General features: G+C 32.5%; 1 non-coding gene across 1 annotated transcript; it reads left to right on the plus strand.

Annotated features, from left to right (window-relative positions):
* Window positions 1-34,918: 34,918 nt before the first annotated feature.
* LOC139860810 (small nucleolar RNA R71) lies at window positions 34,919-35,025 on the plus strand. The gene has a single exon (XR_011763426.1). It is a non-coding gene; the product is annotated as a small nucleolar RNA R71 (small nucleolar RNA).
* The last annotated feature ends 37,064 nt before the right edge of the window (window positions 35,026-72,089 follow it).

Here is a 72,089-nt window from a genome sequence, read left to right on the forward strand (position 1 = left end):
AAGTTCGTTGTTGACGATACCTCATATGTGGGTTTAAAGTTCGGTGTTGACGATACCACATTAATATAGGCAAATGGGATTTAAGTTCGATGTTGACGATACCATTCGTTGGGCTAGCCTTGGGATCTTGAGTACTATGGATGTTGTGAACATCATCGTTATACTTGTGTTTTAGCATATTGTATTGTTGTGTTATATGCTATTATTATACTAGCCTTGTTATCGTGGTACTTAGCGTTATACATGTGAAAGGTATGCTAATTATGTAACTAGTATGGATGCGGATTTGGTAAGTGTTTGCAAGTAAGTAGGTTATATATATGTATGTATAATTGTTGCACTCACTAAGCCTTGCTTACCCTCTCGTTGTTTACCATTTTATAGGTTCCGGCTTGGACAAGGGTAAGGGCATACGTTTGAACTAGTGGTCTCCCGCTTATGTTGTCTGGGGGGTGCTTTTGGTGTTAGCTCCTCGAAGTTGGCCTAACGTTTTGGGTAGTTTAGCCTCAAACCATGCTCGAGTGTCGTTTGGATTATAAACTATCATTTGTAGTAGGTCAAACTTGTATAAAACTTAATCAATGGCCTTCGTGCCTTTTGTAAACATTTAAATTGATGTACGTTTAAATGGAACTTGTGGAATGGTTTACATATTTAATTGGCGCGTAAATATGTATTATAAAAAAAAAATTATCGTACGAAATACGGGTTGGGTTGTTTCAAGTGGTATCAGAGCATGGTCTAAGGGATTTAGGCGACTCGAGATAGGTGCCTAGACTTAGACTTTATTGTGTGAGCACTTTATGCGGGACTTGTAGGATTTTGGGTCTAATCGGGAATTGTTAGTGCTTTGGTTTATGTGAGCTAACCTTGTGCTAATTGTTTTGTGTTGTGTTTAGCAATCATCAAGCAAGACGGACGTTGTACTAGCGAGTTAATGCGACGTGCTCGCGTAACAACTATTAGCTACAGTTGTTACGGGTGCAAATCATGTCAAACGAGTAATGTACGACGATTGTTGAGCAAGATGGGGTTGTGTGGTACGCATGTATGTACTTACGTGTTATGCTTTTCGTTCATGGTTTAACCCTTTCCGTTTTATAGAATGAAGACGAGAAACGGACACGATAATGATATCGGTGGTACAAGCGAGGACCCCGAATTTTCGTCCAAGGTTGAGGCCGTCTTTAAAAAGTTAAAAGCGGATTTCCTTACGGACGTCCGAAAGGTCTTCCAAGATTCGGTCGATGGACAAGTGACCGATTTGATAAATGAACGAATGAAGGCCACTATCGAAGAGGCTTTTGAAGCTAGAAACATTTATCCTCGTGGTGAAGGAGGTGAAGGAAGACGGGACTTCCACTACAAAAATTTCAAGGATACTCAACCTCCGATGTTTAATGGGGTGAGGGATCCATTGAAAAGCCCTTGTTGGATTTCCGATATCGAGGGGGCGTTCCGTACCACGGAGTGTCCTCCTGAGAAGAAGATGAGGTATGGGTCTAGCATGTTACGTGAAGAAGGAAATTTGTGGTGGGACGATAAAATCAATTTATATGGCGAAGAGCAATGCATGAGCTTGACATGGGAGGAGTTTAAGAAGGAATTCTTCCAAGAATACCGAACTTCTTCCGACCTTGATAGAATCCGGGACGAGTTGCATCATTTGCAACAAGGTTCGATGGACTTGGTTACTCTCAAGTCTACCTTTTTGGCAAAGACTCGCTTTTGCCCGGAATATGTTGGTGACGATCACAAGCTAATGAAAGATTTCTACCGTACCTTGAACGACGAGTTCAAGGGTAAGATTTGTCGGGGAATGGCTAAGACTTTTGAAGAGCTATTCGAGTTGGCTCGGGGTTTTGAGCCGGAGGTTCCAAGAAAAAGCGATTTCACTTTTTCAAAAAGAAAGTTTGAAGGTTCGAGTTATTCGAATTTTTCAAATAAAAAGAACAAGAACAAAAAGGGTTCCGAAAGTGTCAATAGTGTGAAGAAGGGCGCTACCGGTGATTTTGGGAACTTTGTCCCTACTTGCTACAATTGTGGGGTACGTGGACATATGGCTCGAGATTGTCCGAAGCCAAATTCAACAAACAAGCTCACTTGTTTTAATTGCAACAAAGAAGGACACCGAAAGTCAGAGTGTCCCGATTTGAACAACGATAATGTTAAAAGGCTAGAGAAGGCGGCGGGTACGGCTCGAGGTCGAAACTATTTGATGACTAACGACGAAGCCAAGCAATCAAACGAAGTTGTCTCAGGTACCTTCTTGGTTAATTCTAATCCGGCAAGGATTCTTTTTGATAGCGGTGCAAATTTGTCGTTTGTGTCTCCAAAATTTGTGCCTAAACTTGATAGACCGTTAGCTAAGTTAAGTCGTCCGGTAGAAGTCAAAATAGCGGACAGCAAGACGGTGCTAGTGGTTGATGTGTGTAAGAATTGTGATGTCGTTTTTGGTGCCGAAAACTTTAAAATTGATCTCATCCCTTTGACTTTGGGCGATTTTGATATCGTTGTTGGTATGGATTGGCTCGATCGAAATAGAGCCGATATTGTATGTCATGAAAAGTTTATACGTGTGAAGACCCCAAGTGGGGGAGAGTTGATTATTCATGGCGATAGACGAAGAAGACTTGTGCCGATATGTTCTTTTGCACGGGCACGTCGTTTTCTTGTTAGTGGTGGCTTGGCTTTTCTTGCCCATGTTGTTGATACTCGTGATGAGCCACCACCTATTCATGAAATTCCGGTGGTTAGGGAATTCGAAGACCTTTTTCAGACGAGTTACCGGGTGTTCCGGCGGAAAGACAAGTTGAATTTCCTATTGAGTTGGTTCCGGGAGCTACTCCCATTGCTAAAACTCCTTATCATTTAGCACCGACGGAAATGCAAGAGTTGTTAAATCAAACCCAAGAGTTGCTCGAGAAGGGTTTTATTCGACCGAGTGCTTCGCCATGGGGCGCTCCGGTTTTATTCGTGAAAAAGAAGGATGGTAGTATGCGGATGTGCATCGATTATCGGGAGTTAAATAAGGTGACAATCAAAAATCGTTATCCATTACCTCGGATTGACGATTTGTTTGACCAACTCCAAGGTGCGACATATTTCTCTAAGATCGACCTACGGTCCGGTTATCACCAAATGCGGGTCCGTGAGGAGAATATTGAGAAAACGGCTTTTCGAACACGTTATGGGCATTTTGAGTTCGTAGTTATGCCTTTTGGTCTTACGAATGCACCGGCGGCATTCATGGATCTTATGAACCGAGTGTGCCAACCTATGTTAGACAAGTCGGTGATCGTGTTCATTGACGACATACTAGTCTACTCGAAAAGTATGAACGAACATGAACGCCATTTGCGTGAGGTTTTGAAGACATTACGAAGGGAGAAGTTGTATGCTAAGTTCTCCAAATGTGAATTTTGGCTAAGGGAAGTTCAATTCCTTGGCCACATTGTGAACAAAGATGGCATTCAAGTAGATCCGGGGAAGATAAAGACGGTGAAGAGTTGGAGACAACCGACTACGCCTACGGAGGTCCGAAGTTTTCTCGGATTGGCCGGTTATTATCGTCGGTTTATCCAAGACTTTCCTAAGATTGCTTCTTCGTTGACAAAATTAACAAGGAAGAACGCGAGGTTTAATTGGGAGAACGAGCAAGAAATTTCTTTTAAATTGTTAAAAGAGAAGTTGTGTCAAGCTCCGGTGTTAGTGTTGCCGGAAGGAGTGGAAGACATGACGGTTTATTGTAATGCTTCGTTAAATGGACTCGGGTGTGTTCTAATGCAAAGAGGTAAAGTCATCGCTTATGCCTCTCGACAATTAAAGGAACACGAGACGAGATATCCGACTCATGATCTTGAGTTGGCAGCGGTTGTGCATGCGTTGAAAATTTGGCGCCATTACTTGTATGGTGTCAAGTGTACGATTTATTCAGATCATAAGAGTTTGAAACACCTCTTTAATCAACGAGATTTGAATTATCGTCAACGTAGGTGGATGGATGTGGTGAAAGATTATGATTGTGAAATACTTTATCATCCGGGCAAGGAGAATGTGGTCGCGGATGCGTTAAGTCGAAAGAGTCATCACCCGGCGTTACGATTTGGATTGTTACGTATGATTATTACTAACGATTTTCTTGAAAAACTCGGTGTGATTCAAATAGAGGCTTACGTTCACAACAAGCATGCGGAGCGACTTGTGGGACAATCAGAGTTCATTACTATGGGCTCGCGTGGTTTGTTGTCTTTTCAAGGAAGAGTGTGGGTGCCTAAGATGGGTGATTACCGACAAGTGCTACTCGATGAAGCACATAAGTCAAAATATTCCATTCATCCGGGCGTGACGAAAATGTATCTTGATTTAAGGAAAGATTATTGGTGGCCGGGCATGAAACATGATGTTGTGAAGTATGTTGAGCAATGCGTCACGTGTTTGCAAGTTAAGGCAGAGCACCAAAAGCCGTATGGTAAGTTACAACCGTTAGAAATCCCGAAATGGAAATGGGAGCACATTACCATGGATTTCATCACGAAGTTACCTAAAACGGCGAGAACCCAATTTGATTCGATTTGGGTTATAGTTGATCGATTGACGAAGAGTGCTTTGTTTCTTCCCATTAAGGAAGCGATATCGTCGGAGACTTTGGCTAAGTTGTTTATCAAGGAAGTCATCTCTCGACACAGTGTTCCTATATCTATTATTTCGGATCGAGATACTCGTTTTACATCTCGGTTTTGGGAAAAGTTTCATGAAGATATGGGTACGCAATTGAAGTTGAGCGCGGCGTATCATCCTCAAACGGACGGTCAAACCAAACGTACGAATCAAACTTTGGAGGATATGTTACGGGCATGTATTATCGATTTTGGTGGTAGTTGGGACGAGTACTTGCCTTTGGTGGAATTCTCGTACAATAATAGTTATCATACTAGTATCGGGATGCCACCTTACGAGATGCTTTATGGGCGTAGGTGTCGAACCCCGATTTGTTGGGGTGAAGTAAGACAAAAGGAAATCGGGAGTACCGATTTGGTTTTAGAGACGAATAGTAAGATTGATATGATTCCAGAGCATTTGAAGAAGGCTCAAGATAGGCAGAAGTCGTATGCCGACAAACGTAGACGAACGATCGAATTTCAAGAAGGTGACATGGTGAAGCTTAAGGTTTCGCCATGGAAAGGTATTATTCGATTCCGAAAACGAGGAAAGTTAGCTCCTCGGTTTATTGGGCCGTTTAAGGTTTTAGCTCTTGTTGGTGAAGTCGCGTATCATTTGGAATTACCTGAAGAGCTTGCGGGGATCCATAATACATTTCATGTTTCCCACCTCCGTAAGTGTCTTGCGGATGAATCATCTTGGGTGCCATTAGACGAGATTGAGCTAAATAATAAGTTAGAGTATATCGAGGAACCTTAATCTCAATACGATTATTGACGGGGAAATGGATCTTCTTGGATTCATGATTAGCAAGTGAATCTGCAAAGCTTTTATCCTTATATTTAAAAAAGTTAGTCTGACCTCGGTTCCAAGGAACCGGAGGAAAGTCCTTGAAACCATCAATATTCGGGATGGTTTCACGATCTTTGCAAGGAGGATGATCTGCAACTTTCTTCTCCAAAGCCTTATAAGCTCGAATCCATCTCCCATTAACTTGTATGGAATTCAAGACTTTGGAAAAAGAGTCGATCTCAGTAATTCCTTCAAATCGAACATAACCAAAATGTTGACCACTCGACAATCTCTTCCGTGCAAAATACATATCTTTAAGAGCGCCGTAGTTCTCGAAAACTCTCCGAAAATCAACACGAGACCATGAGTCCGGGAAGTTGAAAATCATAAACGAAGTTACACGATTATCACACGACTTTGTAGACGAAAAGCCATTTGTTCGTGGTTTCGACATGTGGATCAGACCATCGTCAGCCAGAAGCCTGGCCGAAGAAGATGTGGTAAACCAGAGAGATTGAGAGTTACCAGAAGCTGTGTACTGGGTGGTTGGGTGGTGGAATACGGTGGGACAGGGTGATAATTCTAAAAGTGGAAAAAGTATTCAAATTAAAGTGATGGTGTTTGAGTTTACATTGGGAGTCGAGTTGAGAGAGAAATTTGGGTCATGCAGAGTCGATTATTAAAATTGTAAGACCGTGACAACCATAATCAAATTATAAATTCGGGTGGAATTAGTTTCTTATATTTTAATTAAATTATATATTTACACTTTTGACCCCTTAAAAAGTGTAAAATTGAGGGACTATTGTGGAAATATAGGGCAATGTTGAGAGACCGGTTGTAATGTGAACGCAAAGTCAAAACTACAGTTAAAAATAACTAAATCTACACCCTTTGCCACCACTTTTAGTATATAAGGTTAATTAATATCAATATTTATTTATATTTACTGATAACATTAATATAATTTGACATTATGATTGTTAAATTCAAAATGATTAAAATATAAATGTATAATATAATTACAATAAAAAACACTTTATTATCAATAATATTTGTATCGAATGCATTATTCTTGAATACAAACACATAAATTGTAAGCCCGTAAAGACTTATTTTAACATACAAGGTCATAAACATATCATTATACGTTCTATTACTGTTGCTGTTAAAGTATTGTTTTTTCTGTTGTTATTAAGTTATTTGATGTTGCTGGTGTTGGATATTTAAAGTTACATCTATTAGGCTAAGTTGTTCCAACTATATTATAACATTAAAATAGTGTTAGTGCCTAGTGGTATTAAAAATGGGAATTGATATTTCCAAACTTGTTTTTGATAAATCCACACAAAGTTACTAAACTGCCCTTAATGATGTGTTATATAAAATTTTCATTTCAAAATATTGGAGAGCATAACTGGAAAGTAACAACAAAAATGTGTGGATTTATCAAAAATATGTTTGGAAATATCACCTCCCATTAAAAATATGAGAAGTCTAGTAGGGATTTGTAAGATATCAGTGTTCAAGAACTTGTTCGACATTAAATGTGAACAATTGATTGTTGCATTGTAATTGTATTCAATATTAACATTTATAATAGGGTTAAAGCCAAAAATAGGCTACAAACTTACACAAATGTACCGATATCGCCTACAAACTCATTTCCGTCCTACTGTCGCCTACAAACTTTCAAAAAGTGTACCAATGCAAACAAAAACTTTCAAAAATTGTACCAATGTAAACAAAAATGACTTGCTACCGGCTAAACTGGTTAAAATCAACACATGTAGTTCGTGGATTGGATCTTAATTCTTAAAAAAAAAAATAAAAAAAAATAAAGACAAAATTTCATTCCTCGTCCCTGAACTTTACATCAAATTTGACTCCTCGTCCTTTTTCTTTTTCTTTTTATTTGTGCATCCCTCGTCTTTAATGTATTACAATTATACATCCCTCGTCCTCCCATCTAGTTTTTGTCAATTTGGCCGTTAACTTATGTCACATGACAAGCACATGAGGGTATTTTAGTCATTTCCTTGTTTTCAACCCAGTTTTGTTTTATCTTCTACAGGCACAAAATGTACTACTAGTGCAACACATAGTAAAGTACTCTATTACTCCCTCCGTCCCAATTTAATAGTCCACAGACAAAAGGCACACAGTTTTAGGAAATCCCACTAACTTCATTTCTCTACCAATGAAATATCTTCTCTCTCCAGATCCACCAATCAAATATCTTCTTTCCTTTCTATTTATGGAAGTGGACTATTAATTTGGGACACCCCAAAATGTCTATTTATGGAAGTGGACTATTAATTTGGGACACCCCAAAATGGAAAAACATGACTATCTAATTGGGACGGATGTAGTATTAAAAAATCAAATAGATGTTTATCATTCATCTTCAACCTTCATGCATCTTCAACATCTAAAACCTACGAATTATGTGTTTATCATTGAGAGGTGATAACTTTTAACAGAGTTTAAATCTGTGATTAGCAACAAAAACCGAACCTTCATGATCTATTAAATCAGATTAACAGGCACGAATTAATAGGATTTGATCTCGTGTTCATCTTCGTATGAATATTCAAGCTCATTTTGATCTCCGGCACAAATCAGCAACTTTAAGATCAAATTGAGCAGAGATTCTGAATCATAATCATTCACTTTAACTTGGTGATACCTCAATTTGGAGTGAATAACATCACGAATTCCTAAATCGAAGAGTCAACAATTTAAAATAAAAAGTCAACCGATTTTTTGGGCACAAATTCATGAGATTCGTGATTTTACAGGTGTTAAATCGATTTGCTGAGCACTCGGTAATGATTTTACAACATGTTTTGTGTTGAACTCAATAGCTGAATCACATCAATACCGAAAATCAAAATTTTCAAGTGTCCACTACGTTTTTAAACCAAATCAAAATCTTAACAAATTCTTTATCTTTTTTCTTTATATAATACATAAACTAAGAATAAACTAAGAAGTTAAAAATAAAATAAAAAACTTACTGTACGAACAAGAAACATAAAGAAACAAAACTTTTTATCATTGTTGTTGTAGAACTAAATCAAGCAATCAGGCTGTGATTACCATTAATATGAGAGAAAAATAATTAACATCTTCAATTACCGAATCCTTAATCGAAAGCCTTTTGTAGATCTAGATCCGTGGCATCCGTCGGAGGTCCAAACGCCGCCAGATCAGGAAATACAAACCGTTCGTTTCGAATTCGTATTTTGAAAATACACCGTCAAGAGCAACGAATTTGAAAAGCAGATCTGGGTATGTGTTTGAAATCGTTATTAGGGGTTGAATTTGGACATGGAAGGAAGTGTCGATTTAGGATTATGTGTCTGTGTACTATTCCAGATAAAAGAAACATAAAATATCTTCAACAAACCCCAACTGCAGGTCTCAATGACAAAAATACCCCCACATGATATGCACGTGATAAGAGGTAACGACCGGTTTTGACAGAAACTAGACGGGAGGACGAGGGATGTAGATTTTTGATACAATAGGGACGAGGAATGCACAAAAAAAGGACATGGAGTCAAATTTGATGTAAAGTTCAGGGACAAGGTATGAAATTTTGTCTAAAATAAAATAAAATTATCAGGTCAAAATTAGTATGCAACATGTCAAAACTCTAAAATGTTGATATTAGCACATTTTTTGAAAGTTTGTAGGCGACAGTAGGACAAAAATGGGTTTGTGGGTGACATCGGTACATTTGTGTAAGTTTGTAGCCTATTTTGGCTTTAACCCTTTATAATATTAATGTTTTCATTAATAAAGGGTTCTTTTATTGTAATTGAATTATACATTTAATCAATATCAATATTAACGTTATCGAAAACTAATTATAAAACTATCGTGCACGGGCTCATAAAACTAATTGGTGTATATATCTAAAATAGGTCATAAATTTTAAATTTGTACATTTGAAGTTTAATAATTTATTATTTTTGTTAGGGAAACTTTAGTTTTTTCAATATTAGTAAGATTTATTTTATTAATTATTTTCACTTTAAATGGAACTACACATAATAATTTACTAGGAAACAAAGTCTGTGCACGTTTTGTCCCAAGTTTATTAAATGGAGTTTAAAATTACGAATTAAGGTTAGGTACTATTGTCGGTTAGTTTAAGGTAACTCACCATTTTTTAATATTTCAAACATACTCTTCAATATTTTAAAATTTCAACTATTAATAAAACGAATAGTTATATAATACACATACTAAGATAAACTAAACATGGTTAAATATTATAACATAAACATGTCATATAACTTCCATCAACCTATATTTTAGCTAAATAAGTATACATAACACAATATATTCTATTCTATTGTAATTGTAAACTAAAAATAAGCAACCGTAAATAATAAAATAAATGTTTTACCCTTTTATTAGACTGTATATGTTTGTATAGCCCCTATTTCATTTGTTAGTTAATTTAGCTCAGCCCAATTGTACAAACGGACTTGGTCCATTAGGTTTTAGAATGCATCATTGTTCTCTATAAATATTGTGTAATGAAAGTGTATTATTCATTAGAAAAATATTCTACTTTATGGTATCAGAGCCATAATTTTTTCTCTCAATCCACTTTCTTAGTAATCTTTCCTGGACTCTTAAACTTTCATTCTATACTTCATCTTCCCCAATTAAATTGCCCTACTGGTCGTTCAACATTCAAGGTCTTTTCTCTATTTTTTTCTTACTTTTTACAAACAATTGTAGCCTTTGTTTTACGCAAGTTGTTTACTTGGGTCGTATATGTTTGTTTCCACCGACTTTATTTAAGTCTGCTCTAAACAACATATCTCATTAAAGTAGTTGATTTAATTATTTGAAAATCACAATTATCAAGATTGTGGTATGTGGACACCGAATTTGTGAATTTTTGATTTTTACCTTTGATTCACTTTTATCAAAGAGAGGATATATATCAATTAATATATAATAATTGATATCATCAAAAGAGTATTTGTTTTGGAAGATTTGGTTCGACGACAAACTGATATTTGTTTCCTCGTTTATTAATTTTTTTCTTGCGGCAGCATCATCTTCTTCCAAACATGGATAGATATAAGGATTTTTCTAATAGTAACGGAGTGTCTTGCCCCTCTTTGATCAATTATGGGTGGGTCTGGCCTAAACCTACTCCATGGGTTTATCCGATTCCCAACATGTAGAGACCCAACAATTTTCTTATGGCCCAATACAATAGTTGCATTATTCTGGTCAAACTCAGCAAGAGTATTATTCTGGCCCTATTCAGCAGCAGTTTAAGCAGCCTAATAACTCTAGTTTTTTTCGGGCTTGTCCAAATGTTCATCCCTACCCGCAAGCGTATGCTACTAGGAGTTCTAAGGGTATGACCGGCGATGACGCGTGGTACATGGATACTGGAGATTCTGCTCACCTTGCCTCGGATTCAGGTAAACTCGACACTATTTTTAATAAAAGCATTTTCCCCCTTTGACTAATAGTGAGCGTTTCACTAATAGTGAACGACATACATAATTATAAGAAATAACATAAAAAGTTACATATTGCAAATATAAATTATATCTACTCAAGAATAACATAATCAAATACCTTAAAGTTGATTAGTAAAATTCAAAATATATCAAATACAAAAATGAAATAGTTAATAAAAAAAATTTCTTTTCAAATGAGGTACATCATTCTATCATAAAGAAGATTTGTAAACTAATATAAACTTCATAAACATCAATGAAGATAATGGACATCATTTAACATACTAAATAATATATAGAAATAAACAAACTTAAAACTAACATGACTTACCTATCAAAATGAAATACTTCATTCTATCACAAAGAAGATTTGGGAAGCAATATGAACTTCATAAACATCAATGAAGATAATAGAGATTATAAATTAACAAACTAAAAAATATGTAGAAACAAACAAAGTTAAAAGAGTATAATTGATCATTTAGTACTAGTGAAATAACCCGTAAAAATACGGGTTTCTTTAAACGAAGCAGTTTAATGATAATTTTTAGGTAGTAAGTGAATGTAGATGCTAATATCATTTAGTTTAGCCTTAGAATGAAGTGGTAAAATAGAATAAACTAACAAAACATATTAAAGTGAAAGAAACTATAATTATGTTCATAAAACCATTTGAGTACGTTGAATAAATAGTAGCAGTTGCCACTTTCAAATGCTAATAAATAGATATTTGAAGAATCAAAACTTCTCTAAAAAATATTGACGAATCAACAACTTTCGTATGTAGATGCTTGAAAACAAATGTAATCGACAAGGCTAGAAGATAACTTTATAAATAAGTGGATGATTATCTCATGTTTGTTGATCATAACACCAAAACTTGACATATCCAGCTTCATCGTCTATATGTTAAAAATATAACAAATATTGTTTAAGCATATATTTCTATGTTAATGTTATTAACAAAATTAATAATTATTATCTAAAATTAAAATATTAATGTATTGGACACCTTGGTGGAGATTGAGAAAAAGAGTTGTAAAGGTTTCCAAGTGAGTGTACAACATGTAAAACTGCACAAACCTGAAATGTCCCGTTCTTATTGATTAAAAACGTTCCATATTAATTGATTTCGTTGCGAGGTTTTGACCTCTATATGAGACGTTTTTCAAAGACTGCATTCATTTTAAAACAAACCATAACCTTTATTTCATCAATAAAGGTTTAAAAAGCTTTACGTAGATTATCAAATAATGATAATCTAAAATATCCTGTTTACACGCGACCATTACATAATGGTTTACAATAGAAATATATTACATCAACATATGTTTCTTGAATGCAGTTTTTACATAATATCATACAAACATGGACTCCAAATCTTGTCCTTATTTTAGTATGCAACATCGGAAGCTCTTAATATTCACCTGAGAATAAACATGCTTTAAACGTCAACAAAAATGTTGGTGAGTTATAGGTTTAACCTATATATATCAAATCGTAACAATAGACCACAAGATTTCATATTTCAATATACATCCCATACATAGAGATAAAAATCATTCATATGGTGAACACCTGGTAACCGACATTAACAAGATGCATATATAAGAATATACCCATCATTCCGGGACACCCTTCGGATATGATATAAATTTTGAAGTACTAAAGCATCCGGTACTTTGGATGGGGTTTGTTAGGCCCAATAGATATATCTTTAGGATTCACGTCAATTATGGTGTCTGTTCCCTAATTCTTAGATTACCAGACTTAATAAAAAGGGCATATTCGATTTCAATAATTCAACCATAGAATGTAGTTTCACGTACTTGTGTCTATTTTGTAAATCATTTATAAAACCTGCATGTATTCTCATCCCAAAAATATTAGATTTTAAAAGTGGGACTATAACTCACTTTCACAGATTTTTACTTCGTCGGGAAGTAAGACTTGGCACTGGTTGATTCACGAACCTATAACAATATATACATATATATCAAAGTATGTTCAAAATATATTTACAATACTTTTAATACATTTTGATGTTTTAAGTTTATTAAGTCAGCTGTCCTCGTTAGTAACCTACAACTAGTTGTCCATAGTTAGATGTACAGAAATAAATCGATAAATATTATCTTGAATCAATCCACAACCCAGTGTATACGTATCTCAGTATTGATCACAACTCAAACTATATATATAATTTAGAATCAACCTCAACCCTGTATAGCTAACTCCAACATTCACATATAGAGTGTCTATGGTTGTTCCGCAATATATATATAGATGGGTCGACATGATAGGTCGAAACATTGTATACGTGTCTATGGTATCTCAAAATTACATAATATACAATATAAGTTGATTAGGTTATGGTTGGAATAGATTTATTACTAACTTTCACGTAGGTAAAATGAGTAGTTTTTATCAATCTTGTTTTACTCGCCATTTCTTCGTTTCTAATCTGTTTTGAGTAATTCTAGTGGCCACGGTTTCGTATTGAACTTAACTTTATGAATCTAAATAGAAAAAGTATAAATTTATAGTCGGAAATACAAGTTACAAGTAGTTTTTGAAAGAGGTAGTCATTTTCGTCGAAAGAACGACATCTTGATGACCATTTTGAAAAACATACTTTCACTTTGAGTTCAACCATGATTTTTGGATATAGTTTCATGTTCATAAGAAAAATCATTTTTACAGAAGTATAGCTTTTAAATCAAAGTTCTTCTTAGCTTTTAATTATCCCAACCAAAACAGCCCCCGATTTTACTACGACGGCGTATATCTACTTTTATGGTGTTTATCGTGTTTCCGGGTTTTAAATCATTAAGTTAGCATATCATATAGATATAGAACATGTATTTAGTTGATTTTAAAAGTCTAGTTAGAAGGATTAACTTTATTTGCGATCAAGTTTAGAATTAACTAAACTATGTTCTAGTGATTACAAGTTTATAACGTTGAATAAGACAGCTTTTTATGTATGAATTGAATGATGTTATGAACATCATTACTACCTAAAGTTCCTTGGATAAACCTATTGGAAATGAGAAAAATGGATCTAGCTTCAAAGGATCCTTGGATGGCTTGAAAGTTCTTGAAGCAGAATCATGACACGAAAACAATTTCAAGTAAGATTTCCACTCGAAATAAGATTGTTATAGTTATAGAAATTGAATTAAAGTTTGAATATGATTATTACCTTGTATTATAAAGATAACCTACTGTAAGTAACAAAGGTTTCTTGATCTTGGATGATTACTTGGAATGGATTTAGAAAACTTGGAAGTAAACTTGCAATCTTGGAAGTATTCTTGATTTTATGAAACTAGAACTTTTGGAATTTATGAAGAACACTTAGAACTTGAAGATAGAACTTGAGAGAGATCAATTAGATGAAGAAAATTGAAGAATGAAAGTGTTTGTAGGTGTTTTTGGTCGTTGGTGTATGGATTAGATATAAAGGATATGTAATTTTGTTTTCATGTAAATAAGTCATGAATGATTACTCATATTTTTGTAATTTTATGAGATATTTCATGCTAGTTGCCAAATGATGGTTCCCACATATGTTAGGTGACTCACATGGGCTGCTAAGAGCTGATAATTGGAGTGTATATACCAATAGTACATACATCTAAAAGCTGTGTATTGTACGAGTACGAATACGGGTGCATACGAATAGATTTGTTGATGAAACTGAACGAGGATGTAATTGTAAGCATTTTTGTTAAGTAGAAGTATTTTGATAAGTGTCTTGAAGTCTTTCAAAAGTGTATGAATACATATTAAAACACTACATGTATATACATTTTAACTGAGTCGTTAAGTCATCGTTAGTCGTTACATGTAAATGTTGTTTTGAAACCTTTAGGTTAACGATCTTGTTAAATGTTGTTAACCCAATGTTTATAATATCAAATGAGATTTTAAATTATTATATTATCATGATATTATGATGTACGAATATCTCTTAATATGATCTATATACATTAAATGTCGTTACAACGATAATCGTTACATATATGTCTCGTTTCAAAATCATTAAGTTAGTAGTCTTATTTTTACATATGTAGTTCATTGTTAATACACTTAATGATATATTTACTTATAATTTAACATAATTAACCAAGTGTATCAATATCTTAATATGATTCATATGTACCTAGTAAGACGTTATAACGATAATCGTTATATATATCGTTTTCGAGTTTCTTAATTAAATAGTTTCATTTTTATGTATATAACTCATTGTTAAAATACCTAATGAGATACATACTTATAATAAAATCATGTTAACTATATATATAATCATATATATGTCATCGTATAGTTTTTACAAGTTTTAACGTTCGTGAATCACCGGTCAACTTGGGTGGTCATTTGTCTATATGAAACCTATTCCAATTAATCAAGTCTTAATAAGTTTGATTGCTTAACATGTTGGAAACACTTAATCATGTAAATATCAATTTCATTTAATATATATAAACATGGAAAAGTTCGGTTCACTACAGTACCTACCCGTTAAATAAATTTCGTCCCGAAATTTTAAGTTGTTGAAAGTGTTGACGAATCTTCTAGAAATAGATGCGGGTATTTCTTCTTCATCTGATCTTCACACTCCCAGGTGAACTCGGGTCCTCTACGAGCATTCCATCGAACCTTAACAATTGGTATCTTGTTTTGCTTAAGTCTTTTAACCTCACGATCCATTATTTCGACGGGTTCTTCGATGAATTGAAGTTTTTCGTTGATTTGAATTTCATCTAACGGAATAGTGAGATCTTCTTTAGCAAAACATTTCTTCAAATTCGAGACGTGGAAAGTGTTATGTACAGTCGCGAGTTGTTGAGGTAACTCAAGTCGGTAAGCTACTGGTCCGACACGATCAATAATCTTGAATGGTCCGATATACCTTGGATTTAATTTCCCTCGTTTACCAAATCGAACAACACCTTTCCAAGGTGCAAATTTAAGCATGAACATCTCTCCAATTTCAAATTCTATATCTTTTCTTTTAATGTCAGCGTAGCTCTTTTGTCGACTTTGGGCGGTTTTCAACCGTTGTTGAATTTGGATGATCTTCTCGGTAGTTTCTTGTATTATCTCCGGACCCGTAATCTGTCTATCCCCTACTTCACTCCAACAAATCGGAGACCTGCACTTTCTACCATAAAGTGCTTCAAACGGCACCATCTCAATGCTTGAATGGTAGCTGTTGTTGCAGGAAAATTCTGCTAACGGTAGATGTCGATCCCAACTGTTTCCGAAATCAATAACACATGCTCGTAGCATGTCTTCAAGCGTTTGTATCGTCCTTTCGCTCTGCCCATCAGTTTGTGGATGATAGGCAGTACTCATGTCTAAACGAGTTCCTAATGCTTGCTGTAATGTCTGCCAGAATCTTGAAATAAATCTGCCATCCCTATCAGAGATAATAGAGATTGGTATTCCATGTCTGGAGGCGACTTCCTTCAAATACAATCGTGCTAACTTCTCCATCTTGTCATCTTCTCTTATTGGCAGGAAGTGTGCTGATTTGGTGAGACGATCAACTATTACCCAAATAGTATCAAAACCACTTGCAGTCCTTGGCAATTTAGTGATGAAATCCATGGTAATGTTTTCCCATTTTCATTTCGGGATTTCGGGTTGTTGAAGTAGACCTGATGGTTTCTGATGCTCAGCTTTGACCTTAGAACACGTCAAACATTCTCCTACGTATTTAGCAACATCGGCTTTCATACCCAGCCACCAAAAATGTTTCTTGAGATCCTTGTACATCTTCCCCGTTCCAGGATGTATTGAGTATCTGTTTTTATGAACTTCTCTAAGTACCATTTCTCTCATATCTCCAAATTTTGGTACCCAAATCCTTTCAGCACTATACCGGGTTCCGTCTTCCCGAATATTAAGATGCTTCTCCGATCCTTGGGTATTTCATCCTTTAAATTTTCCTCTTTTAAAACTCCTTGTTGCGCCTCCTTTATTTGAGTAGTAAGGTTATTGTGAATCATTATATTCATAGATTTTACTCGAATGGGTTCTCTGTCCTTCCTGCTCAAGGAGTCGGCTACCACATTTGCCTTCCCCGAGTGGTAACGAATCTCAAAGTCGTAATCATTCAACAATTCAATCCACCTACGCTGCCTCATATTCAGTTGTTTCTGATTAAATATGTGTTGAAGACTTTTGTGGTCGGTATATATAATACTTTTGACCCCATATAAGTAGTGCCTCCAAGTCTTTAATGCAAAAACAACTGCGCCTAATTCCAAATCATGCGTCGTATAATTTTGTTCGTGAATCTTTAATTGTCTAGACGCATAAGCAATCACCTTCGTTCGTTGCATTAATACACAACCGAGACCTTGCTTTGATGCGTCACAATAAATCACAAAATCATCATTCCCTTCAGGCAATGATAATATAGGTGCCGTAGTTAGCTTTTTCTTCAATAACTGAAACGCTTTCTCTTGTTCATCCTTCCATTCAAATTTCTTCCCTTTATGTGTTAATGCAGTCAAGGGTTTTGCTATTCTGGAAAAGTCTTGGATAAACCTTCTGTAGTAACCAGCTAGTCCTAAAAACTGGCGTATGTGTTTCGGAATTTTCGGGGTTTCCCACTTTTCAACAGTTTCTATCTTTGCCGGATCCACCTTAATACCTTCTTTGTTCACTATGTGACCGAGGAATTGAACTTCTTCCAACAAAAATGCACACTTTGAAAACTTAGCGTACAATTCTTCCTTCCTCAATACTTCTAACACCTTTCTCAAATGTTCACCGTGTTCTTGGTCATTCTTTGAGTAAATAAGTATGTCATCAATGAAAACAATGACAAACTTGTCAAGGTATGATCCACACACTCGGTTGATAAGGTCCATGAACACAGCTGGTGCATTAGTTAAACCAAACGGCATGACCATAAACTCGTAATGACCGTAACGTGTTCTGAAAGCAGTCTTTGGAATATCATCTTCTTTCACCCGCATTTGATGATACCCGGAACGTAAGTCAATCTTTGAATAAACAGACGAGCCTTGTAGTTGATCAAATAAATCGTCGATTCTCAGTAGTGGGTAGCGGTTCTTGATGGTAAGTTTCTTCAACTCTCGGTAGTCGATACACAACCTGAATGTACCATCTTTCTTCTTGACAAAAAAAAAACAGGAGCTCCCCACGGTGATGTGCTTGGTCGAATGAAACCACGCTCTAAAAGTTCTTGTAATTGGCTTTGCAGTTCTTTCATCTCGCTGGGTGCGAGTCTGTAAGGAGCACGAGCTATTGGTGCAGCTCCTGGTACAAGATCTATTTGAAATTCAACGGATCGATGTGGGGGTAATCCCGGTAATTCTTTCGGAAATACATCGGGAAATTCTTTTGCTACGGGAACATCATTGATGCTCTTTTCTTCAGTTTGTACTTTCTCGACGTGTGCTAGAACAGCATAGCAACCTTTTCTTATTAGTTTTTGTGCCTTCAAATTACTAATAAGATGTAGCTTCGTGTTGCCATTTTCTCCGTACACCATTAAGGGTTTTCCTTTTTCTCGTATAATGCGAATTACTTTTTTGTAACAAACGATCTCTGCTTTCATTTCTTTCAACCAGTCCATACCGATTATCACATCAAAACTCCCTAACTCTACTGGTATCAAATCAATCTTAAATATTTCGCTACCCAGTTTAATTTCTCGATTCCGGCATATATAATCTGCTGAAATTAATATACCGTTTGCTAATTCGAGTAAAAATTTACTATCCAACGGCGTCAATGGACAACTTAATTTAGCACAAAAATCTCTACTCATATAGTTCTATCCGCACCCGAATCAAATAAAACGTAAGCAGATTTATTGTTAATAAGAAACGTACCCGTAACAAGCTCCGGGTCTTACCGTGCCTCTGCCGCATTAATATTGAAAACTCTTCCGCGGCCTTGTCAATTCGTGTTCTCCTGGTTCGGGCAATTTCTAATAATGTGGCCCGGTTTTCCACATTTATAACAAACTACATTGGCATAACTTGCTCCGACACTACTTGCTCCGCCATTACTCGTTCCGACACCATTTGTTCCTTTCGTTCTGTTAACCCCTGGTCCGTAGACCTCACACTTCGCCGCACTATGACCATTTCTTTTACACTTGTTGCAAAATTTGGTGCAGAACCCCGAGTGATACTTTTCACACCTTTGGCATAGCTTCTTCTGATTGTTGTTGTTGTTGCGGTTATTATTGTTGTTGGGATGATTGTTGTAGTTGTTGTTGTTATTGTTGTTGTTGTTGTTGTTGTTGTTGTTGTTGTTGTTGTTGTTGGGCTGTTTGTTGTAGTTGCGATTGATATTGCGATTGTTGGGATAGTTGTTGCGATTATTGTTGTAATTGATGTTGTTGTTGTATTGGTGATTCTTATCACCGTTTTCCTCCCACTTTCTTTTGACTTGCTTCACATTGGCCTCTTCAGCAGTCTGTTCTTTAATTCTTTCTTCAATCTGGTTCACTAGTTTGTGAGCCATTCTACATGCCTGCTGTATGGAGGCGGGCTCGTGTGAACTTATATCTTCTTGGATTCTTTCCAGTAATCCTTTCACAAACGCGTCGATCTTCTCTTCCTCATCTTCAAACGCTCCCGGACACAATAGGCATAATTCTGTGAATCGTCTTTCGTACGTGGTAATATCAAATCCTTGGGTTCGTAACCCTCTAAGTTCTGTCTTGAGCTTATTGACCTCGGTTCTGGGACGGTACTTCTCGTTCATCAAGTGCTTGAATGCTGACCACGATAGTGCGTAAGCATCATCTTGTCCCACTTGCTCTAGATAGGTATTCTACCATGTTAACGCAGAACCTGTGAAGGTATGCGTAACGTACTTCACTTTGTCCTCTTCAGTACACTTACTTATGGCAAACACCGATTCGACCTTCTCGGTCCACCGTTTCAATCTGATCGGTCCTTCGGTTCCATCAAATTCCAAAGGTTTGCAGGCAGTGAATTCTTTGTAGGTGCATCCTACACGATTTCCTGTACTGCTAGATCCAAGGTTATTGTTGGTATGTAGCGCAGCCTGTACTGCGGCTATGTTTGAAGCAAGAAAGGCACAAAATTCCTCTTCACTCATATTCAAGGTGTGTCGAGTAGTCGGTGCCATTTACTTCAAAATAGTCAAATGAAACAAGTTAATCATATAGAATATCAAGAGTAGTCAATAGTATTTCGTAGCGTAATATGAACTTATTTATAAAAGCTCTTTCTTCATATTAGCGTTTTATACTCTTTAATTCGGGTAGTACCTACCCGTTAAGTTCATACTTAGTAGCTAACATACCATTTCAACTACTACAATTCTATATGAAAAACTAATCACAAAAATATATATATATATATATATATATATATATATATATATATATATATATATATATATATATATATATATATATATATATATATATCATATTCAAACCTTTATACAATAACTTGCAAACTTACAATACCGCTTTTTTTTACATATAGCATGAAATATAGCACATAAAACTTTGATACAAAGTAGTTGCGAAGATAATTCTAGTTAATAAATAAGGCGTTCAGCAAAGGCAATAAAGACACGTAATTCATACGTCCAGAAACAAGTCATGCATTCTGGTTTTACTAATACCACTTCCCATCCTTGGTCTTGTGGAACGTAACCGTTGTGACCGATAGCATGACAACGTGTTGTAACGTCGTCAAAAGGACGAAGGTTACGTAATGACCAACAGCCTCGTAATAACCTAAAAACCTCATTTCTTACCCCAATTACCGACTCCGTCACTTGTGGCAACGTTTTGTTTAATAGTTGTAGCCCGATGTTCTTTTTCTCACTTTGGTGAGAAGCGAACATTACTAACCCGTAAGCATAACATGCTTCTTTATGTTGCATGTTAGCCGCTTTTTCTAAATCATGAAGTCCTATATTCGGATACATTGAGTCAAAATAATTTCTTAACCCGTTGCGTAAAATAGCATTTGGGTTCCCCGCAGTATATGCGTCAAAGTAAACACATCGTAACTTATGGGTTTCCCAATGTGATATCCCCCATCTTTCAAACGAAAGCCTTTTATAAACCAAGGCATTCTTGGAACGTTCTTCGAATGTCTTACAAACTGATTTTGCCATAAATAGTGCCGAGGAATTATGACCGACTCTAGACAAGATTTCATCAATCATGTCACCGGGTAAGTCTTCTAAAATATTGGCTTATCTATCCATTTTGTGTTTTTATACTGTAAAATAGACAAGAGTTAGATTCATAAAATAAATACTTATTAATACAAGCAATTTTTACATATATAATAAAGCATAAGCACACTATATTACATATATTACACCACACGAATACAACTATCTTATTCCGACTCGCTCGTTTCTTCTTCTTCGGTTTTGCTTCGTTTTGCCAAGTTTCTAGGGATATATGATGTTACCCTAATACGAGCCGTCGTTTTCCACATTGGTTTAGAAAAACCTGGTGGTTTAGAGGTTCCCGGGTTATTGTCACAACTTAAGAAATACGGGTGTTTATGATACATATAAAGTTCATCGAGTTTGGAATCAAATTTCTCTATTTTTATGCCCTTTCCCTTATTGTTCTCTTTTGCCATATTAAATTGTGTTGGGGTAATTTCTATAACATCATCGGAATCCTTGTCGGGATCCGATTCATCGGAGAATTGGTAATCCTCCCAATACTTTGCTTCCTTGGTGGAAACACCATTGACCATAATTAACTTTGGTCGGTTGGTTGAGGATTTTCTTCTACTTAACCATTTTATTATTTCCCCCACTGGTTCTATTTCTTCTTCCGGTTCCGTTTCTTCTTCCGGTTCCGATTCTTCTTCCGGTTCCGACTCTTCTTCCGGTTCCTCTTCGGGAACTTGTGAATCAGTCCACGAATCATTCCAATTTACATTTGACTCTTCATTATTATTAGGTGAGTCAATGGGGCTTGTTCTAGAGGTAGACATCTATCACATAATATCAAACGTGTTAAGAGATTAATATATCACATAATATTCACATGTTAAAAATATATAGTTTCCAACAAAATTTGTTAAGCAATCATTTTTCAAGTAAACACGGTCGAAGTCCAGACTCACTAATGCATCCTAACAAACTCGATAAGATACACTAATGCAAAATTCTGGTTCTCTAAGACCAGCGCTCGGATACCAACTGAAATGTCCCATTCTTATTGATTAAAAACGTTCCATATTAATTGATTTCGTTGCGAGGTTTTGACCTCTATATGAGACGTTTTTCAAAGACTGCATTCATTTTAAAACAAACCATAACCTTTATTTCATCAATAAAGGTTTAAAAAGCTTTACGTAGATTATCAAATAATGATAATCTAAAATATCCTGTTTACACGCGACCATTACATAATGGTTTACAATAGAAATATATTACATCAACATATGTTTCTTGAATGCAGTTTTTACATAATATCATACAAATATGGACTCCAAATCTTGTCCTTATTTTAGTATGCAACAGCGGAAGCTCTTAATATTCACCTGAGAATAAACATGCTTTACACGTCAACAAAAATGTTGGTGAGTTATAGGTTTAACCTATATATATCAAATCGTAACAATAGACCACAAGATTTCATATTTCAATATACATCCCATACATAGAGATAAAAATCATTCATATGGTGAACACCTGGTAACCGACATTAACAAGATGCATATATAAGAATATCCCCATCATTCCGGGACACCCTTCGGATATGATATAAATTTCGAAGTACTAAAGCATCTGGTACTTTGGATGGGGTTTGTTAGGCCCAATAGATCTATCTTTAGGATTCGCGTCAATTAGGGTGTCTGTTCCCTAATTCTTAGATTACCAGACTTAATAAAAAGGGGCATATTCGATTTCGATAATTCAACCATAGAATGTAGTTTCACGTACTTGTGTCTATTTTGTAAATCATTTATAAAACCTGCATGTATTCTCATCCCAAAAATATTAGATTTTAAAAGTGGGACTATAACTCACTTTCACAGATTTTTACTTCGTCGGGAAGTAAGACTTGGCCACTGGTTGATTCACGAACCTATAACAATATATACATATATATCAAAGTATGTTCAAAATATATTTACAATACTTTTAATACATTTTGATGTTTTAAGTTTATTAAGTCAGCTGTCCTCGTTAGTAACCTACAACTAGTTGTCCACAGTTAGATGTACAGAAATAAATCGATAAATATTATCTTGAATCAATCCACGACCCAGTGTATACGTATCTCAGTATTGATCACAACTCAAACTATATATATATTTTGGAATCAACCTCAACCCTGTATAGCTAACTCCAACATTCACATATAGAGTGTCTATGGTTGTTCCACAATATATATATAGATGGGTCGACATGATAGGTCGAAACATTGTATACGTGTCTATGGTATCTCAAGATTACATAATATACAATATAAGTTGATTAGGTTATGGTTGGAATAGATTTATTACTAACTTTCACGTAGGTAAAATGAGTAGTTTTTATCAATCTTGTTTTACTCGCCATTTCTTCGTTTCTAATCCGTTTTGAGTGATTCCAGTGGCCACGGTTTCGTATTGAACTTAAATTTATGAATCTAAATAGAAAAAGTATAAGTTTATAGTCGGAAATACAAGTTACAAGTAGTTTTTGAAAGAGGTAGTCATTTTCGTCGAAAGAACGACATCTTGATGACCATTTTGAAAAACATACTTTCACTTTGAGTTTAACCATGATTTTTAGATATAATTTCATGTTCATAAGAAAAATAATTTTTACAGAAGTAAAGCTTTTAAATCAAAGTTCTTCTTAGCTTTTAATTATCCCAACCAAAACAGCCCCCGGTTTTACTACGACGGCGTATATCTACTTTTATGGTGTTTATCGTGTTTCCAGGTTTTAAATCATTAAGTTAGCATATAATATAGATAAAGAACATGTGTTTAGTTGATTTTAAAAGTCTAGTCAGAAGGATTAACTTTATTTGCGAACAAGTTTAGAATTAACTAAACTATGTTCTAGTGATTACAAGTTTATAACGTTGAATAAGACAGCTTTTTATGTATGAATCGAATGATGTTATGAACATCATTACTACCTCAAGTTCCTTGGATAAACCTATTGGAAATAAGAAAAATGGATCTAGCTTCAAAGGATCCTTGGATGGCTTGAAAGTTCTTGAAGCAGAATCATGACACGAAAACAATTTCAAGTAAGATTTCCACTCGAAATAAGATTGTTATAGTTATAGAAATTGAATTAAAGTTTGAATATGATTATTACCTTGTATTAGAAAGATAACCTACTGTAAGTAACAAAGGTTTCTTGATCTTGGATGATTACTTGGAATGGATTTAGAAAACTTGGAAGTAAACTTGCAATCTTGGAAGTATTCTTGATTTTATGAAACTAGAACTTTTGGAATTTATGAAGAACACTTAGAACTTAAAGATAGAACTTGAGAGAGATCAATTAGATGAAGAAAATTGAAGAATGAAAGTGTTTGTAGGTGTTTTTGGTCGTTGGTGTATGGATTAGATATAAAGGATATGTAATTTTGTTTTCATGTAAATAAGTCATGAATGATTACTCATATTTTTGTAATTTTATGAGATATTTCATGCTAGTTGCCAAATAATGGTTCCCACATATGTTAGGTGACTCATATGGGCTGCTAAGAGCTGATCATTGGAGTGTATATACCAATAGTACATACATCTAAAAGTTGTGTATTGTACGAGTACGCATACGGGTGCATACGAGTAGATTTGTTGATGAAACTGAACGAGGATGTAATTGTAAACATTTTTGTTAAGTAGAAGTATTTTGATAAGTGTCTTGAAGTCTTTCAAAAGTGTATGAATACATATTAAAACACTACATGTATATACATTTTAACTGAGTCGTTAAGTCATCGTTAGTCGTTACATGTAAATGTTGTTTTGAAACCTTTAGGTTAACGATCTTGTTAAATGTTGTTAACCCAATGTTTATAATATCAAATGAGATTTTAAATTATTATATTATCATGATATTATGATGTACAAATATCTCTTAATATGATCTATATACATTAAATGTCGTTACAACGATAATCGTTACATATATGTCTCGTTTCAAAATCATTAAGTTAGTAGTCTTATTTTTACATATGTAGTTCATTGTTAATACACTTAATGATATATTTACTTATCATTTAACATAATTAACGAAGTCTATCAATATCTTAATATGATTCATATGTACCTAGTAAGACGTTATAACGATAATCGTTATATATATCGTTTTCGAGTTTCTTAATTTAATAGTCTCATTTTTATGTATATAACTCATTGTTAAAATACCTAATGAGATACATACTTATAATAAAATCATGTTAACTATATATATAACCATATATATGTCATCGTATAGTTTTTACAAGTTTTAACGTTCGTGAATCACCGGTCAACTTGGGTGGTCATTTGTCTATATGAAACCTATTCCAATTAATCAAGTCTTAATAAGTTTGATTGCTTAACATGTTGGAAATACTTAATTATGTAAATATCAATTTCATTTAATATATATAAACATAGAAAAGTTCGGGTCACTACAAAACCCATGTACAACTGCACATGGCCCATTAATTTTAAAGGCCCAAAATTAATTAGTTGGTGATGTGCTTGTAAATCGTGTCCTTTTATTTTGATCGAATTTATTACACGAATTGGTTGTGATTATATGGTGTTCTTATGATTTCAGATTGATTTCACACATATAGGCAACTTTGTCCTATCCGTATAGTAATAGTTTATTTGGTAAACTCGGTTCGTTCCACAGGGAAATGGAGTTTTCAAGGTTTTAATCGCTAAAAGTTAATCTATTAAAAGGGGGATTTTGGATTAGGGTTTACTACTTAATTGAACGGAATTTAAATTTAACTAAAATGAAATATCTAAATTAACGACAATAAAAATACAATTTAACTAATTTGAAAAAATAGAAGAAATAAGGTTTTTCATGGCAATATAGCAAAATAGTAAAAAGTAATTAAAATTTACTATATGGTAAAAAGTGAAATTGAAGAGATTTAAAATAAGGTAAAGTAGTGGCTACTAAAATATGTCCCCTCTGGATTTATGGCTTGTTTTTAAGTCCGATTATGATGTTTTAATATATATCCTTATATTTTATCTTTCGATTTATAAAGATTTAACTAACTAAAATTAAATCTAACTTTCGTTTCGATCTCGTTTTAGCGAATTAAATTATACCCCAATTATTTAAATTAAGATTTAATCCAGTTTTTACTTTCGTTAAAACCAAAATTATAACGGTCTTACCCTTTTTATAATTACACGATTATATAAGCTATAATATTACCCAAACCATCGAATCACACTTCTAAATTGTTGTCAATAATTTGTCCATATGTCCGTCTAGATCACCGAGGTGTTGAAGCATAATTTATGTCAATTTAATGCACTTTCGTTTATCAATTTTAGTAAATTATGTGATAAGGGTGAAAATATTAAATTATATAACAATGGGTCGGTGATTAAACTTAATATTAAAAATAGTCAAAGTTACATCATAATATTATAATATGGTTCAATCCATTTGTCCAGAGGTTCTACATTTTAGTTACCACTATGGATATTTAGTTGGACATTATAACGGCGTAAAAATATAAATTATATAAAATGGACATAATAACAATAATAAATAAATAACAATAATAATGACGATAATAATAAATATTACGATAACAATAATAATAATAACAATAATAATAATAATAATAATAACAATAGTAATAACAACGATAATAACGATATGCGAAAATAAAGTTGGGACGTGGAGACTTACAGTGAGTTGGAACGGTAAAAAGCGATATTATTAGCGTAGCGGTACACGGACAGAACTTCGACTTAAAACCCGTAAATTAAACGTTACAATAACTTTATTATTAAAATAAACTTAAATTAAAATTATAATTATAAATATATATTATGAATATTACAGAAGAGAAATGAAAACTGATGTATATAAAGCTCGAGCAAACTGGCTTTTTATAGATATGGGGCCTGCTACAGTAACCCATGCGATCGCATGGGTTTTATGCCTATTTCCCATGCGATCGCATGGCCGCCAGATCCAGCTCACAATTTTTTAGATTTTTACTTGTCGACATATTATAAAATATATATAATATATAAATAATTTATATAATTATTTAAATATTATATTATATTCTTGTGCATAGTTGACTCATAATTTTGGCTCCGATGACTCGTACATTTACGCCCGGTTTATGTCTCAGTCCCGGTTTCTCGAACGTCTTTTCGTACAATTTAATATCGTGTAATTTTCGTTTCGCGACTTGCATTCTTGTCAATCTTTAGACATTTATCTTCGATAATTTAAACCACTTGGAGTGTAACTTGTACGTTTGAGCATTTTGGACGTATTTGCCTTTTAAATCTTCGTTTTCGACTTTAAATCTTCATTTTTGAGCGATCTTCGTCTTTCGTCTTCGCACTTATTTATTTAAACAATTACAACTAAAAATAAGGAAATTACAATTAAAAACATTACATTTTGGAACGATATTGTGACTAAATATATGTTCGTTTGGAGCAATATCAATTATTTTGGAACGATATTGTGACTAAATATATGTTCGTTTGGAGCAATATCAATTATCCCTACACTTGAACGTTACTAGTCCTCAAGCAATATATATCTTGAAATAAAACAAACTTCACACAAATCACTTCTTTATTCTTCACACTTTATACATCAGTGATTTTGATATGCCGGTATAAACAATGATAGTAACAATAGAACCATGGTTAAAGGTGGGTGTGCCATCCACAATTGCCTCGGGTTCAGGTCAACGACACTTGCAATCAAATAGCCGATTTACTTTCGGTTTCCAAAGCAAAGTGCACATTTGAACGGCGGTTTAAAGTCCCACATGACTATGAAAATTTAGATCCTTAAGGAAATTGGATCTTTATGAAAACTTTTGATATTTTGAAAATTTAAGCTAGATTTTACCCTAGACAAGTTTTTTGGAATAACCCTTCACCGGTGTTAGCAAAATGATTTTGTGGGTTTTGTGGGTTTCAGATTTTTAAAATTTTAGCTCAAAACTTATGGTTTTGTGTCACCCACTTGCTAATCCTTGTATTAGGAAAGCACACGTCCAGTTTACTTGTCCCGTATATTACCTTTCAATAAACTACCGTCCGGTTGTAAAGGAAAGCGATGAACAAGCAACTGTTAAGGCAATGTCTAATGACATGCATTTGATTATGGTCCACAACGTGTCGGATGCAATTACTATCCTTTGTAGGAGAAATAGTAAGGATCACCCTATAATTTTTCGGTCTGGCACAAGGTCCTGTCTTTGACCATGCTATGCAACCACCGTTCTTACGGTTGACACCCGATTTGGTTCAGGTGACCTAATGAATTCTGATGAATTCTTAGGATTTTACGTTCAATGGTAATGAGAGCATTGAAAATGGGTTTTCAGAAAACAAATCGGTTTTAATTTGATCAAAATATTTTCTCGTTTAAGCTCGAGTTTAGATATCATTGAATTCCATGAGTTTGTAATTCTCAATCTTTAAGGTCAATCTCAAGGATTGAGTAATATCAGGCTTAAAAGCTGATTTTTAATCTTTAAGGAGATTATCCTTTCTGGGGGTCTGATTCATTAGTCTTATCAAGCTAATTTGCACGGCGCCCTCCCCATTTTACGAGACAGATCCTCTCATGGTTAGGATAAGTCTGACCACATGGCGACCCTGTTTGATGCTGAGGTCCGTTGATTTCTAGCTGATTTTCGAGAAAACTTTTCAAGGTTTTTCGTAGACTCTACAACTGGTCTGGACGACAACTTCCTGACCTAAATCAAGAAGCGCGTTTCTTTTTCTGAAGACTTTACTTTATTTTAATGATGGAATTGATTCATCGTGTAGATCCATCATTTCTTTAATTTTCACAATTTAATGGGTAAAACAAATTTATACAGCCCAAAGCAAAAGTACCTGCAATAAACTTCGTACAAACATGTGCTAACAGTTCATATATATTGACAAATCTCCCCACACTTGGCTTTTTTTCATGCGTCTTTTTATTTATAATAAATAAATTCAAGCGTTTTAGTTGTTTTTAAATTTATGTCCTTTTTTTAAGGTTAACAATAATTTCGGTACCCGCACCTAGTTTTATCGTTCATAAACATATTAAACAAGATTTGAATTCATTTAGTTAAAAAAAATTAAAATTTTCACAAAATTTAGAAAATAAGTCAAGTGTATAAACCCGAGAGAATTTATAACCCCTCCCCATACTTGAGATCATGCAATGCCCTCACTTGCAATGAAATCAGACTAAATTAAATTCACGAGGGCAATTAGAATAGAAAGGGAGTTAAAACCTCTTTAGCTAAAAAGCCGTAACTTGCGGGATTTGTTTAATCTTTTAATGTTGATTTGTCCGTCATTCCAAAATTTCCGTCATCTTTTCATATGTTTCGCCAAAAATTGGTTGCTTTTGTTAAACTGAATTTCATTCTTTGAAAATGCGTCTTTTACCCTTATTAGTGTATAAAATAAACTACAAACGTATATACATATTTTTGAAGTTTGGTATATTACCCCATATTCATATAATATTTTTGGCATACTTTAGATCAATAATATTAAAATAATAATAACAAAATTTTTCGCCCCGTCCTTGGGTAAAGCAATTTCGGTTCTGCGACCTAGTGTTCAACTCACGACGAATTTTAGAAAACATTTTTTTAAACTTAATGAAATAAAGTAAATTTTATTTTTAAAATTCACACAAAACTTAAATTTAAAAAGAATATTAATTTCATACAAAACAAAAAAATTCAGAATGGAGGGAGAAGACTAGTTCTTTAGTGTCTGCTAGCGGAAAACACCAATCGGGCTTCACTCTCGAAATAATTTGAAACGTCTTAAGAAGGCGAGTAGTTAGCTAAAATTACCCTGTATTCATTTTTCCTTAGGGTAGAATGTGATGTCATCTCTTTCAGTGTTGTTGAACCCTTCATAATAGAATTTAAGTCTGTGACCATTCACATTGAAAATACCACCATTCTTGTCATATAACTCTACGTATCCGGATGGAAATGCTTGTTTTACTTCATACGGTCCCCGCCATTGGGACTTAAGTTTCCCAGGTGAAAACTTAAAACGTGATTGAAAAATTAGAACTTTGTCTCCTGGTTCAAATGCTTTCTTCTCTTTTAAGCGAGCATCGTGCCATTTCTTAGTTCTCTCTTTGTAACATCTCGAATTTTCATATGCATGAAGTCTTAGCTCGTCTAATTCATGCAATTGTAAGAATCGATTTTCTCCGGCTTCCACAAGGTCTGTATTACATTCTTTTTGTGCCCAATACGCCTTGTGTTCAACCTCGACAGGTAGATGACATGCCTTACCATATATTAATCGGAAAGGAGTGGTACCAATGGGCATTTTGAATGCGGTTCTTAATGCCCACAACGCATCATCTAGCTTTCGATGCCAGATTTTTGGATTATTCTTAACCGTTCTTTCTAAAATTCGTTTAAGACCTCGATTTGTGTTTTCAACTTGGCCACTCGTTTGAGGGTGGTAAGAAGTTGAGAAACGATGATTAACTCCATACTTTTTAAGTACTTTCTCGAGTAATTGATTTGTAAAATGAGTTCCACGATCACTGATTAATGCTTTTGGAAGTCCGAATCGTGAGAAAAGGTTTTTGAGAAAGCTGACAACAACTCGAGCATCGTTAGTGGGTAGAGCTTTTGCTTCAGCCCATTTAGAAACATAATCAACTGCTACGAGAATGTATTTGCATTTGTTAGAGGCGGGGAATGGACCCATGAAGTCAATACCCCAAATGTCAAATACTTCGCATACTAGGATGCTTTGTTGTGGCATTTTGTCTCTCTTGGAGATATTTCCAGATCTTTGACAAGCATCACAGGTTTTTACCATATTATGTGCATCTTTGAAAATTGTAGGCCAGTAAAAACCTGAGTCAAAGACCTTCTTAGCTGTATAGCTTGGTCCGAAATGTCCACCAGCCGATCCTTGATGACAGTGCTCCAGAATTTGTTGAGCTTCTTTACCGTATACACATCGAAGAATAACTTGATCTGCTCCTATACGAAAGAGATTAGGGCTTTCCTAGAAGTAAAACTTCAGATCAGTGAAAAATTTCTTCTTTTGCTGATAAGTTTGATTTTTAACAAGAATTCCTGCGGCTAGATAATTGGCAAAGTCCACAAACCATGGAATTTCTTCTTCCGTTTTAATTTTCATAAGGAACTCGTTTGGAAAAGTATCGTGAATAACAGATTCGTCGAGTGATTCTAAGTTGGGATTTTCAAGACGGGATAAGTGATCTGCAGCGAGATTTTCAGCACCCTTTTTATCCTTGATTTCAATGTCGAATTCTTGTAGGAGAAGAATCCAACGAATTAGTCTAGGCTTAGCATCTTGCTTTTTGAATAAGTACTTTAGGGCTGAATGATCGGTATAAACAATTGTTTTAGATAACACTAGGTAAGATCTAAAATTATCGAAAGCAAAAACTACTGCAAGAAGCTCCTTCTTAGTAGTTGTGTAATTCAACTGAGCTCTTGTAAGTGTTTTACTTGCGTAGTAGATTGGTTGAAATTTGTTATCTTGACGTTGACCTAAAACAGCTCCCAGTGTGAAATCACTAGCATCACACATTAGCTCGAAGGGTTTGGACCAGTCGGGTGATACCATAATAGGTGCATTCGTAAGTTTCTCTTTCAGAATAGAGAAAGCATTTAGACACTAGTCGTTGAAATCGAATGTACTGTCTTTCTCAAGAAGTTTAGTTATGGGTCGAGCGATTTTAGAAAAATCCTTTATGAATCGTCGATAGAATCCCGCATGACCAAGGAAACTACTAATTCCTTTAACATTGGTTGGAGGAGGAAGTTTTGAAATGATGTCTATCTTAGCTTTTCTACTTCCATTCCAGCTCGAGAAATCTTGTGTCCTACAATATTGCCTTCCTTCACCATGAAGTGGCATTTCTCCCAGTTTAAAACAAGATTTGATTCTTCACAACGAATTAGCATTCGTTCAAGGTTTGAGAGACATGAGTTGAAGGAGTCTCTAAAAACAGAGAAATCGTCCATAAAGACTTCTATACTTTCTTCAATCATGTCATGAAAAATTTCCATCATACACCTTTGGAAGGTGCCTGGTGCGTTGCATAATCCGAATGGCATTCGTCGGTACGCAAAAGTACCAAATGGACAAGTAAATGTGGTCTTTTCTTGGTCTTTTGGATCAATTGGAATTTGAAAATAACCGGAGAATCCATCAAGGAAATAGTAGTAATCTTTTCCCGCCAAACATTCTAGCATTTGGTCGATAAATGGTAGCGGGAAATGATCTTTCCTTGTAGCGTCGTTTAGACAACGATAGTCTATACAGACTCTCCACCCAGTGACTGTTCTTGTAGGAACGAGTTCATTCTTATCATTTAGAATAACAGTCGTACCTCCTTTCTTGGGTACTACTTGTACAGGACTTACCCACGGGCTATCGGATATAGGGTAAATTAACCCGGCATCAAGTAATTTGATAACCTCCTTTTTGACAACTTCTTTCATGTTAGGGTTTAACCTCCGTTGCCTTTGTACCACGGGTTTAAAATCTTCTTCCATTAGAATTTTGTGAGTACAATAAGCAGGGTTAATACCTGGAATATCAGTTGTTTCCCAAGCAATTGCCTTTTTGTGGGTTTTTAAAATAGACATTAACCTACCCTTTTCATCATTGGAAAGTTTTGATGAAATTATGACAGGTAATTGTGACGTTCCTTGGAGATAAGCATACTCCAAATGTTCTGGGAGTTCTTTAAGTTCCAAGGTGGGTGGTTCTTCCAAGGAAGATTTTATCCGGAACCTATTACCATCGGTAATTTCTTCAAAAGGTTCATCTTCCCCGGGAATTTCTTCTTCTACGTATTCTTCATCAGTGACTACCTTTAACAGCTTGTCTAACTCTATATCGACATCAAAATCTTCACCTTCACCCATCGAGGTGAAATCTGAGGTGTCGACATTTAATAGTTCTTGTAGTTCTTCCTCAATACAACAATCAACAATGTCTATTTGGAAACATTCGTCATCAGGAGACATAGGGTGTTTCATAGCCTTATCTATGTTCAATATAATTCTATCCTCCCCCACACCTAAGCTGAGATTTTTCTCTTTTACGCGCACAATTGCGTCCGCAGTATTTAGAAAGGGATGCCCTAGAATTAGGGGAACCTTACTATCTTCTTCCATTTCAAGAACAACGAAATCAGTAGGAAATATTAAGTGATTTACTTTAACAGGTAGGTTTTCAGCAATGCCAATAGGATAGTTGTAAGTTCTATCAGCTAATCGTATACACATCCTAGTTGGTTTTAAATCACCTAAGTTCAATTTTAAGTACATGGAGTGAGGCATAAGGTTAATGTTCGCTCCTAAATCAGCTAATGCATCGTACATTACTGAATATCCCATTAGACAAGGAATGATGAAACTTCCAGGATCTCCAAGTTTTGGTGGCAAATTTTGCTTTTGCAAAATTGCTGAGCATTCTTCATTAAGGAATGTGGGTGAAACTTCTGCATATTTTCCTTTGTCTGCTATACGATCTTTGATATACCTTCCATAATTCGGCATACCCGTAAGAACATCTACAAGCGGTACATTTATACAAATTTGCTTAATCATGTCAGCATACTTGTTGTATTGTGCTTGTAATTTATCTTTCTTCAAACATTGCGGATATGGAATTGGAGGTTTGTATACCTTCAATGGTGGTTGATTTTGAGTCTTTGGTGCACTTGTGGTTGGCATCGTATTTTCTTCCACCACAGGTTCATTTTCTTGTGAAACATGAATAGGAGTGAGAGACTTTGGAATCTCTGGGTTAATGGTTAACCCAGTTTGCGTAGTGATTGAATTAACTTGTGAAATATTACTTGAATTTTGAGTTTCCTTACCCTTAGGGTTTGGTTGCGTGTTTGATGGTAAAGTGCCTGATTGCCTTTCAGCAAGTAATTGGGATATTCTTCCCATATCTCTTTCAAGGTTTTGAATTGACGCTTGATGATTCCTTTGTACTTGCTCGTTTTCTGTTCGGGATTGATGAAGTTGTCTCTTCACTTGCTCATTCGTTTCTGATTGACTTTTCACAAAATTCATCATAACTTCTTCAAAGTTAGATTTCTTCTCTACTGGTTGCGTGTTATGATTTTGTTGTTGATATGGTAATTGAGGTAACGATTGTTGTTGAAAATTTTGTTGAGGTGGAAATGGAGGTTGGTTTCTATTGAAAAAGCCAGGTGGTCCATTTCTTTGAAAAGCAAAATTCTTCGGGTTTTGATATCCTGGGTTTGCAGGTTGATAATTAGAATTTCCTCCTTGAAAATTTCCTTGTCTTTGATTGGCCATAAAATTAACTTGTGCTACTGAGTTCATTGGCCGATCATTGATATCACAATCTTTTGTGAAATGTGGTTGTCCACAGATTTCACATCCAACTTGTAATGCTAAAACTGTTGAATTTAGTTTCTCTATTTCTCTTCCAAACTTTTTGATTTGATTCGACAGTGAAGCTATGGTTGTGTTGTTTTCTTCATTTTCTTCAAGGCTTGCCACCGTCCTTCTAGGTAGTTGATCTCTAGACGGTGTCCATTCAAAAGTATGAACTGACATGTCTTCTAACATGTCATACGCTTGATTTGGTGATTTGTACATAAATACTCCTCCAGCGGAGGAATCTAATATACCACGAGTATGTTCATCAATACCACGATAAAAAGTTTGAACTATTTGCCCTTTTTGCAATCCGTGTTGCGGACAATTTCGTAACATTCTTTTTAATCTTTCCCATGCATCATAAAGAGTTTCATCCGACTTTTGTTTAAAAGTGGTGATTTCAGTTCTAAGTCTTTCGGCTTTTGCCGGTGGGAAAAATCGGGTAATGAATTTTTCTCTTAATTCGTTAAAAGTTGTGATAGAATCAGGTTTTGATACTTTCAACCATGCTTTTGCGTCTCCGATTAACGAGTACGGAAAAGTTCTTAACTTAAATGCATCTGAAGAAACATCTTTTTTTGTACTGTTCACATAAATCTTCAAAAGCTTCTAAATATTCTATCGGATTATTATTAAGTCTTCCGTCGAATTGGTTTTCACGAATCATGTGCATAAACTGCCCCTTGACTTCCCAGTTTTCAGCCTCAATTTCAGGTCTTCTTATAGGTGCAAGTGCGAGAGGGGGAACAGTTTGTCTGGTATTCCACATCGGTAGATCATTTGGATCAGGTGTTACTTCAGCCATTTCTTCTTTAATGATGATGGTTTCAGGTTCAGTTTTGATTTCTGGTTGACCACTAGTGTTTCCTACTTGTTTTTTGATATTTTTCGGTGTATTCGGTTGACTAGTACTACCTAATTTTTTTTGTTTTTTCTTGTTTTAATCTTTTGTTCAAGTTTCTTTCAGGCTCTGGATTAAGTGCAATAAGTATAGGATTTCCTGAACGTGTCATACAATTACAAAATTGTATGTAATCTTGAAGGATTTATTCACTAAGTGTATAAACATTGAACTTTCTTGAAAATGAATTTTCACGAAAGGATCGAATAACATAAAAACAATGATAAAAACCTTTAAACAAACAGATTTTTCTTCTGATTTTGCCCACGTTTCGAATAGCCAAAAGATGCAGCAGGGGGGCAGGATTCGTTTGGTCTCAATATAATTGAGTACTGTTTGGCTCCAATAACCCAGTCCACGTACAAATCCAACTATTACTACGAATCAGAAAAATTATCTATTTATTTAACTGCCAACTTCCCCGGCAGTGGCGCCAAAAAGTTGATGTGCTTGAAGATCGTGTCCTTTTATTTTGATCGAATTTAGATTGAATGTATTACATGAATTGGTTGCGTTCTTATGATTTCGGATTGATTTCACACATATAGGCAACTTTGTCCTATCCGTATAGTAATAGTTTATTTGGTAAATCCGGTTCGTTCCACAGGGAAATGGAGTTTTCAAGGTTTTAATCGCTAAAAGTTAATCTATTAAAAGGGGGATTTTGGATTAGGGTTTACTACTTAATTGAACGGAATTTAAATTTAACTAAAACGAAATAACTAAATTAACGACAATAAAAATACAATTTAACTAATTTGACAAAATAGAAGAAATAAGGTTTTTCATGGCAATATAGCAAAATAGTAAAAAGTAATTAAAATTTACTATATGGTAAAAAGTGAAATTGAAGAGATTTAAAATAAGGTAAAGTAGTGGCTACTAAAATATGTCCCCTCTGGATTTATGGCTTGTTTTTAAGTCTGATTATGATGTTTTAATATATATCCTTATATTTTATCTTCCGATTTATAAAGATTTAACTAACTAAAATTAAATCTAACTTTCGTTTCGATCTCGTTTTAGCGAATTAAATTATACCCCGATTATTTAAATTAAGATTTAATCCAGTTTTTACTTTCGTTAAAACCAAAATTATAACGGTCTTACCCTTTTTATAATTACACGATTATATAAGCTATAATATTACCCAAACCATCGAATCACACTTCTAAATTGTTGTCAATAATTTGTCCATATGTCCGTCTAGATCACCGAGGTGTTGAAGCATAATTTATGTCAATTTAATGTACTTTCGTTTATCAATTTTAATAAATTATGTGATAAGGGTGAAAATATTAAATTATATAACAATGGGTCGGTGATTAAACTTAATATTAAAAATAGTCAAAGTTACATCATAATATTATAATATGGTTCAATCCATTTGTCCAGAGGTTCTACATTTTAGTTACCACTATGGATATTTAGTTGGACATTATAACGGTGTAAAAATATAAATTATATAAAATGGACATAATAACAATAATAAATAAATAACAATAATAACGACGATAATAATAAATATTACGATAACAATAATAATAATAACAATAATAATAATAATAATAATAATAACAATAGTAATAACAACGATAATAACGATAATAATGATACGCGAAAATAAAGTTGGGACGTGGAGACTTACAGTGAGTTGGAACGGTAAAAAGCGATATTATTAGCGTAGCGGTACACGGACATAACTTCGACTTAAAACCCGTAAATTAAACGTTACAATAACTTTATTATTAAAATAAACTTAAATTAAAATTACAAATATAAATATATATTATGAATATTACAGAAGAGAAATGAAAACTGATGTATATAAAGCTCGAGCAAACTGGCTTTTTATAGATATGTGGCCTGCTACAGTAACCCATGCGATCGTATGGGTTTTATGCCTATTTCCCATGCGATCGCATGGCCGCCAGATCCAGCTCACAATTTTTTGGATTTTTACTTGTCGACATATTATAAAAATATATATAATATATAAATAATTTATATAATTATTTAAATATTATATTATATTCTTGTGCATAGTTGACTCATAATTTTGGCTCCGATGTCTCGTACATTTACGCCCGGTTTATGTCTCAGTCTCGATTTCTCGAACGTCTTTTCTTACAATTTAATATCGTGTAATTTGCGTTTCGCGACTTGCATTCTTGTCAATCTTTAGACATTTTTATTCGATAATTTAAATCACTTGGAGTGTAACTTGTACGTTTGAGCATTTTGGACGTTTTTGCCTTTTAAATCTTCGTTTTCGACTTTAAATCTTCATTTTTGAGCAATCTTCGTCTTTCGTCTTCGCACTTATTTATTTAAACAATTACAACTAAAAATAAGGAAATTACAATTAAAAACATTACATTTTGGAACGATATTGTGACTAAATATATGTTCGTTTGGAGCAATATCAGTTGGCACACCAGAAAGATGATCAGACCCATGTACAACTGCACAGGGCCCACTAATTTTAAAGGCCCAAAATTAATTAGTTGGCACACCAGAAAGATGACCAAGAGAACAAACTAATCATCATCTAATTGGGTTTGAAGCAATGCCCTATACACACATATTACTTGACCCACGATAAATGTGGCCAAGAGAGTGAGGCCGAAATTATCATCAAATTGGATTTGAATGCCCTGTGATTTTATAATGTTTCTGTCCTATCTCATCCTCCAATGTGGGATGACAAAAATTTCCAAGTTTCCAACTAACAGATTAAGGACTGTAACAAAGTACTCTTTTATCATCGTGAAGGAAAGGATTAAAATTTTATATAAGTTAAGTATATACGAAGAAGAATCCCTACAATATATATAAATTCTACCTCTATATATAGAGAACCAAATTATCAACTCTGCTAACATCATATTCGTTAATCACTATTCCATCTCAAATTATATATTATCAATTAGTTAAGATTTAGCTTATATATATGATTTGATTTGATCAATCATTAAACATACGGTAGGTTATATAGTCTGATTATCATGAAACGTCCAGGAATAATTAACAAAATTTACTTGTATACCATGAAATTTGATATGTTATTATTCATTGATAAACATGAACAACATTTTAAGTGTAACTAGTTAAAGACCCGCGGTTTCGCGGGTTTTATGAAATGATGATATTATAAGACAATTTTAATCATGATAACACAAATAAACAATATCATATTTCGAAAGTTCAAATGTAAAAAATGATGTTCAAATTAAAGTAACAGACTTGATAACAACTCAATAATCAAATACACGATGTCATATAGTTGGTATAAATCACATAAAATATATAGTTGCAAAGTACCTGCTTTAGAAAATTCATTTTTTAGTTGTATTTCCTTGTTAAGTTGTGTCACTTTGTGTTCCAATTAAGATAATCATGTCTACAAATTAACATACAAATCAGTATGTTTAATACCGACAAATTCTCAGAATTAAGAAATTAAAATACTAATAACGATGTATTTAAATCAAGTGGTGTAATAAAAGCATCTCACAAGTAGGTTTTAAATAATATGTTTAAGAATATTTCAAGTAGCACTTCATTATTACAAATAGTCCATGGTGACATTTCATGTGTGTTTTATAATTCAAGTGCAAATCAAGTTATATTCCAAACCCATTTGGTTTACCAACAGTTTTAGAAACGTAAATAAGAAGCAACGCCGTTGTTCTGATTTACCCACAGAAACACGAACATATCCCTTTAAGTCTTTGTTGCTATATTGATTAATTATCACACCCACTACTGGTCTTCTGGTAAATATCCAAATCATTATTCATTACATCAGGAATTCAAAACAAAACATAAAGTCTTTTTAGAATAATGAAATACTACAACTTATAATAATAGTAGCAGTAGCATTAGTACTGGTAAAGTTATTAAATCGTTTGTTTTTAAAACTAAATCTAAACCATAACAATAAACCCTAAGCGCTAAAATCTAAACCCTAACCTAAACCCTAAACCCTAAGTCTAAACTGAAAACCATAAACCTAAACCCTATACCCTAAACCTAAACTCTAAACCCTAAATCTAAACCCTAACCCTAAGCCCTAGAATCTGTGACGACCCGGAAATTTTTGACCAAATTTAAACTTGATCTTTATATGATTTCGACACGATAAGCAAAGTCTGTAAAGTTGAGTCTTAAAATTTTGGAACAGTTTACATAAATGCATTTACCCTTTTGACTACTCCCGATGATTCACGAACAATAGTATGTAAATAAATATGTATGTATATATATATATATATATATATATATATATATATATATATATATATATATATATATATATATATATATATATATAATAAATTTGAAATAAGAGAAAAACAAATCATTTAAATTAAATATGTAAAATATTATATAAAATAATAAAGATGTTAGTAGAATAAATATATATATAAATGTATACATGAAATCTGTACACAATTAATTTTAGATGTATGTTGTAATACATATAAAAATTCAATATTGTATATTGTAATATAAGTATTACATAATTAATAATATGTAATATTATTATACTAAATATAATTATAAGTTTGAATATATAACTGTTATATTAATATCACTATCATTACTTACTTTATCATTATTGTTAATGTTAATACTTATATTATTAATATCAAATAAATTTAAAATAAAGTATGTATATATGTACCAAATTTGATATGTAAAAGTGATGTTATTATTATTAATATTATTATTATCATTATTAATATTATTAGTATTATAAGTAGTAGTAAAACTCTAATTATAGTTATTATTATGATTATTGTTATTATTATTACTAAAAACTATCATCTTTGTTTAAAATCTTATTAACATTGTACTTTTATTATTATTAGTATTATTTGATATGATATTATTATCAAACCTATGATTATTATTATTAATAAGTATTATTATTATTAATATAATTAATAATTATTAATATCAATAATAAAATATACATATAGATATACAAACCGCGTAATATTTATTATATTGGATTACCATCTTTTTTTTTCTTCTCTTTATTTTGTTTTTTTCTCTGCTTGTGAACCTTGTAGTTGAAATGACCCGTCCTAATCCATCCGGACGAAGTCCATTTCGATTACAAACGATTCACAATAGTTGATTACATCGCGAGGTACTTGACCTCTATATGATACATTTTACAAACATTGCATTCGTTTTTAAAAGACAAACTTTCATTACATCGACAGTTAACAGCATGCATACCATTTTATAATATATCGAACTATAATTGACTTATTAATAATCTTGATGAATTCAACTACTCGAATGCAACGTCTTTTGAAATATGTTATGAATGACTCCAAGTAATATCTCTAAAATGAGCAAATGCACAGCGGAAGATTTCTTTCGTACCTGAGAATAAACATGCTTTCAAGTGTCAACCAAAAGGTTGGTGAGTTCATTAGTTTATCATAAATAATCATTTCATAATTTTAATAGACCACAAGATTTCCCATATTTCTATTTCTCATAAACATACGTCCCATACATAGAGACAAAAATATCATTCATATGGATTGAACACCTGGTAACCGACATTCACAATATGCATATAAGAATATCCCCATCATTCCGGAATCCTCCTTCGGACATGATATAAATTTCGAAGTACTAAAGCATCCGGTACTTTGGATGGGGCTTGTTGGGCCCGATAGATCTATCTTTAGGATTCGCGTCAATTAGGGGGTCTGTTCCTTAATTCTTAGATTACCAGACTAAAAAGGGGCATATTCAGTTTAATAATCCAGCCATAGAATGTAGTTTTAAGTACTTGTGTCTATTTCGTCAAACATTTATAAAAGTAGCGCATGTATTCTCAGTCCCAAAAATATATATTGCAAAAACATTTAAAAAGGTAGCAAATGAAACTCACCATACTGTATTTTGTAGTAAAAATACATGTGACTATATTGAACAATGCAGGGTTGGCCTTGGATTCACGAACCTATATCATTTGTATATTTATTAATATTCATAATTATAATCGAAACATATAATTTTATTAGTTATATCCTTTTTATGTTAATAATATATATTTGTTTCATATGTTCATGTTGTATATAAAAATATTAATTTTTGTTATGTTATATGTATTAAATATGTATATTTATGTATGTATTTAGTTTATTTATCAAAACAGTAGTTTTTATTATACTAAGTTAATATTAGTAAAAATAATGATAATAACATTAATAATTTACATATGTTAATAATAACCCTATTAGTGATAGTAACAATGATATTAATAATAGTACTTGTAAAAATATTAATTTTACTGTTTAAGATAGTTATGATATTAATGATTTACTAATAATAATAATAATAATAATTTTTTATTAAAAATGATAATACTATTAAAAATAATGATATTGTTATTATTGATACATTTGTTTAATAATAAACATAATGATACTAATAGTTACAAAAGTATTACTAATACTAATATTAATAAGATTAATGATAACTTATATTATTTTCATAATAATAATAATAATAATATAATAATAATAATAATAATAATAATAATAATAATAATAATAATATTTATAAAGTGATACCGATACTAATATTTATGAAAGTAACACTAATAATACTAATAATATTTAATGGTACTACTTAATAACAAAACGATAATAGTATTAATCATAGTATTTATTTTTACATAATAGTAATGATAATACATATATTAGTTGCTAAATATAATAATACAATAATAACAATAACAATATTCCTAATTATAACTATAACCATACAATGATAATATTAATAATACTTGAAAATGTTAATAAGTGGTAACTTTTTAGGAATACACCTATTTTAATAATAATTATTATAATTATGATACTTGTAATGATAACAATAATTTATATCATCAATAATAATAATAATAACTATAATAATGACAATTAATAATAAAAATAACAAAATTAAAATAAAAGTGTATACCCTCTAAGAAGCTTTTCTAAAAAGAATACCCCAGACGAGACTCGAACCTCCGACCTCTCGTTACCCGACACTACCCTCTAACCATCCTTCCACCACTGCCTTTCTGAAATTATCCCTATATTTATTTTATTTAAACCGTAATCTGTTTCCCTTTACCACATCTTCTTCTCCAAGAACTTAGTCGACCAGGGTTAACTCAAATCAAAACAACACCCTTTTAATTTAATTCCAATTTCGTATTTGAAACAGAAAATGATCAGTTTGGAAAGATTTCGATTGGCAGAACAAAAAAAAAATATACAGATATACCTGCAGCAAGAACACCTCGTCACCAACTCAAACTTCGATTTTTAATTTGGGGTGGTTATAGCTTAAGCTCACAACATAAAATACCTTTTAAATCATTCATAGAAACTCTTCAAGTCGTTAATTGATCCAAAAACCTTAAAACAAAATCGAATTTCCCGATTAAAAATTCTTTTGACTTTTAAAGTTAAATCTTTGACCTCAAAATTCTAAATCAATATGATGAATTGGAAAACGAGATTGTTGCAGATAGGTTGATTTGATGATTTCTAACAAAATGACATTTATGGATTTTGATAATTTATTCGAATTCGAGCTTCTGATTAAACCGGTCGTGAAAGAGCAAAAGCGTTTTTTTTTTAAAGTTTTCTGTTTTGCCTCTGTTCTGAATGGAATTGAGTAGGGGATTTTATCCAGTAATCTGAATGATGAATTTCCAAATTATAATTGATGAAAGTTGTTTTATGGCTATAGGGATCGACAATTTGTCACGAGAGAATAGAAAAGGAAAAAAAAAATCTAAAGATGATGCGTACATGATAGGAACTGGAAACAGATCCTATGTGTTTTATCTTTATCTATCTGTTTACATCTCATACGGAGTATTATAATTTATAACTGTATCATCTAATAATAATATTATTAATTTTATTAATATTATCGAAAATACTATTAATAATAGTAATAAAAATAATAATAATAATAATAATAATAATAAGTAACAATCAATAATGTAAATGATATTAATAACATTATTATTGGTAACAGTAATACTGGTTATATTAATAATAAGGATCATAATATTAGTAATAATAAAAAATGTAACAATTGATCAAATTTCCTATTTATATGTTATATATTTTAATAATATTATTGAATTGTATTATTTTTATAATATTAATAATAATGATTCTTAATGATAATACTTGATAATAACTCTATTAATATTAAGTTACATTTTTAAATTTTTATATCTATATATTATATAATACAATAATATTCAAAATTCCAAATAGTAATATTAATACTAATATTAATAGTAATAATGAGTGTAACACTAATAATATTGATATAACAATTTATGCTTATCAAATCCCATATATAATAATAATAATATTAATAATACTGATATCAATATTATTAATGAAAGTAATATAATAACTATATTATAACATGTAATTAAATTACTATAGTGATATTACATATTATTAATAATGTAATACTTATATTATAATAAAACAAAATTGAATACCTAATATTTATATATATTATATTACAACTTACATATAATTATCGTATAGAAATCATATATATTTATATTTATATATATTTATAACATCTTATTTATTTTGTATATTACTCTACATATTTAATTCAATTGTTTAATTGCTTTTATATTAATCTCTAATTACTATATACACTTATTTTTATATTTACATATATCTTTATTTACATATTTATTTACACACAATTGTTCGTGAATCGTCGGGAATAGTCAAAGGTCAAATGTATATATGAACACAGTTCAAAGTTTTTGAGACTTCAACATTACAGACTTTGCTTATCGTGTCGATTTCATATTAAAATCAAATTTAAATTTGGTCAAAAATTTCCGAGTCGTCACAGTAGTCGACATCATCCCTTTACAAAACAGATTTGATAAATCTTTGCTGACCACCTCAATCATTCAACTACTCTTATAAAAATCTATATTTGTCTCCCGATTCAGAAAAGAAAAGAAAAAAAATAAATAAATAAATAAAATAAATTGATTATATGTCGTTCTTGAACAAAAAACCCATTAATCGATTTCGTAATGATTTTCAAAAATCTAAAAATGCAGAAATCATCCAAATCATGTCTGATACTTTCTGTAAAATCTCATAATCCAATTCCTCCTATCGAATCTTAATTTTGGAGTCAAAGTTAATTGTCAAAAAGTTAAAGGTTATGTTCTTCGCAAAAATTCGTAATCATTTCAATGTTTTCGATTAAATTGACGTTTCCAATAGATTTCAGGGATGATTTGAAACTTAATTCTTGATATAACATTTGTCCAAAATGTTATCGAAATCAAAATCAAAATAATTTTTTTTATGGCCGCGAACCTACAGGTACCTTCCTTTATTATTATTATTTTTTTTTACACAAACACTTATGTATTAATTATGAATCAATGGAATAATCTCAGCTCTTGTTGATTATAATTAATTTGGTTTTGAAATCGGTCGATTGATTAGTAAGTGAAGGAGATGAAGTTGCACACAAAAATTATTTCGGACTATATATATATATATATATATATATATATATATATATATATATATATATATATATATATATATATATATATATATATATATATATATATATTTCTCTGTGTATTAAAACAGAAACACAATAGATAGAGCCATGGTTTAGGGTGATTGTAAGGGAGCTGAAGGTCACGGGTTCAAACCTTGGTTGAATCATATATTTTTTTTAAGAAGAAGAATTAGAACACAGAATAATGTGGTTAAATAAATAGGGTATGCGAGTTTAATAAGCAAAGCAGAATCAATGGAGTGGTTTGGTAATGGTTTGAGTTAGCTAGTGGTCTCAGGTTCGACTCCAGGCTGGGGCATGTTCTTTTCTTTTTAAGCTCTTTTCTAAGGTAGTCTAATATTTTATTTATTATTATAATTATTATTATCATTAATATTATTATTAATATTATTATTATTATTATTATTAATATTATTATTATTATTATTATTATTATTATTATTATTATTATTATTATTATTATTATTATTATTATTATTATTATTATTATTATTATTATTATTGTATGTTATTATCATTAATATGGTTAGTATTAATATCATTAAAATTTATCATTTTAATTTTTGTTATTAGTATTATCATTATTAATAAAGTTATTATTATTATTATTAGCAAATCATTATTTTCTAAACTATTATTTTAACAAATAAATATTTTGTACATTAAATATACTTATTATATATACTAGAATTATATTAATATTTCATGTAACTGTATATCAAAAATATTAACATTTCTTATATAAATACTTACAAATAACAAATTATCGATATTTAAATATAACATTAAACAAGTAAGAATGTAAATATAGATATATTAATACAACTATATAAATATTAACTATTATGAATGCATACCTAAATTAAACATACATAATATATAAATTAAAGGTATAATAAGTAAATTTGTTCAGTTATGATTATATGTTTTAATATAAATATACAAATGATATAGGTTCGTGAATCCGAGGCCAACCCTATACTTGTTCAATGTCGTCCTATGTATTTTTACTACAAAATACAGTATGGTGAGTTCATTTGATTCCCTTTTACTCTTTACATTTTTGGGACTGAGAATACATGCGCTGTTTTTACAACTGCTTTATTAAATATTTTTGAAATATATATTGAACTGAAAATGCATGAATTGCTTTTATAAAGGTTTGACGAGATAGACACAAGCAAAATATTCCTCGAATGAATTATTATGCAGATAGAAGTTCTGCGGATTATTATTGAATTATGTGGACATGATAATTGCCACCGTTGAATTATGTGGACATGATAATTGCCACCGTTGAATTATGTGGACATGATAATTGCCACCGTTGAATTATGTGGATATGATAATTGCCACCAATTGATGTGAATGTTATGTATCGAGAGAATGATTTTTATACACAGGTTATGTGTATTAGTTTTTGTGCACGAGATATGTGTACGGTTACTAAGATTTATAAAAAAATGGATTGCGTACACGAGAAAGGTGAAATGTCCCGTTCTTATTGATTAAAAACGTTCCATATTAATTGATTTCGTTGCGAGGTTTTGACCTCTATATGAGACGTTTTTCAAAGACTGCATTCATTTTTAAAACAAACCATAACCTTTATTTCATAAATAAAGGTTTAAAAAGCTTTACGTAGATTATCAAATAATGATAATCTAAAATATCCTGTTTACACACGACCATTACATAATGGTTTACAATACAAATATGTTACATCGAAATCAGTTTCTTGAATGCAGTTTTTACACAATATCATACAAACATGGACTCCAAATCTTGTCCTTATTTTAGTATGCAACAGCGGAAGCTCTTAGTATTCACCTGAGAATAAACATTCTTTAAACGTCAACAAAAATGTTGGTGAGTTATAGGTTTAACCTATATATATCAAATCGTAACAATAGACCACAAGATTTCATATTTCAATACACATCCCATACATAGAGATAAAAATCATTCATATGGTGAACACCTGGTAACCGACATTAACAAGATGCATATATATAAGAATATCCCCATCATTCCGGGACACCCTTCGGATATGATATAAATTTCGAAGTACTAAAGCATCCGGTACTTTGGATGGGGTTTGTTAGGCCCAATAGATCTATTTTAGGATTCACGTCAATTAGGGTGTCTGTTCCCTAATTCTTAGATTACCAGACTTAATAAAAAGGGGCATATTCGATTTCGATAATTCAACCATAGAATGTAGTTTCACGTACTTGTGTCTATTTTGTAAATCATTTATAAAACCTGCATGTATTCTCATCCCAAAAAATATTAGATTTTAAAAGTGGGACTATAACTCACTTTCACAGATTTTTACTTCGTCGGGAAGTAAGACTTGGCCACTGGTTGATTCACGAACCTATAACAATATATACATATATATCAAAGTGTGTTTAAAATATATTTACAACACTTTTAATATATTTTGATGTTTTAAGTTTATTAAGTCAGCTGTCCTCGTTAGTAACCTACAACTAGTTGTCCACAGTTAGATGTACAGAAATAAATCGATAAATATTATCTTGAATCAATCCACGACCCAGTGTATACGTATCTCAGTATTGATCACAACTCAAACTATATATATTTTGGAATCAACATCAACCCTGTATAGCTAACTCCAACATTCACATATAGAGTGTCTATGGTTGTTCCGAAATATATATAGATGTGTCGACATGATAGGTCGAAACATTGTATACGTGTCTATGGTATCTCAAGATTACATAATATACAATACAAGTTGATTAAGTTATGCTTGGAATAGATTTGTTACCAATTTTCACGTAGCTAAAATGAGAAAAATTATCCAATCTTGTTTTACCCATAACTTCTTCATTTTAAATCCGTTTTGAGTGAATCAAATTGCTATGGTTTCATATTGAACTCTATTTTATGAATCTAAATAGAAAAGTATAGGTTTATAGTCGGAAAAATAAGTTACAAGTCATTTTTGTAAAGGTAGTCATTTCAGTCGAAAGAACGACGTCTAGATGACCATTCTAGAAAACATACTTCCACTTTGAGTTTAACCATAATTTTTGGATATAGTTTCATGTTCATAATAAAAATTATTTTCTCAGAATAACAACTTTTAAATCAAAGTTTATCATAGTTTTTAATTAACTAACCCAAAACAGCCCGCGGTGTTACTACGACGGCGTAAATCTGGTTTTACGGTATTTTTCGTGTTTCCAGGTTTTAAATCATTAAGTTAGCATATCATATAGATATAGAACATGTGTGTAGTTAATTTTAAAAGTCAAGTTAGAAGGATTAACTTTTGTTTGCGAACAAGTTTAGAATTAACTAAACTATGTTATAGTGATTACGAGTTTAAACCTTCGAATAAGATAGTTTTATATATATGAATCGAATGATGTTATGAACATAATTACTACCTCAAGTTTAGTAGGTAAACCTACTGGAAGTGACAAGAAATGATCTAGCTTCAAAGGATCTTGGATGGCTTGAAAGTTCTTGAAGTAGGATCATGACACAAAAACAAGTTCAAGTAAGATTTTTACTCGAATTAAGATAGTTTATAGTTATAGAAATTGAATCAAAGTTTGAATATGAATATTACCTTGAATAAGATAGATAACCTACTGTATATAACAAAGGTTTCTTGATCTTAGATGATTACTTGGAATGGATTAGAAAGCTTGGAAGTAAATTAGTAAACTTGAAGGGATTTTTGAAGTGTTCTTGAAGTGTTCTTCCTATGATGATTATAGCTTGATTCTTGAAGTGATTTTTGATGAAGATGATGATTAACTACTGGAAAAATACGTTCATAATAGTGTGTGTGTGTGTGTGTTGAGAGAGAATTAGAAAGAGAATTGGAAGTGAAATGGAGTGAATGATGAGTGGTAATTGGTGAGTGGTGAGTGGGGTTAAAATGAGTTCTAGTTAGTTGACTAGCTCATGGTAGAAGTTCAAATTGATTAGTCATACATGACATAATCAAGAATGGAATCCCATGCTAGTTCCTATTGGTATATACTCATAGTAAGTACGTTTTGAAGCTGTGTATAATACGGATAAGAATACGACTAGAATTCTTGATGAAAGAAAAGAATGGAAAAGTAACTGTAACCATTTTCGTTAAGTATGAGTGTTTTGATATATGTCTTGAAGTCTTCTAAAAGTATTTTAATACATCTAAATACAATACATGTATATACATTTTAACTGAGTCGTTAAGTCATCGTTAGTCGTTACATGTAAGTGTTGTTTTGAAACCTTTAAGTTAACGATCTCAATTAATGTTGTTAAACCATTGTTTATTATATCTAATGAGATGTTAAATTATTATATTATCATGATATTATGATACATTAATATATCTTAATATGATATATATACATTTAAATGTCGTTACAACGATAATCGTTACATATATGTCTCGTTTCGAAATCCTTAAGTTAGTAGTCTTGTTTATATGTATATAACTCATTGTTAATATACTTATGGAGATACTTACTTATCATAATCTCATGTTAACCATATGTATATCCATATATATATATATCGTCATGTCGTTTTTACAAGTTTTAACGTTCGTGAATCGCCGGTCAACTTGGGTGGTCAATTGTCTATATGAAACATATTTCAATTAATCAAGTCTTAACAAGTTTGATTGCTTAACATGTTGGAAACATTTAATCATGTAAATATCAATCTCAATTAATATATATAAACATGGAAAAGTTCGGGTCATTACAGTACCTACCCGTTAAATAAATTTCGTCCCGAAATTTTAAGCTGTTGAAGGTGTTGACGAATCTTCTGGAAATAGATGCGGGTATTTCTTCTTCATCTGATCTTCACGCTCCCAGGTGAACTCGGGTCCTCTACGAGCATTCCATCGAACCTTAACAATTGGTATCTTGTTTTGCTTAAGTCTTTTAACCTCACGATCCATTATTTTGACGGGTTCTTCGATGAATTGGAGTTTTTCGTTGATTTGGATTTCATCTAACGGAATAGTGAGATCTTCTTTAGCAAAACATTTCTTCAAATTCGAGACATGGAAAGTGTTATGTACAGCCACGAGTTGTTGAGGTAACTCAAGTCGGTAAGCTACTGGTCCGACACGATCAATAATCTTGAATGGTCCAATATAACTTGGATTTAATTTCCCTCGTTTACCAAATCGAACAACGCCTTTCCAAGGTGCAACTTTAAGCATGACCATCTCTCTAATTTCAAATTCTATATCTTTTCTTTTAATGTCAGCGTAGCTCTTTTGTCGACTTTGGGCGGTTTTCAACCGTTGTTGAATTTGGATGATCTTCTCGGTAGTTTCCTGTATAATCTCCGGACCCGTAATCTATCTATCCCCCACTTCACTCCAACAAATCGGAGACCTGCACTTTCTACCATAAAGTGCTTCAAACGGCGCCATCTCAATGCTTGAATGGTAGCTGTTGTTGTAGGAAAATTCTGCTAATGGTAGATGTCGATCCCAACTGTTTCCGAAATCAATAACACATGCTCGTAGCATGTCTTCAAGCGTTTGTATCGTCCTTTCGCTCTGCCCATCAGTTTGTGGATGATAGGCAGTACTCATGTCTAGACGAGTTCCTAATGCTTGCTGTAATGTCTGCCAGAATCTTGAAATAAATCTGCCATCCCAATCAGAGATAATAGAGATTGGTATTCCATGTCTGGATACGACTTCCTTCAAATACAGTCGTGCTAACTTCTCCATCTTGTCATCTTCTCTTATTGGCAGGAAATGTGCTGATTTGGTGAGACGATCAACTATTACCCAAATAGTATCAAAACCACTTGCAGTCCTTGACAATTTAGTGATGAAATCCATTTTAATGTTTTCCCATTTCCATTCCGGGATTTCGGGTTGTTGAAGTAGACCTGATGGTTTCTGATGCTCAGCTTTGACCTTAGAACACGTCAAACATTCTCCTACGTATTTAGCAACATCTGCTTTCATACCCGGCCACCAAAAATATTTCCTGAGATCCTTGTACATCTTTCCCGTTCCAGGATGTATTGAGTATCTGGTTTTATGAGCTTCTCTAAGTACCATTTCTCTCATATCTCCAAATTTTGGTACCCAAATCCTTTCAGCCCTATACCGGGTTCCGTCTTCCCGAATATTAAGATGTTTCTCCGATCCTTTGGGTATTTCATCCTTTAAATTTCCCTCTTTTAAAACTCCTTGTTGCGCCTCCTTTATTTGAGTAGTAAGGTTATTATGAATCATTATATTCATAGATTTTACTCGAATGGGTTCTCTGTCCTTCCTGCTCAAGGCATCGGCTACCACATTTGCCTTCCCCGGGTGGTAACGAATCTCAAAGTCGTAATCATTCAATAATTCAATCCACCTACGCTGCCTCATATTCAATTGTTTCTGATTAAATATGTGTTGAAGACTTTTGTGGTCAGTATATATAATACTTTTGACCCCATATAAGTAGTGCCTCCAAGTCTTTAATGCAAAAACAACCGTTCCTAATTCCAAATCATGCGTCGTATAATTTTGTTCGTGAATCTTCAATTGTCTAGACGCATAAGCAATCACCTTCGTTCGTTGCATTAATACACAACCGAGACCTTGCTTTGATGCGTCACAATAAATCACAAAATCATCATTCCCTTCAGGCAATGACAATATAGGTGCCGTAGTTAGCTTTTTCTTCAATAACTGAAACGCTTTCTCTTGTTCATCATTCCATTCAAATTTCTTCCCTTTATGCGTTAATGCAGTCAAGGGTTTTGCTATTCTGGAAAAGTCTTGGATGAACCTTCTGTAGTAACCAGCTAGTCCTAAAAACTGGAGTATGTGTTTCGGAGTTTTCGGGGTTTCCCACTTTTCAACAGTTTCTATCTTTGCCGGATCCACCTTAATACCTTCTTTGTTCACTATGTGACCGAGGAATTGAACTTCTTCCAACCAAAATGCACACTTTGAAAACTTAGCGTACAATTCTTCCTTCCTCAACACTTCTAACACCTTTCTCAAATGTTCACCGTGTTCTTGGTCATTCTTTGAGTAAATAAGTATGTCATCAATGAAAACAATGACAAACTTGTCAAGGTATGGTCCACACACTCAGTTCATAAGGTCCATGAACACAGCTGGTGCATTAGTTAAACCAAACGGCATGACCATAAACTCGTAATGACCGTAACGTGTTCTGAAAGCAGTCTTTGGAATATCATCTTCTTTCACCCGCATTTGATGATACCCGGAACGTAAGTCAATCTTTGAATAAACAGACGAGCCTTGTAGTTGATCAAATAAGTCGTCGATTCTAGGTAGTGGGTAGCGGTTCTTGATGGTAAGTTTGTTCAACTCTCGGTAGTCGATACACAACCTGAATGTACCATCTTTCTTCTTGACAAACAAAACAGGAGCTCCCCACGGTGATGTGCTTGGTCGAATGAAACCACGCTCTAAAAGTTCTTGTAATTGGATTTGCAGTTCTTTCATCTCTCTGGGTGCGAGTCTGTAAGGAGCACGAGCTATTGGTGCAGCTCCTGGTACAAGATCTATTTGAAATTCAACGGATCGCTGTGGGGGTAATCCCGGTAATTCTTTCGGAAATACATCGGGAAATTCTTTTGCAATGGGAACATCATTGATGCTCTTTTCTTCAGTTTGTACTTTATCGACGTGTGCTAGAACAGCATAGCAACCTTTTCTTATTAGTTTTTGTGCCTTCAAATTACTAATAATATGTAGTTTCGTGTTGCCCTTTTCTCCGTACACCATTAAGGGTTTTCCTTTTTCTCGTATAATGCGAATTGCATTTTTGTAACAAACGATCTCTGCTTTCACTTCTTTCAACCAGTCCATACCGATTATCACATCAAAACTCCCTAACTCTACTGGTATCAAATCAATCTTAAATGTTTCGCTAACCAGTTTAATTTCTCGATTCCGACATATATTATCTGCTGAAATTAATTTACCATTTGCTAATTCGAGTAAAAATTTACTATCCAAAGGCGTCAATGGACAACTTAATTTAGCACAAAAATCTCTACTCATATAGCTTCTATCCGTACCCGAATCAAATAAAACGTAAGCAGATTTATTGTCAATAAGAAACGTACCCATAACAAGCTCTGGGTCTTCCTGTGCCTCTGCCGCATTAATATTGAAAACTCTTCCGCGGCCTTGTCCATTCGTGTTCTCCTGGTTCGGGCAATTTCTAATAATGTGGCCCAGTTTTCCACATTTATAACAAACTACATTGGCATAACTTGCTCCGACACTACTTGCTCTGCCATTACTCGTTCCGACACCATTTGCTCCTTTCGTTCTATTAACCCCTGGTCCGTAGACCTCACACTTCACCGCGCTATGACCATTTCTTTTACACTTGTTGCAAAATTTGGTGCAGAACCCCGAGTGATACTTTTTACACCTTTGGCATAGCTGCTTCTGATTGTTGTTGTTGTTGCGGTTATTATTGTTGTTGGGATGATTGTTGTAGTTGCTGTTGTTGTTGTTGTTGTTGTTGTTGGGCCGTTTGTTGTAGTTGCGATTGATGTTGCGATTGTTGGGATAATTGTTGCGATTATTGTTGTAATTGCTGTTGTTGTTGTATTGGTGATTCTTATCACCGTTTTCCTCCCACTTTCTTTTGACTTGCTTCACATTGGCCTCTTCAGCAGTCTGTTCTTTAATTCTTTCTTCAATCTGGTTCACTAATTTGTGAGCCATTCTACATGCCTGTTGTATGGAGGCGGGCTCGTGTGAACTTATATCTTCTTGGATTCTTTCCGGTAATCCTTTCACAAACGCGTCGATCTTCTCTTCCTCATCTTCGAATGCTCCCGGACACAATAGGCACAATTCGGTGAATCGTTTTTCGTACGTGGTAATATCAAATCCTTGGGTTCGTAACCCTCTAAGTTCTGTCTTGAGCTTATTGACCTCGGTTCTGGGACGGTACTTCTCGTTCATCAAGTGCTTGAATGCTGACCACGGTAGTGCGTACGCATCATCTTGTCCCACTTGCTCTAGATAGGTATTCCACCATGTTAACGCAGAACCTGTGAAGGTATGCGTAGCGTACTTCACTTTGTCCTCTTCAGTACACTTACTTATGGCAAATACCGATTCGACCTTCTCGGTCCACCGTTTCAATCCGATCGGTCCTTCGGTTCTATCAAATTCCAAAGGTTTGCAGGCAGTGAATTCTTTGTAGGTGCATCCTACACAATTTCCTGTACTGCCAGATCCAAGGTTATTGTTGGTATGTAGCGCGGCCTGTACTGCGGCTATGTTTGAAGCTAGAAAAGTACGGAATTCCTCTTCATTCATATTCACGGTGTGTCGAGTAGTCGGTGCCATTTCCTTCAAAATAGTCGAATGGAACAAGTTAATCATACAGAATATTAAGAGTAGTTAATAGTATTTCGTAGCATAATATGAACTCATTTATAAAAGCTTTTTCTTCATATTAGCGTTTTATAAGTTTAAATTCGGGTAGTACCTACCCGTTAAGTTCATACTTAGTAGCTAATATACAATTCAACTACTACAATTCTATATGAAAAACTGATTGTAATAATATTTCGCGTTCAAACTTTTATACAATATTTTACAAACTTACAATACCGCTTATTTTACAAAAAGCATGAAATATAGCACACAATAACTTTGGTACAAGATAGTTGTGAAGATAATTCTAGCTAGTACACAAGTCGTTCAGCAAAGGTAATAAAGACACGTAATTCATACGTCCAGAAACAAGTCATGCATTCTGGTTTTACTAGGACTACTTCCCATCCTTGGTCTTGTGGAACATAACCGTTATGGCCGTTGATAAGACAGCGTGTTGTAACGTCGTCAAAGGGAAGAGGGTTACGTAATGACCAACAGTCTCGTAATAACCTAAAAACCTCATTTCTTACCCCAATTACCGACTCCGTCACTTGTGGGAACGTTTTGTTTAATAGTTGTAGCCCGATGTTCTTGTTCTCACTTTGGTGAGAAGCGAACATTACTAACCCGTAAGCATAACATGCTTCTTTATGTTGCATGTTAGCCGCTTTTTCTAAATCACGAAGTCCTATATTCGGATATACTGAGTCAAAATAATTTCTTAACCCGTTGCGTAAAATAGCATTTGGGTTCCCCGCAATATATGCGTCAAAGTAAACACATCGTAACTTATGGATTTCCCAATGTGATATCCCCCATCTTTCGAACGAAAGCCTTTTATAAACCAAGGCATTCTTGGAACGTTCTTCGAATGCCTTACAAACTGATCTCGCCTTAAATAGTTGTGCCGAGGAATTCTGACCGACTCTAGATAAGATTTCATCAATCATGTCTCCGGGTAGGTCTCTTAAAATATTGGTTTGTCTATCCATTTTGTGTTTTTATACTGTAAAATAGACAAGAGTTAGATTCATAAAAAAATACTTATTAATACAAGCAATTTTTACATATATCATAAAGCATAAGCACACTATATTACATATATTACACCACACGAATACAACTATCTTATTCCAACTCGCTCGTTTCTTTTTGTTCGGTTTTGGTTCGTTTTGCCAAGTTTCTAGGGATATATGATGTTCCCCTAATACGAGCCGTCGTTGTCCACATTGGTTTAGAAAAACCTGGTGGTTTAGAGGTTCCCGGGTCATTGTTACAACTTAAGGACTTCAGGGGTTGACGATACATATAAAGTTCATCGGGGTTGGAATTAGATTTCTCTATTTTTATGCCCTTTCCCTTATTATTTTCTTTTGCCTTTTTAAATTCAGTTGGGGTAATTTCTATAACATCATCGGAATTCTCGTCGGAATCCGATTCATAGGAGAATTGGTAATCCTCCCAATATTTTGCTTCCTTGGCGGAAACACCATTGACCATAATTAACCTTGGTCGGTTGGTTGAGGATTCTCTTTTACTTAACCGTTTTATTATTTCCCCCACCGGTTCTATTTCTTCTTCCGGTTCCGATTCTTCTTCCGGTTCCGACTCTTCTTCCAGTTCCTCTTCGGGAACTTGTGAATCAGTCCACGAATCATTCCAATTTACATTTGACTCTTCATTATTATTAGGTGAGTCAATGGGACTTGTTCTAGAGGTAGACATCTATCACATAATATCAAACACGTTAAGAGATTAATATATCACATAATATTCATATGTTAAAAATATATAGTTTCCAACAAAAATGTTAAGCAATCATTTTTAAAGAAAACACGGTCGAAGTCCAGACTTACTAATGCATCCTAACAAACTCGATAAGACACACTAATGCAAATTTTCTGGTTCTCTAAGACCAACGCTCGGATACCAACTGAAATGTCCCGTTCTTATTGATTAAAAACGTTCCATATTAATTGATTTCGTTGCGAGGTTTTGACCTCTATATGAGACGTTTTTCAAAGACTGCATTCATTTTTAAAACAAACCATAACCTTTATTTCATAAATAAAGGTTTAAAAAGCTTTACGTAGATTATCAAATAAGGATAATCTAAAATATCCTGTTTACACACGACCATCACATAATGGTTTACAATACAAATATGTTACATCGAAATCAGTTTCTTGAATGCAGTTTTTACACAATATCATACAAACATGGACTCCAAATCTTGTCCTTATTTTAGTATGCAACAGCGGAAGCTCTTAGTATTCACCTGAGAATAAACATGCTTTAAACGTCAACAAAAATGTTGGTGAGTTATAGGTTTAACCTATATATATCAAATCGTAACAATAGACCACAAGATTTCATATTTCAATACACATCCCATACATAGAGATAAAAATCATTCATATGGTGAACACCTGGTAACCGACATTAACAAGATGCATATATATAAGAATATCCCCATCATTCCGGGACACCCTTCGGATATGATATAAATTTCGAAGTACTAAAGCATCCGGTACTTTGGATGGGGTTTGTTAGGCCCAATAGATCTATCTTTAGGATTCGCGTCAATTAGGGTGTCTGTTCCCTAATTCTTAGATTACCAGACTTAATAAAAAGGGGCATATTCGATTTCGATAATTCAACCATAGAATGTAGTTTCACGTACTTGTGTCTATTTTGTAAATCATTTATAAAACCTGCATGTATTCTCATCCCAAAAAATATTAGATTTTAAAAGTGGGACTATAACTCACTTTGACAGATTTTTACTTCGTCGGGAAGTAAGACTTGGCCACTGGTTGATTCACGAACCTATAACAATATATACATATATATCAAAGTATGTTTAAAATATATTTACAACACTTTTAATATATTTTGATGTTTTAAGTTTATTAAGTCAGCTGTCCTCGTTAGTAACCTACAACTAGTTGTCCACAGTTAGATGTACAGAAATAAATCGATAAATATTATCTTGAATCAATCCACGACCCAGTGTATACGTATCTCAGTATTGATCACAACTCAAACTATATATATTTTGGAATCAACCTCAACCCTGTATAGCTAACTCCAACATTCACATATAGAGTGTCTATGGTTGTTCCGAAATATATATAGATGTGTCGACATGATAGATCGAAACATTGTATACGTGTCTATGGTATTTCAAGATTACATAATATACAATACAAGTTGATTAAGTTAGGGTTGGAATAGATTTGTTACCAATTTTCACGTTGCTAAAATGAGAAAAATTATCCAATCTTGGTTTACCCATAACTTCTTCATTTTAAATCCGTTTTGAGTGAATCAAATTGCTATGGTTTCATATTGAACTCTATTTTATGAATCTAAACAGAAAAGTATAGGTTTATAGTCGGAAAAATAAGTTACAAGTCGTTTTTGTAAAGGTAGTCATTTCAGTCGAAAGAACGACGTCTAGATGACCATTTTAGAAAACATACTTCCACTTTGAGTTTAACCATAATTTTTGGATATAGTTTCATGTTCATAATAAAAATCATTTTCTCAGAATAACAACTTTTAAATCAAAGTTTATCATAGTTTTTAATTAACTAACCCAAAACAGCCCGCGGTGTTACTACGACGGCGTAAATCCGGTTTTACGGTGTTTTTCGTGTTTCCAGGTTTTAAATCATTAAGTTAGCATATCATATAGATATAGAACATGTGTGTAGTTAATTTTAAAAGTCAAGTTAGAAGGATTAACTTTTGTTTGCGAACAAGTTTAGAATTAACTAAACTATGTTCTAGTGATTACGAGTTTAAACCTTCGAATAAGATAGTTTTATATATATGAATCGAATGATGTTATGAACATCATTACTACCTCAAGTTTAGTAGGTAAACCTACTGGAAGTGACAAGAAATGATCTAGCTTCAAAGGATCTTGGATGGCTTGAAAGTTCTTGAAGTAGGATCATGACACAAAAACAAGTTCAAGTAAGATTTTTACTCGAATTAAGTTAGTTTATAGTTATAGAAATTGAATCAAAGTTTGAATATGAATATTACCTTGAATAAGAAAGATAACCTACTGTATATAACAAAGGTTTCTTGATCTTAGATGATTACTTGGAATGGATTAGAAAGCTTGGAAGTAAATTAGTAAACTTGAAGGGATTTTTGAAGTGTTCTTGAAGTGTTCTTCCTATGATGATTATAGCTTGATTCTTGAAGTGATTTTTGATGAAGATGATGATTAACTACTGGAAAAATACGTTCATAATAGTGTGTGTGTGTGTGTGTTGAGAGAGAATTAGAAAGAGAATTGGAAGTGAAATGGAGTGAATGATGAGTGGTAATTGGTGAGTGGTGAGTGGGGTTAAAAGGAGTTCTAGTTAGTTGACTAGCTCATGGTAGAAGTTAAAATTGATTAGTCATACATGACATAATCAAGAATGGAATCCCATGCTAGTTCCTATTGGTATATACTCATAGTAAGTACGTTTTGAAGCTGTGTATAATACAGATAAGAATACGACTAGAATTCTTGATGAAAGAAAAGAATGGAAAAGTAACTGTAACCATTTTCGTTAAGTATGAGTGTTTTGATATATGTCTTGAAGTCTTCTAAAAGTATTTTAATACATCTAAATACACTACATGTATATACATTTTAACTGAGTCGTTAAGTCATCGTTAGTCGTTACATGTAAGTGTTGTTTTGAAACCTTTAAGTTAACGATCTCAATTAATGTTGTTAACCCATTGTTTATTATATCTAATGAGATGTTAAATTATTATATTATCATGATAATATGATATATTAATATATCTTAATATGATATATATACATTTAAATGTCGTTACAACGATAATCGTTACATATATGTCTCGTTTTGAAATCCTTAAGTTAGTAGTCTTGTTTATATGTATATAACTCATTGTTAATATACTTATGGAGATACTTACTTATAATAATCTCATGTTAACCATATGTATATCCATATATATATCGTCATGTCGTTTTTAAAAGTTTTAACGTTCGTGAATCGCCGGTCAACTTGGGTGGTCAATTGTCTATATGAAACATATTTCAATTAATCAAGTCTTAACAAGTTTGATTGGTTAACATGTTGGAAACATTTAATCATGTAAATATCAATCTCAATTAATATATATAAACATGGAAAAGTTCGGGTCACTACAAAAGGTGTACTGTATTTAAAAGATATCGCATGTACATTACAGGTGGGTATAGGATTCGGGCCCATTTGTACCATGCAGTATTTAAATCTTGTGGTCTATAAAAATTATGTATGTTATTGTTTTATGATAAACTTATGAACTCACCAACCTTTTGGTTGACACTTGAAAGCATGTTTGTTCTCAGGTATGAAAGAAATCTTCCGCTGTGTATTTACTCATTTTAGAGACATTACTTGGAGTCATTCATGACATATTTCAAAAGACGTTGCATTCGAGTCATTGAGTTCATCAAGATTATTATCAAGTCATTTATAGTTTGGATATATTATGAAATGGTATACATGCCGTCAACTTTCGATGAATTGAAAGTTTGTCTTTCAAAAACGAATGCAATATTTGTAAAATGTATCATATAGAGGTCAAGTACCTCGCAATGTAATCAACTATTATGAATCCTTTATAATCGATATGGACTTCGTCCGGATGGATTAGGACGGATCGTTTCAGTTGGTATCAGAGCGGTGGTCTTAGCGAATCAGGTCTTGCATTAGTGTGTCTAACTGATAGTTGTTAGGATGCATTAGTGAGTCTAAACTTCGACCGTGTCTGCATGTCAAAAGTTTTGCTTATCATTTTGTGTCAAAAATCACCTACTTATCATTCTTAGAAAATTACCTGCTTATCATTCCTAGTCTAGACACATCTTACTGCATCGATTGCATGAATAGTGTATAGACAAATCCATATCTTAGCGTATCTGTTACTGTAGACTTTATCTGACACGTCTCCCTAATTCCCTCCGTAAGTTACGGGATCTTCTGTACTATGTATAGGTATTCTATGTATTTAGAATATCATCCGATATCCGAAAATCATTTCATATTGAAAAATCCTTTATTCAATCATACGAAATGGAACTCGCCACTAGTTCAAGTCCCTCGGAATTCGATATGGAGTCCCACTCGAGCTCCGAAAGCAGTGTGACCGGAATGGACTAACCAATCAGCCATCATCTATTCTGGATGAATTGGGGCTGGATTCGTAGCCTACTTAATCAATGGAGACGCGAAGAAGGCGATCCCTTCCACCAACCAAATTCACCTCTTGGTGAAGAACCTGAAGCACTTACTGGTGAACCTATCCGAAACACCATTTTCAGCCTCATTTCTAGAGTAGCTCGACACGATTATATTCTATCCACTATTCTAGATCTTATTCATCCGCTCGTCCGAACCGATAATCATCCCGGTGTAATAGAAGAAGTCAACGATCTTCGCGCTCGAGTTGTAGCGTTGGAAAATATTGTGCAAAACTTACCAGCTTCAGCAACATCACTGACATCAACAGAACCACCAACAACAACACCCGTACCGTCAACAACACACGCCTCAACATCAGGATCTGTACCTTGTGCATAATCATCGTTCTACGTATCGCTCTATCTATTTTATCTTCGTTCGACATGTCGATTATGTAATCTCTAATGTTTTAGAGATTACATATTCTTGTTCTAATGTAAATCAAATGATAGTAATATCATGTTAACTCATTAAATCCATGATTACATCTGAAGAAAATATATATGTATACATATTTTCATAAAGATTGTAATTAAATTTTTTTCGTACAAACTGTTAATGATGAAAATATTTTAACGGGTAGGTAATACCCGAGGAATATTTAGATTTCACATTAATAAGTTACACTGTACATTCTTTGAATCTGATTCAACAGTCATTTACTATCCTATTTACAATCACCGATATACGTATCCGTTCACCGCAAAATAACCATTTTCATTCAATTTCATATTGGATTTTGACTTATTAGAATCCAACAAGTGGCATAATGAAGAAAACATTTGACAAAATAAAATTTGTTAGAAACAAACAAATTAACTATGCGAAATTTTGTTAAGAATCCACGCTAACTGTTCCTAGCTAATTGTTCCTAGCTAACTGATTACATTTTATTTATCCCAATTTAATTATCGCAATTTACATTCTCGCAATTTTATTTATCATCATTTAATTTCTGTTATTTACTTTACGCACTTTATTTATCGTCATTTAATTTCTGTTATTTATTTTTACGCACTTTAAATATCGGGACACGTATACAAGGTTTTGACATATCATATCGACACATCTATATATATTATTTGGAATAACCATAGACACTCTATATGCAGTAATGCTGGAGTTAGCTATACAGGGTTGAGGTTGATTCTACAATAATATATATAGTTTGAGATGTGATCGAGTCTGAGACATGTACATAGGTCACGATACATATTAATTAATTCGAATATTATACATTAACTATATATGAATTATTGGACTGTTAACTGTGGACTATCAACTGTGAACTGCCAACTTTGGACAATTAAAATGAATTAAAATATTGATTAAAACATATGAAACTAAATAATTCTTCAAGTTTGCCACTTGATTTCATCTTAAACCTCATTTGTATCTTGACAATTACAATCTGCGATTCAAACCTTTCATGATTCTTGAAAACACCTCAATCGGGAGGATGAATCAACCGCACTTCATCTACGGAAGGAAAGATTTATGCATACAGTTATGCACCTGAAAACACTCGAAACCTGAATAAACGTTTAACACGTATCTGTGCTAATTCATTTAGTGTTATTATCACCCAAAATAATTTGGTAATCCCTTTTAAAGTAGCCAGTTTTGTCATAGCTTCAGCAAATCAACTTCGACTTCCATTCGAATTAGCCTTATTATAACCTCGATATATAAGTTTGCCTGTCGTCATCGTTACCGGGGGACCGTTATTATATTCCACCACATTAGCAGTAAACTTACCAGCAATTTTAATGAATTTGGACTTTCTAAAAAATCATTATATTCATTGAAACTCCATCATGTATTCATCTATACCCTATAACAGTAATTGCCATACCAATTACTGAGAATCAGCAATCAGTATTTCGAATCTCGTAGCCTTTCTACATCAATAGTTATATGTATACATATAACAATTATCTTTTAAAATTACGATCTTCAATTCTGAAATTTTGAAAAGCACCCAGCCTACGAATCAATACATTGAACTTTGAAAAAGCTAAATGAAGCAGCAGAAAACTGTAGGCAACCGTAAACGACCTTAATCGTCAGAAGTTTGATGATAAAGAAAAGTATGTTGGAAAAGCTCAGAAAAGTTGGAACTGGAAAACAGATTGAGCTAACCACGAAGGAGACCAAGGACAAATACAAGGATCATACCCTATATTCAAAGAATCCAGGTAATTCTGGATCCGTTGAAATCTTTAGAGAATATCTTGCTCCGAAGTTATGTTAAAATCTTGCGGAAAACTTTTCTTCATCAACCTTCAAACTTGGAAATTCCAAAATATCATCATAAATATCTTCGATATTTCTGAGGATATTTTCATAAATATTCTCGTTCGAAATTATATATCTCTTCGTGCTATCAGTGTTACATCATATAAGAAATTGTTAGTTTCTATATTCTGTAAACTTTCTAGTTTAAACTATGAATGTTTTTGAAGTAGTGTTGGGAACTGATGCATGAGTTAGTATAATATAATGACACTTGATCAACGTGATTATATTACAGTAAGTCATGCTGAGTTTCTAATGGAACGTGATGATTCACAGACCATAACGTCATCATGTGCCATGTTACATGACTCTTACATTCTATCTAATATATAAACATATCAAGAACATACTTTCTTGATAGTTATATTTTTCCTCTTGAATCCTAGTAATTTAACCAATCAAGATCGTGCTATTACAATTTCTTTCTCAGAACATTAGTCATGTTCATTCAAAACTCTATACTTACGAATTCTGGACCATTATTCGTTTGACTCAAAGTCGGGAAGAGAAAACAAAGGTATAGAACTCCAAAATAATAAGGAAATGAAGGGAGTGGATTTATAGTCAAATATCAGACAGAGCAATCTTGACAGATTATTGTATTGAACCAAAGCGGATCCTAATTTCCTTAGTTACCGAAGAACCAAATCTTATTAAGAAGATTTTTTTCTAAATCCTTGAATTCCGGAATTCAACAGTGACTATATCAAAAGTCAAGATGAATCTTTATCTCTCATTTCACTCTTTTGCGATAGCTTCACTCGTACTTTTCGAATAACCGAATTATTTTATCCTTATTACTCAATGGTGATCAAACTTCAATTTCCAACTCCTATGCGTCATAAAAACATATTTATTGTTAACAATGACCATCCCAATCAAATTTCGGGATGAAATTTCTTTAACGGGTAGGTACTGTGACGACCCGAAAATTTTTGACCAAATTTAAACTTGATCTTTATATGATTTCGACACGATAAGCAAAGTCTGTAAAGTTGAGTCTCAAAATTTTGGAACAGTTTACATAAATGCATTTACCGTTTTGACTACTCCCGATGATTCACGAACAATAGTATGTAAATAAATATGTAAATATAAATATAAGTATATATATATATAATAAATTTGAAATAAGAGAAAAACAAATCATTTAAATTGAATATGTAAAATATTATATAAAATAATAAAGATGTTAGTAGAATAAATATATATATATATATATATATATAAATGTATACATGAAATCTGTACACAATTAATTTTAGATGTATGTTGTAATACATATAAAAATTCAATATTGTATATTGTAATATAAGTATTACATAATTAATAATATGTAATATTATTATACTAAATATAATTATAAGTTTAAATATATAACTGTTATATTAATATCACTATCATTACTTACTTTGTCATTATTGTTAATGTTAATACTTATATTATTAATATCAAATAAATTTAAAATAAAGTATGTATATATGTACCAAATTTGATATGTAAAAGTGATGTTATTATTATTAATATTATTATTATAATTATTAATATTATTAGTATTATAAGTAGTAGTAAAACTCTAATTATAGTTATTATTATGATTATTGTTATTATTATTACTAAAAACTATCATCTTTGTTTAAAATCTTATTAACATTGTACTTTTATTATTATTAGTATTATTTGATATGATATTATTATCAAACCTATGATTATTATTATTAATAAGTTTTATTATTATTATTAATATAATTAATAATTATAATATCAATAATAAAATATACATATAGATATACAAATCGCGTAATGTTTATTTTATTGGATTACCATCTTTTTTTTCTTCTCTTTATTTTGTTTTTTTCTCTGCTAGTGAACCTTGTAGTCGACATCATCCCTTTACAAAACAGATTTGATAAATCTTTGCTGACCACCTCAATCATTCAACTACTCTTATAAAAATCTATATTTGTCTCCCGATTCAGAAAAGAAAAGAAAAAAATAAATAAAATAAATAAATAAAATAAATTGATTATATGTCGTTCTTGAACTAAAAACCCATTACTCGATTTCGTAATGATTTTCAAAAATCTAAAAATGCAGAAATCATCCAAATCATGTCGTGATACTTTCTGTAAAATCTCAGAATCCAATTCCTCCTATCGAATCTTAATTTTGGAGTCAAAGTTAATTGTCAAAAAGTCAAAGGTTATGTTCTTCGCAAAAATTCGTAATCATTTCAATGTTTTCGATTAAATTGACATTTCCAATAGATTTCAGGGATGATTTGAAATTAATTCTTGATATAACATTTGTCTAAAACGTTATCGAAATCAAAATCAAAATATTTTTTTTTATGGCCGCGAACCTACAAGTACCTTCCTTTATTATTATTATTTTTTTTACACAAACACTTATGTATTAATTATGAATATATGGAATAATCTCAGCTCTTGTTGATTATAATTAATTTGGTTTTGAAATCGGTCGATTGATTAGTAAGTGAAGGAGATGAAGTTGCACACAAAAATTATTTCGGACTATATATATATTTCTCTGTGTATTAAAACAGAAACACAATAGATAGAGCCACGGTTTAGGGTGATTGTAAGGGAGCTGAAGGTCACGGGATCAAACCTTGGTTGAATCATATATTTTTTTTTAAGAAGAAGAATTAGAACACAGAATACTGTGGTTAAATAAATAGGGTATGCGAGTTTAATAAGCAAAGCAGAATGAACGGAGTGGTTTGGATATGGTTTGAGTTAGCTAGTGGTCTCAGGTTCGACTCCAGGCTGGGGCATGTTCTTTTCTTTTTAAGCTCTTTTCTAAGGTAGTCTAATATTTTATTTATTATTATAATTATTATTATCATTAATATTATTATTATTAATATTAATATTATTATTATTATTATTATTATTATTATTATTATTATTATTATTGTATGTTATTATCACTAATATGGTTAGTATTAATGTCATTAAAATTTATCATTTTCATTTTTGTTATTAGTATTATCATTATTAATAAAGTTATTATTATTATTATTATTAGCAAATCATTATTTTCTAAACTATTATTTTAACAAATAAATATTTTGTACATTAAATATACTTATTCTATATACTAGAATTATATTAATATTTCATGTAACTGTATATCAAAAATATTAACATTTCTTATATAAATACTTACAAATAACAAATTATCGATATTTAAATATAACATTAAACAAGTAAGAATGTAAATATAGATACATTAATACAACTATATAAATATTAACTATTATGAATGTATACCTAAATTAAACATACATAATATATAAATTAAAGGTATAAAAAGTAAATTTGTTCAGTTATGATTATATGTTTTAATATAAATATACAAATGATATAGGTTCGTGAATCCGAGGCCAACCCTATACTTGTTCAATGTCGTCCTATGTATTTTTACTACAAAATACAGTATGGTAAGTTCATTTGATTCCCTTTTACTCTTTACATTTTTGGAACTGAGAATACATGCGCTGTTTTTACAACTGCTTTATTAAATATTTTTGAAATATATATTGAACTGAAAATGCATGAATTGCTTTTATAAATGTTTAACGAGATAGACACAAGCAAAATATTCCTCGAATGAATTATTATGCAGATAGAAGTTCTGCGGATTATTATTGAATTATGTGGACATGATAATTACCACCGTTGAATTATGTGGACATGATAATTGCCACCGTTGAATTATGTGGACATGATAATTGCCACCGTTGAATTATGTGGATATGATAATTGCCACCAATTGATGTGAATGTTATGTATCGAGAGAATGATTTTTATACATAGGTTATGTGTATTAGTTTTTGTGCACGAGATATGTGTACGGTTACTAAGATTTATAAAAAAATGGATTGCGTACACGAGAAAGGTGTACTGTATTTAAAAGATATCGCATGTACATTACAGGTGGGTATAGGATTCGGGCCCATTTGTACCATGCAGTATTTAAATCTTGTGGTCTATCAAAATGATGTATTTTATTGTTTTATGATAAACTTATGAACTCACCAACCTTTTGGTTGACACTTGAAAGCATGTTTATTCTCAGGTATGAAAGAAATCTTCCGTTGTGTATTTGCTCATTTTAGAGACATTACTTGAAGTCATTCATGACATATTTCAAAAGACATTGCATTTGAGTCATTGAGTTCATCAAGATTATTATCAAGTCATTTATAGTTTGGATATATTATGAAATGGTATGCATGCCGTCAACTTTTGATGAAATGAAAGTTTGTCTTTTAAAAACGAATGCAATATTTGTAAAATGTATCATATAGAGGTCAAGTACCTCGCGATGTAATCAACTGTTATGAATCCTTTATAATCGATATGGACTTCGTCCGGATGGATTAGGACGGGTCGTTTCAGAATCTAAATCCTAAACCCTTAATCTAAACCCAAAACCCTAAAATGTAAACCCTAAACCCTAAATCTTAACCCTTAACCTAAACTCTAAACCCTACGCCCTAACCTAACCCCTAGAACTCTAAACGCTAACCCTAAACCCTAGAATATAAACCCAAAACCCTACACCCTATAACCTATCTAATGACCCATCCTAATCCATCTGGACGAATACATTACATTTGGTTACATCGCGAGGTATTTGACCTCTATATGATAAATTTTGCAAACATTGCATTCGTTTTTAAAAGACAATCTTTCTTTACATCGAAAGTTGACGAAATGCATACCATTTTCATAATATATCCAACTATAATTGACTCAATAATAATCCTGATGAATTCAACGACTCGAATGCAACATCTTTTGAAATATGTCATGAATGACTCCAAGTAATATCCTTAAAATGAGCTAATGCACAGCGGAAGATTTCTTTCATACCTGAGAATAAACATGCTTTAAAGTGTCAACCAAAAGGTTGGTGAGTTCATTAGTTTATCGTAAACAATCATTTCCATTATTTTAATAGACCACAAGATTTCATTTTCATTTTCATAAACATACATCTCATATCAGGCATTTCGCAAACTGCATAGAGATAAAAATCATTCATATGGTGAACACCTGGTAACCGACCATTACAAGATGAATATAGAACATCCCCATCATTCTGGGACACCCATCGGACATGATAAACTCGAAGTACTAAAGCATTCCAAATTCCAGAATGGGAGTTGTTAGTTCCCGTAGATCTACCTTTAGGATTCGCGTCAATTAGGGGCAAGTTCCCTAATTCTTAGGCTACCAAGCTAAAAGGGGCATATTCGGTTTAATAATTCAACCATAGAATGTAGTTTCGATTACTTGTGTCTATTTCGTAAAACAGTTATAAAATCAGCGCATGTATTCTCAGTCCCAAAAATATATATTGCAAAAGCATTTAAAAAGGGAGTAATGAAACTCACGATACGATATTTTGTAGTAAAAATATGCATACGATGGAACTGAACAAAGCAAGGTTGGCCTCGGATTCACGAACATATATCATTTATGTATATATTAACACATATAATTGAAGTCGAATAAATTATGTATTATCATTAATATAACTGTTATTTTAGTAATTCATGTGTAAATATATTTATTTTATATACTTTAAATAATTAGTTTATAAAATGTAATTTTATTAAGTAGATTTTATGTAACTAACTTTTATTGTAATAATAATAATAATATTAATATTAATATTGATAATAATAATAATATAGTTGTATTGGTAAAAGTAATAATAATGATAGTAATAATATTCAAAATGATAAAAATATTAATAATAATGTTAATACTAATAATGATATAAATAATAATAATGATATTTTTAATAATATTATTAATTTTAATAATAATGATAATATATAATAATAATAACAATAATAATGGATAATAAGTAAACTACCTCAAGGAACTAGTCCTTTTAAAAAAAAATGCCCAAGTCCGGGTTTGAACCCACAACGTCCCGCTAACCCGATAACAACCTAATCCACTCCTGTGTTCGTTCATATCTCTTTTAGTTCCTAGTCCACTTCTTATATAACCCGTAATATTTACGTCTTTCTTGATCATGTATCATCTAATTGACATACGTAATATCATCATCATCATTGATACATGTGTGTATCATCATCTAATATCTCGTAATCATCCTAATATCGTCATATTCATTGTTACCTCATAATCACTTTCGTTATATTATTCCCGGTTATCATCATCCTAATTCATTACGTATTTTGAATCATTATTCTCTATAATACGTTCGTACACTACTCTCATCATTCCAATGTCATCACCGATAGGTTGGTGATTTAAACCGAGAACATAACCAAACGGCAGCCTTTCAAAGGTGTTTGAATCTCGGCCCGATCATGCAACAGGAACAGTTTAGAAGTCCAGTCCAACAACATGACTAATCTCGTCCCACAATCAAGAAATGAAATCACAGCCCTGAAGGTATTTCGTATGCCCGAGAGACATATTAAATTAACGTGGCTAATATGTTTTGATCCAAGTCGGGTCATACCCAATAACAAACTTACCGACACCTTATTCGTATTTGATTTTAGTGGTTGGATCGTTAATTAAATACGCGACACTTTAACTTTAAGAAAATTGGTTTCTTAAATAACACTTGATATGTATATATATAAATCATGGAATGATTTATATAATAAGGATTTAATTATTTATAGGTTAAATAATTAATTAAGTTATGTTGCATTTTATAAAATTGGTTTTATAAAATAAAGTATACATAACAAATGATATGGAATTTTATATAATTAGTTTTATAAATAATGTAAACATAATTTATAAAATGCAAGTTTATAAAATTTGTTTTATAAAATCTAATTTTACAAAACAAGTTTATAAAAGATGCATACTTATAAATATGTCAAGTATTATTTTATAAAAGGAAGGGAGTGGCCTTGGAATTGGATGTAAGCATGCTAGAGATTCCATCTTGGTCAAATAAAATTCCCATTTCATATACATGCAAGTCTAGACTCTTTGGAACCAACACTTGCATTCAAACATATCAAGTTAGCAAAAAAAAATTCTGCACTCCCTTTTCCTACTGCAGCTGGCCGTGGCCTTTCTTGGCCATAAGAGAGTTCATTTTATTTTTTTGCAAGCTACATTCAAGTGTTATCAAATCCTAACCAAAGTACAAGGTGTTGGTGCAAAGTTTGGGGTATAACAACTTGAGGTTTCATACTTTTGGAGCTCCAATCATCATCATCATCTTCATTACTTATCAACAAGCTTGGAGTAGGTATAAACTCTTTTCTTGCTTGTAGTTTGTAAGTATGTTTCACAACTTGATCCTAATTGGGATTTAACTTTAATTGGTTAAAGTTTAACATGTTCTAAAATGGTAATTACATGCTTCCGCTTTTAATTGAATCTTAAAATGTTTTATACATAATGGAACTTGTTAAATCCCAACAATGGTATCTAGAGCCGAAGTTGATGGAATATGCTTCGAGATGATTTTTTAAATCCACTATATTTTGCATTTTATGTACATGCATGATAGAAAAATGCAAAAATTAAAGGGTTTGGGTGGGAGCTTCACTTTGGCCGAATTATTGGGGACCCAAAATGGGTTTTGGGTCTTCCTCTTTGGCCATATTTTGGTTGCATGTTGAGTTCACAATCAAGCTTTGACCTTGTGTTTGGATGGTTGCATGTTTGGTTGAATTAATCTATTCATTTGGTATGTAATATTAATTCATTCATGTGGTTGTAATATTCATTCAATTTGGTTTGTAATTTTATTATTTTGGTTATGTAATTTATTTTATATTTGGTATGTAAAATAGATTAGGTTGTATTTTCATTTCCTACAAAAATGTATTAGGATATATTTTTTGTAAAAATGAAGATACAAGATGAAGACTTGGAAGATGCATTTGGATGCAAGATTAAGTGGGAGATTTTGAAATCTTCTACTTAGTGTTATAACCCTTAACCGGTGACATTTGTTTTCCGCTAAACAAATGTCTACCAAATCGGCTTGATTGTGAACACATTTGTTTACATGCATGGTTGTTTTATTTCTTGTATGATTGTGGATTGTGTATGTTACTACAACAAGTTATCACACAAGTTAACAACAAGCATAACTACAATTTAATTGGTTAAATTATTAACGACATGCAAAACGTCAATTTAAATGGTTAAATTAAAAACGGTTAAAAGGACATTAATAAACGGTTATTAAGAACATGATAAGGATCATATATATAAAATGGTTTATATCAAGTAATTGGCTAAAATTACTAGACTTGAAAATGGATTTCAAATAAACCATACACTAAATGCATGTTGGTGTATGGCATATATGTTTTCTTAAACTAGAATAAAGAAAGCCGAAAATCCCTTTAAAACTAAAACAAGGTAAACAAGTTTAACGCCATCCTTTTGTGGGACACTTAAATATAGTAGGGAACTCATAATGGGATAAAGGTCACCTAACCGTTATGAGCTAACTAATATGGTTAAGGCAAAATTCGCATGCTTGTGGGATAAAGGTCACCTAACCACTTGTATGTTAATTTTACATGTTTACACAAGTAGGACGACTTGATTTGGGAATCATGAACTTAGGGTCACCGAAGCATGAGGAACAAATAGGCGTTGATGGGATAAATATGCCATGCAAAAGGATTGCATGATCCCATAATTTAGAAGTTGCAAAAGGATTGCAATTGTCATATAAATGACTACCTAGCTAAATCAAATAACGGGATAAAGGTCACCTAACCGAAATTTGATTTACCGTTGGATTCTAATATTTAATAAGTCAATTGAAATTTAAAAGGGTATTGATTGTTAAATTAAAATTAATACTTAAACAACTTTGTTAAATTTTGTAGATGGCCGCCAATAACAACAACATGCAAAACGCACCTATTAACTTGAACAACCTATCGTTAAGGTCTCTCCTCGAGAAAGACAAACTCAACCAT

The sequence above is a fragment of the Rutidosis leptorrhynchoides genome, chromosome 7, assembly GCF_046630445.1.
Source record: "Rutidosis leptorrhynchoides isolate AG116_Rl617_1_P2 chromosome 7, CSIRO_AGI_Rlap_v1, whole genome shotgun sequence".
Classification (NCBI taxonomy): domain Eukaryota; kingdom Viridiplantae; phylum Streptophyta; class Magnoliopsida; order Asterales; family Asteraceae; genus Rutidosis; species Rutidosis leptorrhynchoides.